At 46.9% G+C, this 72,089-nt stretch overlaps 1 protein-coding gene and 1 non-coding gene across 4 annotated transcripts; both read left to right on the forward strand.

Moving 5' to 3' along the window:
- The first annotated feature begins 428 nt into the window (after positions 1-428).
- On the forward strand, positions 429-570 carry LOC119443246 (U4 spliceosomal RNA). The gene has a single exon (XR_005190209.1). It is a non-coding gene; the product is annotated as a U4 spliceosomal RNA (small nuclear RNA).
- Positions 571-14,044: 13,474 nt separating this feature from the next.
- LOC119441482 (transformer-2 protein homolog alpha) lies at positions 14,045-45,395 on the forward strand. 3 transcript variants are annotated; one of them, XR_007465482.1, is made up of 11 exons: positions 14,045-14,253; positions 19,364-19,548; positions 20,947-21,027; positions 23,493-23,507; positions 24,531-24,582; positions 26,446-26,574; positions 28,501-28,560; positions 31,365-31,480; positions 38,184-38,348; positions 38,659-38,941; positions 41,634-45,395. XR_007465482.1 is itself a non-coding variant. In XM_037706106.2 (10 exons), the coding sequence occupies exons 1-10, from the start codon at positions 14,239-14,241 to the stop codon at positions 38,750-38,752; spliced, it is 912 nt and encodes a 303-aa protein (XP_037562034.2). In that variant the 5' UTR covers positions 14,045-14,238; the 3' UTR covers positions 38,753-45,395. The 3 variants fall into 3 exon arrangements, 1 of the variants encoding a protein (XP_037562034.2); XR_007465483.1 differs by having other exon boundaries at positions 38,659-38,821; XM_037706106.2 differs by having other exon boundaries at positions 38,659-45,395.
- The last annotated feature ends 26,694 nt before the right edge of the window (positions 45,396-72,089 follow it).

The raw sequence follows: 72,089 nt of genomic DNA on the forward strand, positions 1-72,089 counted from the left end.
AGAAAAGGGCTGCGGTACTTTCCAGGTACCAGTGACTTTATCCTCACCGTCCCCACAGGGGACATCTAGGCGCGATCGCGTTAAACCCTGCAGGACCAAATAAAAGTTGGTCACCACCACCCTCGGGATTAACCCAGTGATAAACACCAGGGCCACATGTTTCAGCTTCGCTGGTTAACCATCTTCACGGAGTGGAAGGGCCAACAAACTTTTTGGAGGCACTATAACAGGTTTATCCGAATGGTTTTACAGAAACCATTAATTTTAGATAAAAGAAGTGGTTGCAGTTAATACATTAACTAGCAGAACACAGCACATTTTCACATATCTTAGCATTTGCTAAGAAAAACGCAATCGTTTCACTCGAGTACGCTGTCAATATAAGACGGTCTGTTACAGTAGGCTCGTATGGAAACTGGTGAACAGCCAGCTTTGCGCAGAGGCGGTGTCGTACCCAATGAAGTGATAACTGAGGGGCGACTATTGCTAGTTGAAAACTTTTCCCAATACCCCGCCGGGACGACGTGAAATATCGTCGGCCATGGCAATTTTTGGATGGCCCTACGGGGCTTCTTATCGAAACCAAAGAAAGACGTACAGCATGTATCACAACTCGTATCCCATGCTGTGTTCCCCTAATCTACCAATGCTGGTGTGTGTATGTCTGATCTATTTATCCAATCTCTTCAGCACACGTAATTTTAAGAATGGGAAACGACCCTAATCCTTGACTTGGGTGTCTGCTAGTGGCACTCGCACTTCGGCGTTGGTGTACCATGGTGTAGGGCGGGAAACCGAACTCGGAGGAGCGAGCAAAGGAGGGCGCGACGCGTAGCCCCCTAGCGGACGCCGCACGAAGCGCAGCTTACGCGCTCCTCCGCCGCTGACGGGAGAGCTAAAGTCCCTATATGGTAAAAGTACCGCCATCCTTTGATCAACGCGCTTCTCTCTCTCCTGTATCTCCGATTGGACGATGATAGCGCGCGCTTTCACTTCTTTATATATATATATATATATATATATATATATATATATATATATATATATATAATGAAAGGGGGTTTATTAAAACTCGTCCGAGGGATCGCAAGTGGCTTTTTAGGCACAGTCCTAGCTGTTCCCCACTACAATATATATATATTCCGCCTCAGAGCCATCTAGAAAGTCACTCTGCCTAGTCGCCGGCGGCGGCGCGCGCCCGGCCTGAAAGCTTCAATGAGGACTTTCTAGGGGCGCCATCGTCGACTTGCTTTCGCAAGCAAAAAGTAAAGAAAAAAAAAAACAAGTGCTTCAGGAGAGGAGACGGTGGAGGAAAGAGTAGATGGTGGTACTTTTACTATATAGGGATTTCAGGGAAAGCCTGTAACGAGCGCCGGAGCAGGTGCGCCCCGGTAGAGGAGGGATTGACGTCACCCTTCCGCTGTGTTAGGCAGGTGATGTGTAGCTGTAATTAGCTGGTTTTTATTTTAATTACTAATGAGCGGGTACCCCTGGTTTAAGTGGGACGTCATTCCTGGTCTTGGAGTTTCACGGGAACCTGTACTGATGCGGTGGGTATCTAAAGTGTACGATTGTGTGCGTTGGTGTAAGGCAATTATACTTTCCCTAATTGTTTGTAATTATTCCTGGAATTTAATGAGCTCTTTACTGTGCTAAACCTGTGCTCTGATGTCATATGTATAAGTAACCATAAGTAGAACCATCGATATCTACCTGTTTTTGTTTTGTATGATTTATTTTTAATTTCGTCCCACCTCTGTGACAAACCGAAAGTCGATCCCTAACCGGAAGTTGATGCGCAATAAACAAGAGTGTCAATCAGTGCCAGAAAAAATTCAGAGCCCTTCCACTATGTGAAGATGGAAGACCAGCGAAGCTGTTGGTTTTTTTAATCATATATATTTAATTTTTTTAATTTGGTGATTATGTTAAATGTTTGAAAAGACACAACATATAACTTCGTTGTTTGCTTTGGCTTTTTTTTTTAAATTCTATTCACTTGGTCACCATATTGATCATTGCCTTACGGTCGCTACGGTAAACTGCAATTGGTTGCACATCTATTCTAGACACATTCTTGCTAAATGTGAGATCAATGCGCGATCTATTGCGTGTTGTTGTTGGCATATCCACTTCGTTGCAACACTTTAAGCCGAAACATTCGAACATGAACGATGAGATCCACCTTCCGTCGGGTCTGCCGATGTCAACGTTAAAGTCCCCCACGACGACGATGGATGCGTTGTTGTCGAGAGACACGCATCCGAACAAGTCAGTCAGAAAGACTTCGATCTCTCTGTTTGAGGTTGCGGGAGGGATGTATACCGCAGCAACTACTGTGCCATCTTGTCTTGTCTTGACTCCCAAACTTAGGCTCATACGCACTACGGGGGATTGGCCAAGAAGCATCTTCTAGCTTAGCGGCACAAACGTCTTCCTCTTCGGAGCAAGCGACACGGGTCTAACCCATACCGAGTCCAAGGGCTCGGTATGGGTTACCGAGTCCAAGGGGCAGCTGATGACGTCGTTAGGGAAACGGCTATGGGAAGAGAGAAAGAGCCACAGCTATTGGTTGGTAGACTATTACCTTTTATCACTGACGTTTCGACACGCATCGTCATAGACTAGCGTTTGGGCAACAGCGTTCATGGCTCCGGCGCATTGTTTTTGTCTCTTTGGGCCCCACGTGTGACAAGGGTAGTTCAAGGGCGCGTTACAGGTCCCCGAGCCCACAGGGGTATGTGCCATTGAGCTTGAACCTTTCTGCACGATCACCAGGGTCGGCCCACATGATGCTTTGTTTTTTGTCACCATCCCGGACACATTTTCTTCCAGATCGTAGCCATAGACAGCTTCGCTGTAAAAAAATCATGAGCCATTCTACTGTGGGAAGGCGGACGATCAGCGAAGCTATTAGCAGACGACACAGACATGACACGGAATTTTCAACAAATGCACGAACACATTTATTGTCTTGAGCGGTGGACAATTGGTGTTTGCGGCCCGCCGGCGCCGTTTGCACTCTCGCATCTGTTCTCGCCGTCGCTCTTCGTATAGGCACGTTGCTCCTCGGGAGTCCAGACTATACTCGGCCTCCCCATTACGACGACAGAAGAGAAGTGAAATTAAAAATGGAGAACGGCAACTTGACTTTCTGGTTTGTTTATGTACCGCCACCACGGGAGAGCGGAAGGAAAGGAAACTAGATACGCAAGTGCTTGGAACGCCGGCAAAGAGATGGTGCGAGTGTCGAAACTTAGACTATAGGCCAAGATGCGGGGTTCACAGGCAAACATTTTGAACCAAATATTTCTTTGTTCCTCGGTGCGGCCACTATCTGAAACGTAATCTATGCTATAAATATCTGTACCTCGTAGGTAGCTCTACTCTGATTTGAAAAGTCGCCGTGTTCACTCATACGTTGACGATAGGGTGGGCGTAAGTTTTCGTGTATCTGAAACTTACTCCAGTAAATACTTCAAATGCTCCGTGCCGACGTTCCGGAGTTGAAGTGGGGTTAGGCGCGCCGAGCCAGATGCAGCAGCTGCGATGGAAGACGACGACGTCTTCCCTTTATCGTTACACATTTTGAACGCATTAGAGCAGTTGCATTTTCGACAGCTGATCAGTAGCAGGGTAGACGCAGTAATGGTTTCGTATTCGTGCGCATTCGCTGAGGCAACGTATGAAAGCGCGCGAGCTCCCGCGGGAAGTGAGTTTTTGCTTACGCACATGAAAAATTCACGGAACACTAGCCATATCATCATCATCATCATCATCATCATCATCATCATCATCATCATCATCATCAGCCTATATTTATGTCCACTGCTGGACGAAGCCCTCTCCCTGCGATCTCCAATTACCCCTGTCTTGCGATAGCTGATTCCAAGTTGCGCCTGCGATTTCCTAACTTCATTACCTCACCTAGTTTTCTGCCGTCCTCGACTGCGCTTCCCTTCTCTTGGTATCCATTGTGTAACTTTATTGGTCCACCGGTTATCCATCCTACGCATTGCATGGCCTACCCAGCTCCATTTCTTCCGCTTAATGTCAACTAGAATATCGGCTATCCCCGTTTGTTCTCTGATCCACACCGCTCTCGTCCTGTCTCTTAACGTTAGGCCTTACATTTTTCGTTCCGTCGCTCTTTGTGCGGTCCTTAACTTGTTCTCGATCTTCTTTGTTAACCTCTGAGTTTCTGCCCCGTATGTTAGCACCGGTAGAATGCAATGACTGTACACTTTTCTTTTCAATGACAATGGTAAGCTCCCAGTAAGGATTTGGCAATACCTGCCGTATGCACTCCAACTCAATTTTATTCTTCTGTAAATTTCCTTCTCGTGATCAGGCTCTCCTGTGAGTATTGACCTAGACAAACGGTACTCCAGTACAGACTTTAGAGGCTGGCTGGCCATATAGACAGCTTCGCTATTAAAATGTTACGGCAGAACTCACCTCACGATGGCGGTCAACGATAATGCGATTAGCATTCAAGCAATGTAGTGACACACTGTATTTGCTCAAGTCACGTTAACTTAAAATCTGACATTCCGTTCTTCGGCTGCATTCGACACACACACGGTTTTCGGTATCGGCTCACTTTGAAATGGCGCTTGCTTGCCAAGGCCACCGATAAGCATGACTGCATGACGCAGAGACGACGATGGGATGACGATGAAGGAATGACGTTTATAGAACGACAAAGGCGGTATGACGACGACGATAATGAGATGGCGATTCTGAAATGACGTCGATGGTGCAACGATGACATCGTGACGACGACCGCGTGAGGACAATGGAATAATGACGATATGGCACTACCGTGACGGCATGGCAGACGATGGAAATGGAGATAATACATCTGCTTCGTATATAAGCTATGGAAATTACGTGTGCTGCTCGAGCAATGTCGCTGCATTGCTCGATTGCGATTCGCATTACCGTCGATAGTCATCGGGAGATGACTTCTGGCATTTTTTTTTTCGTTTTGTGTTTGCTCGAAGGGGGATGACGAAACATTTTGTTTTCCTACATTAAAAAATTGTCGCCTTACGCATAACTTCTCTTGCTTGACTGATGAATAGCCACAGGAACATTAGACAAAACGCCTATTCTTTCCTTACGTCTTTATCGAGTCTATGGCTAAAACATTTTAGTGACAGTTTTTATCGTGCCTATAAACGCCTACTTCGATGTCGGTGCCGATGTTGCTCACCTAGTGACAGAAAATTTTAAAGTCTTAACAACGTAAGAGATAGTGTGTTACGTTCTATGTCTTTTGTGCGTGTGTGTGTTCTCTTTTATTCGAAAGGAATAAAAGAAAAAAGAAAACAGAAGCTCAAATATCGCAGTATAGGACGAGTATTATCGCACAGTGGGGCGAAACCGTATATGTGCTATCGGCGATGCCAAATGAAACGCGAACATCGGTGCGCACGCTACAGTTTAAGCCGTCCTCTATACTGCGCCGTCATCTTTTCTCGCTTAAAAAAAGAAAGAAAAAAAAAACTGAACCACAACAGGAAAGAAAATATCGCTGTATAGGGGGACCATCATCGCGCAGTGTGGTTATATTTATTTGCGAACTTCAGGCACTTTGAGTGTATATCTATCTATATATTATGGGCCTCCTGTATACGCCGCGGGGCTGGCGGTACCTACCAACTTGAGTTGCTGGGTTCATGTTCGGGTTGCCGGCGTGGTCGTAGCATCGACGTCATTCGAGCTCCGTCATCCGACTCTCACCTCTGATTCTCGCGTAATATAGCTACGCCGAGCCAGGTGGCGCACGTAAGAAGATCCGGGCATGTCGGCTGCCGAACACCGGGTGGCGGTTGCTCCAGTACGAACAGCGATTTAAATAGCAAGCTTCCCACCCCGTGCACGCCAACCGGCTCTTGACGCTCACGAAGAAGCTCTTGGATGACCGCATCGAGAAGTGCGTCAACTCGGAAATTGCGTTCCTCGGAGGTTTACTTGAGCAGCTCGAGGATGTCGTATACTACTGGGGCACTGCTGGGCGTAGAGGAATGTGTCTCAAATGATCGAGCAATTAGGCAAGCCCACGATATTTCTGACCCTCAGCATGTCCGAGCTCCACAATGAGCGCCTCCTCGAAGTCATCGAGTGAGTCAACGAGCCGGTGGAGACGCGCCGCCGCAGGGTCGATGTCATATATAGCCAGCTACCTGCAAAATGCTTCGCATGACTTCGATTCCCACAGTAAGCGGCAGCTGCATAATTTTTATTCGGTCTCTGTTTCTTGACAATCATATTCGATGGTCCGTGCAACTTTTTTTTTTTTTCACTTTCTCCAGGCCGTCAACCAAGTTTTGTAATAGCTAGCCTCTTATCGCGCACATCTCCTTCTGACTTTCAAAAACCACTTGTCAATCGACTTGTCAATCAATAGCTAAATAAATCTATAGATCAATCTATGCGGGAAAATGAAGTTCTCTATAGCTTAGAGAAGCGTGCTATAGCGCCGTTCGGCAGGTTGGGGCAGCTGACTTCCTTTTTTTTTTATCTCCCCTTTTCCTGCTACGAATCAAAGTTGGTTCTGCATGAGCAAATACTTGCGCGCCTCTAAATGTGTTCAGCGCCCATCAGGTGCTCCTGCGCGGTGTTTACGAGCCAAAAGGCTAGACTCGACATACGAAATGTGAGACGGGAAGGTCGCGTGGTTTGAAAGATCGCTAAATAGCGGCCCCGCCGGGTGCACACCCTCTCTCCATCGTCGGCGGAGCCACCGCAGCCTTGTATATCGCTCGCCAAAATGTGGAGCCCGTGTGGAACGAAGCCCATCGATCAAGGAAAGTGCCGAGCCGTTCCTTGTACCCGTGTATAATGTTCCCTCCCTCCGCCAGCCATGCCTTTTTACTCACTCACTCACTCACGCCTTCCAAAACTCTCGCCCGCTGTTGCGATCCAGAGGCGGATCGCTGTCGCCTTGGCAACAACAGCTCGGTTGCGGATCTCTTTCATGAAGTAGCAATCTTGCGTCATCCTTCTGGCTTCCTGATGGTTTTTTTTTTCTCCCCGACAACACGGTTTGTTGTGTCCGTCCATCCCTCTGTCCATCCTTTCCGTCTATACACCATCGTGCGCAGGCCACAGGCCTACCCGTCCAATTCAGCTTCACCATTGCCATGGTAATGATAAACAATACACCGGCCGCCGCCCGCGGGTTATCGGACTATTGTACTTACGGCAACGCACAGTTGGCAGGGGGGACCTGCTAACCGTGCAGAAAGAGGCCCGGCGCAAGTGACAACACTCGCGCATAGTAATTTGTGCGGTGTTTCGCGCGCCACACAGAACTGTGAAGTAGAGCGCCGAGTCGGGCTAGTTGGTTGACATGCATGGTATATTTTAACTGCGCTAACCCACACGGACAAAGACGAGGCAGACAAGAGTGTAGTATAGACACTGTGCGTATACTTTCGGATCTCACGGCAGGAAATACTGACGTTGCGCGTATCGCGAAGAACTTGTTGAGGAGATGGCGGTGTACGCTGTGAATATGTGCTGATGCCGCGCTAGATTAGGTCACAGCCAGAAGGTTCACTGAAGCCTGCTGACGCTTTGCCTTTCAGGGCGTATTAAGCGCTGCATTCAACCCCCCCCCCCCCCCCCCCCCCCCCGCCCTTCTGTGGGCTCAAATAATAACTCCCGTTGTGCGGCTGAGGATAATGTCTGAGTTTTTAAGGAATACAAACAACCCAGTGGACCCCTGTTTGGTGTAAATTCCTTTTATGTTCTCGATAAAAGGGATGGGGTAACTTTTGTATAGGTTACAAGTGTTATCTGATATTTAGTATGAATAGACACCTCGAGAAAAGCTCTGAAAGCAGTGACAAACAAACACCATCTCAAGATTTTCGAGTTTAATATGTCGCCCCTCTTTTTTTTTTTTTTCATTAAGTTCTGGTTTCCGTGCAGAAAAGGAACACTTAAGAGCCACCGACGTTAGGGGCACGTATTTGTACTTGGGATCATTCGATGATCGTGTGGCATTGCAGAATGTTCGCAAGTCAGAACCTTTGGCAGTTATTTCACTACGAAAAAAAAAAAAAACTGAAATTGTTATCCGAGACAGATTAGATTTGTGAACTAACTCCATCAGCAACAGAACATGGTAGCGACCCCCCCCCCCCCCCCCTTCGTCGTGCCTCATGGTTTTGGCACGTAAAATCCCAGAATCAAAAAAAAAAGAAAGAACGGCTAATAGCAGCATCTACGCCGGCGAAGTGTTTGTGGCAATAATCGCCTGCCTCCGCCCACGCACTGTAAAAAATTACACACTCTTAAACCCTTACAACCAAAAAGGGTGTAAGGGTGTTAAATATAGACTTATTTATCCACTTCTATGGGTGTAAATTATTTTACAGGGTGTTTCCCAACGGGTGATAACATTCCAAACAAAATAACGTTAAGACAAAACACAGGCAAATACATTTTAAGGCTCTGAAATTAATTACATTTCTCAACGTTTACTTAATAAGGCATTTTCAGTATCTACATTATAAGCAACGCGGCATTCTACTCATTTTATACTTATGATGATACGGAAACGTTTTTTCGTTGTAATGTTGCAGTTCATTTATAGCCAGCAACTTTCAGTTGGAGTCAAATCCTTAGATTTAGTGAACTACTTAGTATTTAATTAAGTAGCTGGGTTGTCAAGAATGATTCGATTGAGCGAGAACATGATTGGTTTACGACGAAGGGACATAGGCCAAAAGCGGCCACGTCGCAGACGTCGCACTCTGCGCGAGTTCATGCTAGTCTCAAAAGCCTGCCATATTTTTTTAAATTTTTTTTACACTGTCGATTATTCAGAAGGCGCTGTAAGAGCTGGTCAGAGGTGTGAGTTGGAAAATTGTGCCCATGACTATGCCAGTAAACGCAAAAAAAAAAGGGGGGGGGGGCAGCAGAGTTGAGCGATTCCTTCGGCTCTGATTTCATTTAGTAGGACAGCAGCATTCTCCTTGAAGATCACCATCTTTATTTTGCTTACCATCTTTGTCGTCAGATAATTGCGCTCATCCACTATGGGAGGGGGGGGGGGGGGGAGGGCACGGTGCAAAATTATTGTATACTTCGCTTTACTCGAATGAACAATAATTACAGGAATTACAGGCGAGAACGACCTGAAGAGAAAGTGTTTTCGTTCATGTGAGACACACACACACACACAAAAAGACATCGAACCTAACGCTGTATATATACGTATATTACGTTGTTAAGACTTCAAAAATGTGGTTTTCTTTTCTTTCTTCTTTTTTTTTTCTGTCGCTAGGTGAGCAAGATCGGCACCGAGAGAGGCACCAACATCGAGATTGGCATTTATATAGGCACAATAAAAAGTGTCACTAAAATGTTTTTTGACATCGACCCGATAAGAATAGGGTTTTTGCCAAAAGTTCCGGTGGCTATTCATCAGTCACGTATGACAGCGTCACAGTCGCTTTTGGGTTACAGTATGCGGAATTTCCTGTTTCTTTATAGAAGAAAGCGAAACAAATTATGCGTCAAGCGACAGATTTTTAATGTAGCAAAAGAAAATGTTTCCTCATTCGCCTTCCAAACAAAAAGAAAACGAGAAAGAAAAAAAAAAAACCGCCAGAAGTCGTCTCACGCTGACTGTCCACGGTAAGGCGAATAGCAATCGGGTAATGTAGCAACAGACCATATTACTGAAGCTACGTCTATTTAACACGCGCAGTGGTAATGCTGAGTCTTTCGTTGATTCGGCTATATGCTACATACTCCAATATCATCCCACTTTGTTATGACACTGGCTTGCCAAGGTTGTCCATCAGAATGGAGGCATTACGATGACTGTATGACGCTGACACATGCAGCTAAGTTTCTTCTCCTCCACGTCTTCCAAGCAGACGATTCTTCAGAGAGTCTTCGTCACCGTTCGGTGACACTTTGCACTCAGGGAGGCCAACTTAGGAATACCTAGGTTTATTAGGACAAAGTAGCATATATACATCGACTAGCGGCGGCCGATTATCGGCTCGCTCGCTTTCCCTCTCATCTCTACGCACTCGGTTAAATACCTTCGCGAATTGGAGCGGTGCTCTTATTTTAGGTCTCCTCGCTAACATCCTACCAATCAGTTCTTTTCAAAGAAGGCGGGACCATCAACAATCCACACTAGGCGGCTGATTGGCCTCTCGTTGCATGCGCTTGTGTCCATATATCTTGGGCACCGCAAATGGAAGTGTGTCTCGGAGAGCAGCGCGTCAACACAAACCACCGTCGGTTGCGAAAGAATGAACAACCTGCTCGAGTGTCCTGCACGTGGCCGCCGGATTCCGACGTGGGTGGCGTTCGATGCACGCAAGGCTGGTTATATAAGCCAACTTATAACTCATGCCGTGACGATGGACGGACGAAGAAATGATGAAACGACAAAGGCGAATAATGACGAAGGCATGATGACAGTTACATTTCGATTCTTAAATTATGACGATGGCATAACGACGACCACGTGACAACGACGACATGAGGACGACGAAATGACGACGACGACTGTATGTCGACAACCGGATGAAGAAGCGAGATTGTAGCGGCCCAAGTAGGTGAGCAACTTGGACCACTGTGTTGGCGTAAGAGGATAGATAGATAGATAGATAGATAGATAGATAGATAGATAGATAGATAGATAGATAGATAGATAGATAGATAGATAGATAGATAGATAGATAGATAGATAGATAGATAGATAGATAGATAGATAGGCAGGCAGGCAGGCTCAAAACGGCTGAAGTTGGCAAAGAACGCTATTCGCATAAAAATATGACAGAATGGCTCTCGCAAGACAATTCTCCTGTCTTCAGACACTTCTGGGAATTTCGACAAACGATATAACAGCGATATTCTTCAAGCAGCGTCGCCTGTCCTCAGTTTCACGCCATCAACCGTCTACTTAGCTGAGTTAACGTAATATGATGACGAGATGACGCAACACGACTGGCGACAGCGGGTGGCTACAAAACCCGATTTATTTTCTTCAATGTATGCAATATGCTATTTGTAAGTCTGTGTGGCCGGGCAGCTTGTAAATGAGCGTAAACTAAAATGTAAGCGCAGTCTCCAATTTGCTTAACAAGGCCACTTCGAGAGGGCCGATGGACCGTATTCATAAGCCATGCTCTATTGCAGGTGGGATCCTGCTATAATCAACGTGGCGTGGCGCCCACGTATATACGTTCGCTCATAATCGAATTCAGTTTACCTTTCTCGAATCAAACGCTTCGATTCGAGAGATAATTATTTCCATTAATATACTCAAAGTTTCGAATATTCGGGCATCCCACGCGCGAGACCTCATTCACGCTGGAAAGTTTCCACTCAAGTGGCCGCATCTTTCACCCGTGACATTGATAAAGTCCCGAGCAAGCAAAATGCGAGCACAGTACACCGCGCGCGCGCGTTCTCTCGACTCGCCCTTCGTTCGATCGAGCTGAACCGCGTACCTCGTTGTGTCGCCAGCTGCGTGTCGCCTTTCTGTTTTTCTCATTCCCACGTTCGAGTGAAGCGGCTTCGGTTACGTGCGTCGTCAATGGCGCTCGGCGTCGGGGTTCGTAAAACGCGAATGTGACGCCGCGCGCCGTCAGTTTCCAGAGAGGCGTCGGAATCAATGTAATAGGGACATTACATAAATCCACTAACGTTAAGAGACAGGAAGAGAGCGGTGTGGATCAGAGAACAAACGGGGATAGCCGATATTCTAGTTGACATTAAGCGGAAGAAATGGAGCTGGGCAGGCCATGTAATGCGTAGGATGGATAACCGGTGGACCATTATATATAGGGTTACAGAATGGATACCAAGAGAAGGGAAGTGCAGTCGAAGATGGCAGAAAACTAGGTGGAGTGATGAAGTTAGGAAATTCGCAGGCGCAAGTTGGAATCAGCTAGCGCAAGACAGGGGTAATTGGAGATCGCAGGGAGAGGGCTTCGTCCAGCAGTGGACATAAATAAAGGCTGATGATGATGATGATGATAAATCCACTCTGCTCTTTTAGCCGGAGATTGATCGACTACAAGACTCATTCGAACTTTTAGAAAGCGTTGGTGTTTCGAGTAAACTTAAACTGAGGTATCCACGCAGACGCAACCTTTTGTCTCTCACGTAACATGTGGATAATGCTCCATATGGCATATGGTAACAGGTGAGTGTATGGTATTCCCATCTATTTCCGTATTAGATTGCCATAGTTTCGGACGAGGGGGGGGGGGGGGGGGCTGGAACCCGACCAGCTTTCCGAACCCCATATATATATATATATATATATATATATATATATATATATATATATATATATATATATATATATATATAGTAAGTAGGGGTGTGTGCATGTTCGAAACTTTCGAATAACTAATCGCATAGTCACTATTCGTCAATGCGAATACTTTCGAATGCCTTTCGAATATTTCAAAATGTTCACTGTGCCCAAATAAACATAAAATTGGAGGAAAAGCACGGGAAAACTTGACCTCCGCGGGCATAGTACAGACATAAAACATGAGGCATTGCGTAGTGGAACAACTTATACGTCACTTAGGTATAGCCATACTTTAGAGGCATTTGCACTTTCTGAAGAGCACATGGGCATACAAAGAAAGTACTTGTATGTTTCTAATGCTCCCTTTGCGCATTTAGTAAACAACGCTTCATAACGTACTATGTAATGACATGATCTTGCTAACTTTAATGATACTGCGATGTGAACACCGCTTTATATTAGTTGTGATAAGGACTGTTCATTATTCGAACACTATTCAAAAAGTATTCGATCCGCTTGTGGCACTATTCGATTGGTATTCGATTCGGTCTCAAAAATCACTATTAATTCGCACACCCCTAACCTCACGTTTACGTGTGGACCCTTGTTCATATGTGTTGCCATGGGCAAGCTATCTAACTTGGTTCACCTCAGCCCTGAGCTATAATCTAACCACGGCCGCTAGATAAAAGAAAGGAACTTTTTTTTTTTTTTTTTTTTTATCCAGCGGTTGTGATCTAACACACCGTTTCTTTTTTTTTTTTTTTCATTCTTAAGGCACTTCGCGGACTTCCCGGGGGCTAATTATCTGTGTATGTATGTCTCGAACCGTTTTCATGCTTACCTGGGTCACCGGGTAGTCCATGGTGGAATGCATGGGTAGCACATCGGAGATGCTGTGCCGACGATGCGGGGTTCGAAACCAACCGCCTGACCAACTCGGGTGCACTGAGTAATGTGACCACGGGTACATATGTGCCAGTGCCGCACTTCAACGAACCTCTTTCACGCCGACATGGGTCGCTGTAGATGCGGGGCGGGGTAGGTATACCGATGTTCAGTGAACCTCTTTGATGCCGACTTGGCACACTGAGTATATGTACCAGTAGGTGTGTGCCGCTCTTCAATGTGCGTCTTTGATGCCAAGTTGGGTAACTATGTATATGTACCACTCGAAATGTACCGCTCTGCAATAATGAAAAAAAAAAAAAATATCATTCAAATGCCTACGATGCTGGGCAGACTAGAACTCCTGTCAGAAGGAACCGGTTCCTTCTGACAAGTGCCCTTTTGCAGACATTTTCTAGCTGTAATGACTGACGCAGACTAGTGGTGTGGTACAAATTAGTACTGTGCTTATAGGAGCGTGTTATCTTCGCGTAACCGCGCGCAAAAGTGACAAAATAGTCATAATACATCTACACTACTATATATATCCTGATGTGGTTATCTAGTCACCGAACTGTAATCTTGACCTGTATCCGTGCACTGTCTTTGTTTACCACTAAGCGCTTTCTATTTTCCTGTCAAGAACGCTATCTCTCGCTGATACGCACCTGCTCTTTCGTTAGGTGAAAAAACCGGGTGCACAGCGTTAGAAAAAGGGAGAAAAAGAGAGATAACCTAAAAGCGAAACCAACACAACAAAATGAAGTCGTTACCGAAGCTAGCGCCACGGCTTCACGGTTGTTCCAAACGTGATCGCTAGTGACTAAAGCGCCACGCTTCGCGAGCGTCGCTTGCATTCTGCAGTAGCCATTTTGGAAGTCGTGTGGCACCGGTAACCGCGTGCCTACCTCTCGCCGCTGTAGCGTGGATTACTGCGCGTAGTTGCTGTTCTTTGTGCCGTGCCGCCTGCGTTGTGCGACGCCCTCAGGTTCGTTGCATCGCCTAGCACGCGGGACGTACCGGCTCCACCGAGGCTGACCATGAGCGACCGTGAGGTGAGCGGATGCGCGAACGTGGCTTCGCCGCGCCAACCGGGCGCGGCGTGCCCGCCCCGATGTCGAGGCGCACGAAAAATAACTTTGGGTGTCGTTGTTTACCGCAGTTGGGAACCGTGCGACAAATCGTCTAAGTTGCGGCGCGGTTCTACTTTCGCACGAGGCGTTAATGAATGTTTCTAGCATGGCTGTGTATTCGTATGGGTTGCGGGGTGTCGCAGTCAATATGGCGCGCACAAAGCCGCAGTTGAGCGCACGCTGCGACATTTTCTTGTCGTACGTCGTTCAAGGTCGGCGCTAGCCTGACCAGCGGTAGACGTATCGGACTGAAACGGCTTAGCCGTACTCCCTCATTACCGTCTTATCGCTGTACCGAAAGCGGTATACTGGCAGGTTTTACGTAATCGCATTTTCCTATTTTGCCGCCATATTAGGGTCCCTTATTATAAAGTTATTTCTTGCGTGTTTTTCATTTATAATTGTACGCCGTGGAAACGAAAGCGACATAAAAGCCTATCTCTCGTACGGCCGCCGGTTCGGCGCTATTGTACTGCCAGGGCCGTATCAACGTCGAAGCGCACGTTCGATTCGCGAGACTGCGATTTGTGTTGCGGTCGCAAGCGCGTGCGCGCCGTGTTCTCTGTTCGGCCATTTTGCTGAGCTGACTGCACGCGGCACCGAAGATATCTTTGTGGCTATTATCGGTACGGGTGTCCGTTCGCGTGAAGGTCGTATCGCTCTACCGCCGCTGCTGGATGCGTCTGTGAAGCGCAAGCAAAACCTTGAGACGTTTGAGAATAGGTGCCGGTGAAAAAAGTACGCCGTTCATAGGATCCTAAGGCAGCAAATCATTTTGTATGGGGCACGTGCTTTTGAACTGACGGGAGTCCTGCGAAACCTCGTAGTTGTATTAGCTGGGCCTTTTTAGCATGGAGTCGCGTGAAGCGTGCTGTGCAGCTCGTGCGTTGAGTTGCTGTAAAAAAATTGACTCGTAAAATTTACAATGTTGACTTCAATTTAAGTGCGTAGTGTTCTTTTTTTTTTTTTTTTTCACCGCATCGTTGATCTTCACTTACCCATTTTGTCACTAAACGGGGCAGACTGCACGGTAAAATGAAAAGAACCTGTCTGGTAGATTTTCGTAGCGTGGTGTTGCCAGTTCCTCGAATCAGGTGCAGAAGGTTCTCGTCTACTTAAGACGAAATATTTTTGTGCATTTGGTTAACTTGGTAAAAAAAAAAAGGAACGCAGGAGTTTCTTTTAGTTCTGCATCTTTAAAAAATAGTGCTGCTTCGTACTAGCCCTAATGACTTGTTAAAGTTACATGTTAAACAGTTACATGCATTACATGTTAAACCACCTCTCGTTTGTTAGGCCAAGCCTTGGCATAAAATGCTGCTCAGCATAGGCCACTGTGACACAAGCAAGCTGTAATCCATTGCGTTTCCGTATCATACTCCAGTTGTGGCTGTATACCTTGTCAAAAAAGCTGAAAATATGAACTTGCTTTTTTTTTTTTTTTGCAAGTAACTGAGCAGCTGCAGGAAAACATCGGGCAGTATGTTTCAGCTGCTTCCATGCATGGCAGAACAAACTTAACTTTTTTGCATCCATTGCCTAAGCTGGAAAATACAAGAATTAGGGGGGAAAAAGTGCATATAATTTTACCGCAGTGAGTTAGCGTAAATGTGGCATGTGGACCAACATTTTTAAAATTTCTTGTGCTAACTTGTGATACTGGGGCATTGCTGGAGCAAATCTACACATTAAATAAAAAATAAGCAGGACATGCTTAGGCAGGTGATCCGACAATGCGATCGCATGACATTTTTATGGCCTATTTCTTCCTCAATTCAAATGTGGAATAAAAACTAAAACAGTTTAATGGCGGCATGATTAAGACTTCTGGATCTTGTGAAAATATGATGCAAGAATGAAGACTACGTTTGAAGCTTTTATTCTAATGCTTCAACTGGGCCCCGGTCAAAACGTTACTTTAAATGGAACGTCGTCTTCTGTGGTGTGTGTGTGTGTACGCACATCAGAAAGCTACATGGAAAACTACGTGGCAGACTGGAGGATTTGCAAAATTCAATAAAAACTCATCCACTTTTAAGCATCCGGGGAAATGTGGGAGTACAATCGGCTTTGAACTGTGACATTTCTGGAGTGGCATTTATGCTGACAAGCAGTGAGACTGACATTTTCTATAGCAGGGAATGGGTGGCTTCAGTGACACGTCACCGAAGTGCATTATGCACAGCCATGTTAATGTCATTGGTCAGATGCAGTGCCATGTAAGTTGCAACAAATAGTGCAATGCACGAGGGGCCGACGTAAGTGCAGAACTATAGTCGGGTACAACTTTAGAAGGCAGCGCAATTTGCCCCTCAAAGGCGGATGCACGTGAGCCCCCACCAATGCGCGCACACTTTAGACTGACGTCACGAGCCGGCGGAGAACATGCAGCCTGTGCTTCGAGCTGTACTGTGTCGCGTCAGCGAGACTATTCCTTTAGTTGCGGAGGCAATCGGCTACTGCGCTTCGTTCATCCAGGCGACGCCTCTCCTGTCTTCTTAATTTGTACCCAAGTTTATTGACAGAAACATTAATACATATGCATAGCGCATCCATGTCAAAAACGTCTATAAAGATAAGCAGCAAAGTACATCGAACATGAAGTTCAGACTAAACATTTTTCTTTAAAGGGACCCTGAAATGGTTTTGACGGTTGTGCAAAATTTTCAGTTGGTAGGGCATGTGCTTCTAATCATTAAGAGACCTATATAAGTGCTCTGCATACAGCATGCAATTTATTAAAAGATTTTTAAAATGCATAGCTACCGAACACATCAGCACGGCTCTAGACTTTTCAGCCGCCCCTTCGCACGCTATGTAGCATGGGTTGAGTGACGTGTCGGGGAAGCGATCCCATTGGCTACCCACATTACGTCATCGGGAATGCTTGAAACATACCGCTGATTTAAGCTTATATTTAATAACATACCTGTGCATAGCAATTTGCGTACACTTAAAAAGAAGTACACAAATGCATTAAATCTAGACATTTCTTCAAACTAATGGGCTACTTCCGCCTGAGAATGCAGATCTCCTACAGCTCTGGCAATGGCAGCCGATAGGATGTGGAGGGGTTCTCACGTGAAAATAGGAGCAGCACTGTCTTGTAATGTTTTCCTCTAGAATTAAGGAAAATTACGGGGGGGTACACTGACATCAGGAATCAAACCCACATTGAGTGGGAAGCAGAGACACCACTACACCCAAGCCTAGCTCAAGATGGTCGCTTTCTGACAGATGTTTTGATGCCTTGGTAAGGCATGCTCAGTTGCCCGAGCAACGCTTTTTTTCTTCTTGGGTGGCAGGAACACGATTGGTACTAGTGTTGTACTAGGCTTGTATTTGTGTGCAGGGTGTATACTGCAGCTCGAGCTGGGAGTAGACTGCATGCAGTAGAAGACACAAAATGTTGTATGTCTATGTTAACGCCAACCTCCTTGGTCAACACAGTGATTACCATGAGTTGAAAAGTGCCTTTAGCAGTAACCCTAGGTGCTGCATTTGTCAGAAAGCCAAGCTTTGTATATAATTTGCCCAGAATGATGTCAGAAAAATATCCTAACAAGCCGACATCTGGAAAAAAAAAGGCATTGCGGAGGCAATTGAACATGCCTTACATTGCATCAAAATGTTCCTCAGAAAGGCCGCCATCTTGAGCTAGACAGGTGTAGTGGTGCCGTCCCCGCCTCCCACTCGGTGTGGGTTTGATTCCTGATGTTTTTCCTCCCGTGACTTTTCTTCTTAATTCTAGAGTAAAGGAAACTTTATAAATTGCTTGTTTCACCACATTCACAAGTAAACGGCAGCTTATTTTTTTTCCACTGACAACTGCAAATAAATCTTATGAACGTAATATGGATACAATCGTATTACGAGATATCTGCATGTTACCAAGCGATTACTAAACTGATAAAACTGATTAGGAGGGACACCAGGGAACACTCTTGATTCAAGTCAACTGGAAGTTCACAACACTTGTGTCACCCCTCACTGCATGGAGGAGGCGGGACATAGTGATGGTCTCTTGGTGTAAAAGGGGGAACACCACGCTTGAGGGGAGTGGGATGTTTAACCACTTGTACTTGTGTTATAGCGCGCTGACGCGAAGTTCTTGGGAGAAAACATTTCTTGAGAGATGCCTTCTGTGTCTAGGCAGAGGGCAATAAACTGTTTTAAGGGCTCTTTAATAATTGAAGCACATTTCACCCAAGGTACTCGCACATCCGTTCACCTGAACAAAAGGAAGATAATCATCTACATGGCACGTCTTTACAACACCTTCCAATGCAACATTAAGGTCACAATTCCACTCAGGTATATATCACTGAATATTTGTGGAATGTGGGAACCACTACATAGTCCCGACCTCACTGTAAGAACACCTCCACCACACAACTAAGTCGAAGTTAATACAGTGATGAACATTCTAGTAAGGTCCCCCTCGTGGAAGCACACTTGTCTGGAAAAAGCTGTCGCGATTGTCATTCTGCACGGGCCTGCACATGCACCCCAGCTGAGTACCATGGAACCAGAGAGCAAAGCAATGACCCTACGTATATGCTAAACGCTGACAAGAGGGAGGAAGCCCCAGCTTGTACAAAATGGATAACGTCTCCAGAGTTGTTTGCACTGGAGGGGTCCTCAATGCACAGGGATGTTTTTTGCAAATGTCTGCAGACCGAATATTGGCTTGACTCGTGCTCGGAAACTATTGCCAGAAATGATTGCTTTTTTTTGTGTCCCTATATGAAAGTGTCCCATTTCAGTTTGTGCCAGAGTACACTAATTGCATATTTTTTTCTTCAAGCATATTGGTAAAGTTAAGAGCACATACGGTGTGCACTCCTACACTGCTTTTGCATTTCAGTGCAACAAGTTTTGTTTAGGAACTAGACTTTTTCGAATCCAATTGGGTGAATAAGGCGACAGTGTTAGTGCACATTATTTAGTTACAGCGATGGTGGTCACTCTGCAGCGGATAGGTTGTAATATCTGTCCTCTTTCAACCGTGTCTGTGGTGTCTCTTGTGCAGGGCACCCCCGAAGAGGAGGCTGGGGAGGAGTACCTCCAGGACAATGCTGGGGGTGAGGAGGAGGAAGAGGAGGCTGCTGTTGAGAGGGAGGAGGAAGACGATGACGGTGGCCGCAAGAGTCACGACGAAGGAACTCCCGAGGAGGACTCCCGCAGCGACCGCCGCAGGCAGCGCTCGCGCACCCGGTGAGCGCTCGACTTGTTTGCTGTCCTTGCTGGCCTCGTGCCCTTGGAAAGTGCGATAACCCTTTAAATGCCGGCAAATAAATTAAAACTGCGTTCAGAAAATAATTTTTTTTATTGCATTATTACACATCTGGATAGCAAATGTTTTGCAGGTTAGAAATATAAATGACATGGGGGTAGCAAATTCATAAATTGTCTTAATATACACAAATTTAGGTGCTGGCGGAAGGTTCTGCTCACCTAACCGTGCATTATTGCGCTGCATCAGAACTGTTGTGGTAGTTGGCGACATCAGAGTCACTGGATGTGTCTATAGCACAGAAAATACTGCCATCACTGTGAGTGCTTTCATGCAGAAGGAAATCGTCTTTGGAGCTTGATGACAAATAAAAGCCTCGCTTGTGCACATGCCCGGCGTGCTACCCTTTGGCTACGCCACTTCTAGTCTACAGTGAGCATGTAGACAAAATAACGTGTTTAAACGGTGAAGTGATAGCAAAGTTGCAGGTGTTCGATGAACGACTATGTGGCTGCCGCGGTTTCCTGCCCACCTTTGCTAACATCCCCTTCGACTTTCCTCTTCGCCACTTACTTCTCACCAACACGCAGTGCAGCGAATACTATCGGTCTCGTCAACACACCAGAAAAAAGGCTCCTCCATTGGTGCGCCCCGTGGTCGCCCTCTGTGCGGCAACAAATGAATGGAGGATTCGTTAGACACAGTGGCGCACAATCTGCAATCCCCCTCCATTCTCGAAACGCAGTCTGCTCTCATGTTGGTGCTGTCATTCCTGGGGGGGGGGGGTATTCTGTAAGAGTCCACCTAGGGGACTGCCCACTGCGGCTGTCGCCATTGGCTCCCGCTTCACGAGCGTGAAGGAGACTGGCTGGCACCTTTGTGCTCGTGAAGCGAGAGCTAATGGCGGCAGCCGAAGTGGACAGTCCACTAGGTGGACTCTTACTGGATACCGCCCCTGGTTCACGAAGGAATTGACAGTGCTTACTCATGGTGACATTTTGTGGGGAAAGGCCAGGAGAGGATCATGGTATTGCTTTTTGAATTGGTGGCATACCCATTCCACATTCCCGAAAGATGATCGTTGCTGCATTCTGTACAATATGCATGTACAGAATTATATGCTTAATTGACAGAACAACTGAATACAATTGCTTTGATAAATCGCAGGAAAATATATGTGGTGTTTAAGGGTACTGAGGCCAGGAAATGAAAAAGTTATACCACCGATTTCATTATGTTAAAATCATTATCCTATTGCATCAAGGTGTAAGGTCTGCCCTCACTGTGAAGCTCACAAATGCACTGCTGTCGGTTGTTAGTGATTGAGTTGTCTCATTCATGCTCACTTGTGCATGTTGTGATGGCTCGTGGTTTTTCAGGAGTCGATCCCGATCGAGGAGACGTCACCGCCACTACAGTCGCTCCCGTTCCCGATCACCAAGGCGCAGCAGATACTACTAGTGAGTGCTCATGCTTTGCTGTGTTTTTAGCTTGATTGACCAAACGTTTCGCAACAAGAAGAGAGAGAGGATGTACAGAAAGATGGGGAGTTAGATTCAGCTATAGCTAATACCATATTTGAGTAGGGCTATATTTTTTCAAATAATCATAAACGAAACTCTAGGGTTGGCTTAGATTTGAGGATTTTGAAAAACGCGCCAGTTTTTAACTGGAACTGATAAATATGGTGCATAGTTAGCGCCATCTAGAAAAGTCAGTATTGCAGCCGCTACTAGCCGCGCCAGTAGCAAACTGAAGTACCCGAATGACGTTGCCATTTTGACCTGGTGTCGTATTTGGTAGTATCGGTATGCTGTAGCATCGGTGCACGGTGTGGCATTATCGTAATGAGACCAAAGAGGCGATGCCACTATAGTACCGCTGTCTAACGAATAGTTGTGCTAGCCGCAAAGGCGTCAAACGTTCAAGCCAGGCAGGACTTTGGGCATCGATGAGAAAAACGCCCATAGTTAGAGGGGGCCACGGGTGCGTGCGCCGCAACGAGGATGGCATTTACCCAAGAACATTGATCGTGCGCTTCAAAAAGTGCAGTATCTCTAATGCCCTTGATGGTACTGAATATAGTGTCTGAAGATTACAGCGATAACGAAGATAGCGATGGGGCTAGCAGCAATGATGACATAAAATGAGCTAGGCATGTTCATATTCAATAAATGCTGTTTAATTTTGTGAACACTGTGCACGCTTTTTTGTTCGGTCATTATTGGAGGTATTTTTTTTTTCCTGGCTTTGGACTTTGGGAGGTCTGCTTAGAATCGGAGTCGGCCTAGACTCGAGTAAATACGGCAACGCGTGTGTGGTTGTGGGAGTGCTCGGGTGATGCCACGTCGTAAATAATGGCCTTTACCCATAATTTTTTGGGAAGAAACAAAAATAAACTTTCTGATGAAAGGTGTGCCTTCTACAGTGCAGTCCACTTATAACGATATCAAGAAAAACGAGAAATCCGATCGTTATAACCGATTATCGCTATATCTGCACTGCGAAAAAAAAAAAAAAGCCGAATATACCTTTGCAGTCCCGAAACCGAAACTGACACTTGCGATAAAAAATCGGCGTCGTAGAAAGTAGGCCGTGAAAAATGAAACTTTTATTTATACCTCTAAATAGCGTCTCACTCGTTAGGCACGCTGAAATAAAAATCTGCACTTGCTTTCGCGGAAGTTTCGGAGTCACAACCGCCGTGTGCATCGCGTCCATCTGCTGCGCGAACACTGGCGGCATAATTTAGCGTGCATGAATTCAATGAGCGACTCGATCGACGATGTTGCACTTTGGTTGAACCTCGGGGTCGGTGTCAAAGGCGGGCAATTGTCAGTCTCGTTGTCACTGCTGCTGCTGTCATCGCCTCCGTTGCACAACGCCGCCGTCTGTCGTGACAACGATCGCCCCGTCGGAGTTCTCTTCGCAGAACGAGGCAGCACTATTTTCACTCAGAAGCTCCTCCATCGATCGAAGCACCACCTATTTCATCGTCAGTAGCGACGTGCTCCCAGAGATCGGACACCACCGTGTTGGTTTCGCCCATGGGGTTTTCGTCGTGACGCAGGAAGCCCGCCTTTTCCGTTGATCGGCATGGACACTGCTTCTAGCCTTCATGATCGTGGCGCTCCCGGTTTTCATAATCGTCATATAATCCAATGCGCGAGCTCGTACTTCAAGTCTTGCAAAATTTGCAGCTTCGTCTCGAGAGACGCAGCTTTGCGCTTTGACGGCGCACCTCCCGCTGCTTCCGCGGTGCATAGGCCGCGCAGGCGCCGCTTGCTTATCGCTTTCTCCCCCCTTTAAAAGTTAGTTTCGTGAAACGTCTCAAGGGGTGCACCTGCCGCTGCTTCCGTTGAGAGAGAGCGCGGCAGGGAGCGCAGGCGCCCCTCGCCAGAGGAGGCGTTGCCTTCGCTTATCGCCTTTCTTCCGCCCTCTGCTCGCGCGACCGCCGGGGACGCGGGGGTGAAGCAGCTGGCGCCATCTTGTGCACGCTGCACCAACTTGCGATGCTCTCCGTGGCTTTCGCAATCGGCGCGCGGGCGGGATGCGCTGCGCGGTAATGGCGGCAGATACGAACTCGCGTAGGCAACCTTTTCGCCCCGTCTCGGTTAAGGGCAACATAGGAACGCAATTTTCACGATTATTCTGCATGAAAATCACTGCCCAGAAGCAAAATTTCAATCGTTATATCCGATATGCGGTGAATAATATATCGTTATATACGGGTTTTTTTCTCATAGCCCCAATGCATAAGTTGATACTCTTAGGTCGACTCATCGTTATAACCGATATATCGTTATATGTGGTATCGTTATATGTGGACTGCACTGTATAACTAATACCAAGCTTGGTGCACCCATAACCAAGATGGCAGTCCTTGTACATTGTCTGACTGTGGCATTCTTTTTTCTCTTTGCAGCTCTCGCAGCCGAAGGTGAGTGAACTGCTGGTCTTGGTGTAAATATGGCGAAATTTATGGTAACTCACCGGTGAGATGTGACTTAATAATAATAAGCATTAATGATTAGGGGAGTAGGTGATTGTGTAGTCCACTTCATTCTTTTAAAGGACATCAAAGAAAAAAACTACAGTGTCAGGTGTGCTTAGTTGTTTTTTCTTGTTGTTTGTACCTAGGAATCGTTGACAGAAATGGACCTGTTTAGCGAATGTGCGCATTTTTGTTCCGTGAGCTCAAGATTGTTCTTTCATTGTCCACTGCACTGATGGTTGTGAAAATGGGACAGGATCAGCACAACTTCTTTGGGCAAATCATTGTGCAGACTTGTTGGCAAACTTCCTGCAATGCACGGTTCCCACTTATTTCAGGCTGATAACCTGATTTGCTCAAGCCATTGTACGGGGCTTGGCTAGAGCCAGTTTACAAATGGTACATTCAACTGGCTCCTACTGCGTTGCAACTGAATTTGCAGCACTGCGGAGCCTTCTCGAGATTGGAGTTAAAAGTGTGCTCCAGCCGAACGTGCTAGCTGCTGCCAGAGCAGTTGGAGTTGTCATGTGATAGTCTTTGTCGGATCTAGGTCGTGCGCCAAGCTTAAGCGTGAGAGCGCCTCCCGAGTGCCCCGAGCCGAATGATCCAGGCGAATGTGTTCCTAGCGCTCCATTTGGACCAGCTGAATGTAAACTGCATTGTAAAGTGCTCTGGAGTGCTCGAAAGGAACCAGTTGAATGTACCATTATTATGGCACCCTGAAAAGTGTCACTAAATGGATATCGGTGGGACGATTAAGCTCATACTTGCAGAGTCTAGTGGATTTGACTTTGTCTCGAACAGCTTGCCATTAAGAAGAGATACTGATCTCAAATTATTTATGGTGCATTTGAGTAAACAGAACAGTGTGAAACTGCTTGATGATGTGCTGTGGGCTTGCAATTGTGCCGTAAGGCTGCACACATTTGGTGCCTGCTGTGGTGGGGCTGACATGTTTGTTTCTTGCAGGAGCCACAGTCGCTCCCCCATGTCAAATCGACGACGCCACGTCGGAAGCCGGGTGAGTGGATGCCCTTGTGCTGTTTGTAGCCATGCATTCTGCTGCTGAATGAAGTTCACTATGAATGGAAAGTCACTCGCGTATAAAGTATGCACTATCCAGAACAGATCTTCACTGAGGGCTTAAGAAAAAGGATACAATAGCAAGGATGGCCGCAGGCAGATTACTGTGAAGAGAATATAAGAAGCCTTCCTTTTAAAATATTCGTTAGGAAGTGTCCCCTCTTCATGTATAGCAGTCTTGGGCGCAGAAAAAATGTTGCTGTTTGTTGCTGCCATTGCAAACGTGCTGTACTATGTTAAGTCTACAACTTAGCAGGTCTCGGCTAGATTTGAATGCTGCATTGGAAAACGATGTTGGAATATGTGGAAGTGAGTGGGGGGAGCATGGCACTAATGCACTGTTTTAGCTTCAGCGAACAGGGAGTGAAACTCTGCAAATGTTGACTTTCACTGACAACTTCGTTCCGTGGCTTCTGCGCTCTTCATACCGACTTCGAATTCACCGTGGTAAAATTCCTTCGTGAGCAGCGTGTATGAGTTCTTATAACGGCAGATTCAATTAATCGAAAACATGGTTGACTTTGCGGCTTGACTTTTTGATGAAGGAGTTGCATTTTGCAGAAGTGGACGGTTCACGTGTGGTTTTCGTCGGACAATGAACAAGCATATTGAGTGAATAAAAGACATTCTGTAACTAACTGCATTGAAGAATTAGTGATGCAACTGCCACATTTACTTGAGGCCCCCACTTTTAATGTTTTTTTTTACTCTGTGCGGGCCTTACACACTGCAGGCTTGCACCTACTTGTTGAACAGACTGTGTGCAGAGTAACGAATCCACTAGCAGCTCACTATGGACGTGTACTTATTCCGTCCTCGTCACTTCCCACTGCACTCGTTTGATGATCTTTCTGCAAGGTTACTTTCCCAAAGCTGGCAGTCTTTTGTGCTGTCCATTACCATTTTAAATTTGTCACATTGATGTCTGTCTCGAAACAAAAGCGCACGACCCACATTCAAAATTCACACTTTACTTCTCACGGTAATTCCCTCTTAGTGAACTCAAAGGCATGATGCATCTAAACAGCGCGCCTCATCATAGCCAGTGCTATTGAACACTGGATCTATGCCGCATGATTGAGATCCGCCAAAATATGGTAGCAATGACGATGCCATCTTTGACAGGACAGTAAGTAGTACCATCTAGTAATGGTTTGTGGAAATTAAGGGGGGACACTGCCATTCAGATAATGCTTACCATTTTCATTAGTAAAATTTAACTTTCCAGTTTTGCCAAGCTTTCTGTGCTGATTTCAGCTGTGTAATTAGGAAACATTTTCATTTGGTCTAGACACGTAAAGCTTTCAGGACACATTACATCTTGAGTACTGATTTTGAATATGCTTTTTTTTATGAGCCAATAAAAATAAAGTTGCAAATTCTTTTTGTCCTAAATGTTTGGGATGCAACTTGCACAAAATGTACTGCAACAAGAGAGCTCACCGAAGATGCGACATCGACGAGTCGGTGCATCGGCAAAGGGAGACTGTTTCTGCAAAGATTTGAGCGTTGTACACAGTTTATTTCCTTGGGTTACACGCATGGATTTTTTGTTCTTTCTGGGCTGTTGTAATAGGGGTGCAAGTTATACGCGGTGGCGTGTAATACGCGAAAAATAAGGTAATCTGTGAAACCCTAGTACATATATCCCATGCAGTGAAGATGGTGTGGTTTTTTTAATGCATTATGTTTCTGATGGTGCTTGGCATTCGATATGTGAATGAAAACACATTTCGTATGATGAATATTGTCAGTGGTTGTTGGCTTCATTGGATAATTTCTTTGAATATATGCCCTGCAGGACAACCCGAGTACGAGCCGATGCCTCGGCGTGTTTGGGCTCAGCCTGTACACGCAGGAACGGGACCTCAAGGAGGTCTTCTCCAAGTATGGGCCTTTGGAGGACGTCCAGGTGGTCTATGATGCTCAGGTGAGTGCTGTGTCCATCTTGATGCCATGCCTGATGGTGCAGTAAAAAAAAAGGGTATAAGGAAGTTTTGACGGTTGCTCTGGCAATGGATGTAGGTAGGGTGAACAGCACATGCAGGTGGGGTCGCATAACGTACCAAGTGTCTGCGTCAAAAGGAAAAGGAATGCGAAATGACGAAAAAAAGAAATCCAGCCGGCCGCACCTGTTAGTGTGCCGCGCACCTTTGCTGTGTCTTCAGCAGTCGACTCGTGCTTTGGAGGGGTAGAAGGAAGGTGCGGAGAGGCGCGCAAGGCTGTCAGTGTGGTGAAAGTGCACGGACACAGGCTGGGGTCGGCGGCTCTCATTTGCTTTTTCTTTCTTTTTTCTTGTTCTTTTGCTTCCGGCACGGACATCCAGCATCAAGCTTTACTTGTTATAGCCGATAACGTGGCATGGGAACATTGTAGGAAGCACTTTATTTTACCATAGAACACACTCAAAAAGAAAGTTCATGGTTCCAGGGCTGCTCTATGTCACACCTGAGTATAGCTAAAATGGTACTGTTATAGAGGTTCGACAACATCTTTCCAACGAATAAGTTTTCCTGACTGTAATGGCTACTCGTTATCATATAACATTTAACTGATTGAGAAGACGAAGTTTCGTTATCTGGCTCCTTCAAGTCGGCAGAGGCAGATGTTCCAATGTAAGGCAGAGACGTTCAAATGTAGGCAGACACAAGTCCCCTCAAATGTGAGGGGACACAAGCCTCTCACAAATACAGGCTTACAAGCCGAGTTAAAGTACTGCTGCCTCTTTACCAGTGGCTTTCAGACCAGAAAAGCTGCTGGCGCAGTGCCAAGGTGGCAGATGCAAAATGCAACTGAAGGCCTCTACTGTTATCTGGCCAGTGTTAACCAAAAGACCAGCATGCATCACTTTTTGCTGTGGTGAGAGCAGTGCATGATGCTGCTGCAGAGTGCAATTTGGGCGACTTGCGGGCGTACAATCAGTTGTATGCTACTCAGGCATCCAGCCTGATGCCCTTGCCTTCCAGAGAGCTGTGGATGACGACCACTGAGTGAGGGAAGCTTTTAAAGCCTGTCAATTTAAGCAGCAGAAACCCAGAAACACGCGCAGTGACAAGGACAAATTTTATAGCCCTGGTGCTTCTTGACTGTGCCTAAAACTTTTGAGGTCCACATTCTCAAAACCATTTTAAGTGCCTTCTAAGCTCTTACTCTATTTGTGGAAAGCATGGCATGACAAGTTGGCTGGATTTCCAACCCCATTTGTTTATAAAAACGAGCTTTAGGGCACGTTAGCCTTAAATTTTGTCCTTGAACTTTAAATTTTTTATTCTGGCTCTTCTAGTCCATTATTTATCTGATGTTATGTTGTAGTGTACAGCCACCCTCAGAATATTTCGGATCACGGAAAATGAGAATAAGTTAAATTTTGTCGCTACTTCACCACAGAATGAGAAATGTATGTCAGGAGCGTGATGATAGTATGGAGAAGTATCAACTCTACCTCTCGGTTGAAGGACCAGTGCTTAGGCTGTGATGAAATTTAGCTTTTACTCGCATCTCGTGTTCTGAAGACTTTTGAGGGAGGGTTTACACGCAATGTTGCTTGTAAAAATCTTGAAATAACTTGTGGCACTGGCGTTTGACCTACAGTGAGATTTTTGAATGCATCAAAGTGATTTGAGTCCTCAAAGATGTTTAATCAGCTTGCCAGGCTTTTCACAAACAGGGAACCTGCTGTGTTTATGAAATACTGCAAATATCCAGTTAAAACTTGTACATTTATTATATATTCCAGTGTATGTACCTAACTTCAGCACTCTTTCAGTTTTGATCCCCTCACCTCTCTTATTGTTGTGGGAAAGTGCATTGATTAGAAACAGTGCCAAGTTGCATTCTTGCTCCGTTATTTATGCAGTCTGGCCGCTCTCGAGGCTTTGCCTTCGTCTACTTTGAGACTGTGGAGGATGCCAAAGCGGTAAGTCGCTAATGATTTGGATTGCCTGTTGTGTACATAGAGCATGACGATTAACAGTTGACCTGTGTAGTGGACATTGCAGTTGGGCTGTTCTGTGAAAACACCGCAAAAGGGTCGCAGAGAGTTGACCATTGTTCTGACACGGAAGTAGGTCGAAGATTGACCCCCAGTGCATACTTTGAGGGAGAGGGCCTTCAAGTAAGCTGTCTTTACTAAATAGCCACATGGTGAGAGGAGACATCTAATAAATAAATGCATCCTTATAATGCTTAACAAAGTCAAAGAAGTTTAAGTGATGATGGTATCTCATCACAATCCATGATGTATAGCTGGTCAAAGTTGCACGGAACTCCCTAAAGAGAAAGATAGTCACCAAAAGATGATTCCGACTCTACTGGAACAACCGAAAAGTCGGAGTAATTGGTAGTCCGACGGATTAGGCAAAAAATAAGTGACTTTATTCCACAGGTGGCCATAAAAAGCTTGTCAGTGCATTGCTGAGTGTACATATGTTTGCGTGCAATCTGGTCAGTCGTTATTTGGACCATTTTTATGCTGTTACTACAAATAGAAGTGTAGCGAAAGGAAGCACTGGATCTATATCCCCTGGAACGGAGGTTCAATGGGCTCTGATAGCCGAATGATCACAGGTTTCTTTGCAACAGTGTCCGGTACTTCTTGCACTCAATCGGTGCAGACGTCAATGATTACATTGGTGCCACTTGTAGCTGCTCGATTCGGACTGACAAAAATCGCACCTGGGACTGTGGCGGTATTTAGCAGGAGGAACAAACATGGACGCTTCAACTTTTATAGCTTGCACAACGAACTGCAAATGCAGCCTTTACAGTGGCTAGCAGCTTGGCTTTTTCTGTGGTGTGGGCCTGGCTGGCGACTGCTGGATTGGGCAGGCTTTGCCAATTTCAGTTTCAAGGAGGTGCCATTGATGTGGCTGGTGAGATATCAAAACAAAGCGTCGCTTTTTCTGCAGGACTGTGCGCGTATTTTCACGCGGTCATGCAGGTGGAGTTTGAATTACCGAACGGCACATTGTAAAGTGTCCGAACTTGGTTTTCCTTATGCATGAAGTCTAGACCTTTTCATCGGGCGAGGAGGAAAGGGCGCGCGACGAGCCTTTCCTCCTCTCTGGCTTGGGCGAGCCGGCGCGGCTTGAATGTGTTGCCGGTCGTGCGCTGCGGAATGATTCGGAGGTGTTTTAGCTAGTTCTGAGAGCAATTTACGGGATATCAGTACTTACGAGGTCGTCGAACAACCACTGTCCTTTAGGTGCAGCAGTAGCCACAGTATCTGGAAATTTCCCTTGGATGTGCAAAAATGCGACGCGGATCATCAGCCGCGGTGTGTGTATGTGTTGTGAACTATGTTGCATATATCGGTTTTCACTCGACGAAGAGTTGTTCTAAAACATTTGCATCAGCCACCGGCATCGTTCTTACGCATTTTAAGTCTAGTAGACTTCAAATCACTGTCTACGCTAGCCTCCTGCAAGAGGCCGAAGGCTTTGCTCAACACAGCGAGCACTGCGGTTGGCAAACCAACATGATACACACAATTGCTTCGTGCTTCGATCGGCATTGCCTTTTTTGCCCTGTAAGGCACAATGTACAAAGGGGATCGCATAAAGAGAATCTGACAGCTATTTGTAAGGGCACAATTTCCGCAACGTGGGTAAATGCGTCGTAAATGACTGAACTTAGGAGACTGGAAAAAAAAAGAGTTCATATGTCCTCCTTTTGCGGCAAAATAAAACAGAACACGGGATAACGACGCAATAAGACTCCACATGGTCGTGCTGCATGCTTGGACCACTTGGACCATACGCTATATAGAACAAACAGATCTATAACACAGCATTTAGTACTGCCTCGGGCGCTCGCGCACTCTGCAGCTGGTCGTTCGACCACTCGAAAAGTGTGATTCACACTGTACGGTATGTGGTTATTATTAAGCAAACTACATTATTTGTAGGCGGAAACCTTGCCCAGCAAACAAGGCAGTCGCCCAGTGTATCTACACATAACAACTTGAACGCTTGTCAAAGTAAACAGCACGACTTATTCTCCAGCAGAACGGCACCCACGCTGTTAGGATAGTCAAATGTTTCGTAACTACTCGTTGCAGCTAAACCAGAGCTTAGAATTAGTGCTGAGAATGATGCAGCAAGGTAACAATCGTGAAACAAATTTTCAGAAATACCTGGTATCCCAGGCTGATTGTAAATTCAAACAAACACGCCCACCTTGCGCTGGGTGCTCCGTCCGCCCTAACACTAGCACTTACTCCAGCCGCTTAATTACTTCACTACGCCTCACAGGACCATTCCCCATGTAGAAGATGTCATTTCATGCTAAATAGACCGCGCAAGTGCGAAAAAAATCCACCAGGAACTGCCGCCGAGCGTATACCACCGCATACAGCACGGGCGTTCGCCCAAGCCAGCATGCCAACTGCCCATAGATGGCGCCACTGCCTACGCAATGGCGGCGCCCTTGAAAAAACGGTCTATAGTAGCAGTGCCGCAAAGCTATTCGAATGGTTGAGCATGTCCGAGTAATCGCTCAATGACTATGTATATAAAAGGTTCAGTTGTGGCCAGAGTTTAGTCTCTTTTTGTCTCTTGTCGCATGCTTTTGTTACAGTTCAGAAGCATCCATTAGCGTTGACCACTTAGTTGTTACACGCATTCTGTAGAAGCCTTATGCAGCTGTCGATGCTTTCTTTACATTTAAAGCAATGTGTATAAAGCCTTACTGATGCGTGTGTGTGCGTGCACTGTACTGCAGGCCAAGGACCGCTGCAATGGCCTGGAGATAGACGGGCGCAAGATCCGAGTGGACTACTCCATCACCCAACGGGCACACACACCAACACCAGGCATCTACATGGGCAAACCATCCTAGTGAGTCCTCTCGACGTGCTTCCTTTGCACACTGTCAGTTGTTTCCGGATAAAGCTACACAGCTGAAGTGTGTGCACAGTGCCCGCTGCTAGAACTAGACCTGCGACTTTGTTCACACTTCTGACATGAAACAAAAGCATTGTAGTTTTATGTACTGTAGCATGTGATCCACAGAGATTTAACATTTTAATTTTCAGTCAATGCTAAATGTCTACAATGGACACACTGTTCCGTGACAGTTTCTCCTTCCCATTCCTTATATGCTTCACTGTAATACATCGTGTATGCTTCTCTGTGTAACACCGCTGTATTGCGGCGAAGCTGACTTTTGCGAATGGGCGTTATGCAATGCTTGGCCCTTGCCGTGCTTTCCACGCTTTGAAGCCATCGGCAAGGACGACAAAGGCGGAGTCGGCGCCATTTCTGACAGCGGCTAATTTTTTCAATGAAAAACTGCACCGAATACAGTGCAGTCCACCCATAATGATATCAAGAACGAAAACTATTGCTATAACCGATCATCGCTTTATCTGGACTGCCATAAAAAAGGTTAAAGAAAAGCTGCCGAACATGCCTTTGTAGCTCCGAAACTAAATTTGTCACTTGTGATAAAAAACGATGTAGAAAGTAAGCAGTGAAAAATGTTTAACAGCGTGTCAAGTATTTGGTGCGCTGGAATAGTCGGAAATCTGCACTTGCTGTCGCGGCAGTTTCGGGTTCACAAATGCGGTGTGATCGTGTCCAGCTGCTTCACGAACACTAGCAGTTGTAATTTAGCATGCATGAAATCAATGAGTGACTCGATCGACAACAGTGCACATTGACCTATAGACGGGCCATTGTCAATCTTGTCGTTATTGCGGCTGCTGTGATCGCCTCCGTCGCACAACGCCAGTCAGTTGCGACGATTGCCCTGTCGGAGATCTCTTTGCAGAACGAGGCAGCACTATCTGCACTCAGAAACTCCTCCACTGAAGCACCACCTACAGTGTAGACCGCTTATAACATAAGTCGCGGGAGTTGTAAAACCGCGCTATAAGCGTTACCGCGTTATAACCAAAGCATGTTTTTTTTTTCGGCTTTTGCTTATGCCAAACGGGTAACCCACCTTTCAAACACAATTACATATTTCACCCACACACACATGCAACACAGCACAGAAACCAAGTTTCCTTAACAAGTGTGGCATCAGCGGAAGAACGCTGTTATTTTCGTCTGGAGGCCGGTCTCCACATGCATGCCCATGCTCCCACTCCTGGAAAAAGAATAAGAAAAAAGAGTGCACCACCGTTCTCTCCCGCACTCCGCGCAGACCCTGCTTGGACGCTGCTATCTAGTTCACTCTAGACGCTATAGGGATGAAAACATGCGCCCTCCTTCCTCAGTCTCCCGCCCTTCTCCTTTTTGTTTCACTTTTCGCCGCTGGTCTCCACCCGCGCGCCCACGCTCCCACTCCTGAAAAAAAAAAAATCGCAGCATATCCACGAGGTGAATGGTGGTGAGATGGGCGAAGCTCCGGAGGTTATGGGTGATACCATTAATCCTCCGAGAAGTTCGCCCGATAAAATCATCATGCAAACACGTGAGGTACGGTGAAGAAAACTTTTGAGATTTCAAGTTACCTTTATATATTACGCTCTTGTGGTCGGAGAAGTGCACAGCTAGGGGTTCGAGTACCGGTTTAAGGGGGAATGTTAGCAAACACGATGTCTATGCACGACCCCCGCACGGTAGTAGGTGCAAGGTGGTCTAGGAAGATGCACCTGAGCGAGTATCTGATGGCCATGTGCTGAATGAGCCGATCGTTGGTGGAGCGGTCCGATATGTTGACATTAAAGTCACCCACGAGCACGAACTGTCTGTTTCTGTATTTGGCGTCAGTCTTTGCACGCAATGTCCACGAAGAACTTACGATCTGACACGTACGGCGACGATTCAAGAAATGAGAGAGGCGCTCTTGCCCCGCGCAGCAGCCAATCGGAGAGCAGTGGCACTTCCAGCGCCATCTAGTGTCGATTCACACAAGCGCCATATTGCACAATTCTATTGGACCCACGCCATCTAGGAAATGAGACTAGAAATGGTGATGATGACACAGATTGTGTACAGCGCCATCTAGAATACCGTCCCTGAACTGCAGTTTGTATGTACTTCTATGAGACAGCACCATCTATTGCATTATATGGGAGATACTGCAGTTTACTGCTGGGAGATACGCCGGACAACGGAGACGTGACAAGGTTAGACTAAGAGGAGCTACACCCCTAAAAGAAAAAAAAATGCTGTATGCTGCTCTCTGCCGTATGCTGTATGTGTGGGTGAAAGCACACTAGGGACGCGTGCTTTCACGGAGGGCGAACGTATGGCGGATAGCAAACGCGACTACTCGTGCGGAAGGCCGTGGGGGGACGGGAGGGAAGGGAGGCGACGTTTAGCTGCGGCACCTAATGCGTATCTTGCGGCCGGGCGCAAGGCAGTGATTCCACTCCTGCACCAACTGTGACAAAGTGCGCTAAATGGGATTTACTGCGCCATCCTGATACAATCGACGAAAATTGCGCCAGCCTCGGGTTTGACGGCGTCTATCGCCGACGCACCACCGGGGAATTCAAACGTGCAACGTGATGATAGGGCGTTACAACCTTAGTTGCAAACCGGAGACAAAACGCGTGCGACCCGACGTCGGCGCCGTGCATCTGTCTTGCAAAGCGGCTCGACAGCAAAGTGCGGTTTCTGCTGAGGCTCGTGGCTTCAAGGTCAGTTGGCGATTCATCGGCGGACGTTATCTACTCCTGAAACGCAGCTAGTATAGTAGAACCGCGCTGATACGTTTTTCACGGGACCGTTAAAAAAAGAACGTGAGAATTCAGAAACAGAAAAAATTAAGAAATGAGAGTAGTGTCGAACTGCACACATTTTAATTCTTACCTGTGAAAAAAAGTCGTAGTTTTGCCCGAATGCCGAAGCATCGATTGCAATTGCAAATTAGTAGACAGCTATACGAAGTAAGGATAGTAGTTTTATCGTCCGTATAAACTTGTAAACATTAGCTTATTGCCTATATTAACAAACATGGTGTCAGCGCGCACAGGCAAACATGAACACATCACACTCAAGCGCGGACACGCGCTGTCAAATGCTGGCGTGAGGAAGCGGCGCAGCAGTAGCGAGCGAAGTGACCTTCGTGTGCTGCTGTCTATCGCTTCAATGCAAACTGAGCGCCGAGAACACACAGTACGCACAAAGGTACTATGCCGCCGCCGCACCTACACTGCCAGTACTCTGCCCCCAACGCAGATGGCTTTCATGATACGGACCGCGCGCCGCCGCGCAGTATGCAGTTGATGCCAGAGTACAACGCCGCCCGCTATCCCTCACTCCCTCGCCAATGCCTCGAGCGCACGCTTCCTCTTTCTAGAATCTCCCTCCGCTTCCTCCCCGCTTTTCTTGCGCGCGCGAGTTTTGGCTGCGGTCGTCAGCTCCCCTCACGCGCTTTCACTGGCACATGCAGCATACGGCGCGCGACGATGGCGTTTATCGCCCTTGGACTTTATACAGAACATCTATGCGTCGTAATCAATTTTAGGGCCCCAATGCGTCATTGGCACGATTTTAGATAGCAAATACAGATCTCAAAGGCCATGCTTTTGCTGGCGTAAACCGAAAATACGTCATAGGTGTCACCCCCGGCACTTTGGGCGGCCAATCCCATCGTCAAGCCACCAAGCCAAGCGACATGGAAAGTCAAAATGGCCACTCGGGCTGGTGCGGGGTGGCAGTTCGCAACGCATGATGCGGGAACGGTCTCACAGTTGCGAGGCAACAGTGGGGTTACCAATGCATTGGGTCTTGTGGGAGCTATGCTGGGACCGGCCGAAAACGACGTAACAGCTGGCAAAACGCAGCACCCGGGAACGTAACGGCGGGTGTCTACTGTAGCTTGTTTGAAGCGCAGCATGACATGTGATTATAATAACTGCATGCCGCCAATGTGTCCTTCATTTCTGTGTCAGGATATACTGAATGACATCTGGGCAAACTAGCAATATATGAAACGATATCAATTTGTGTGTGTGTCGCATGCACAGAAGAGCATTTTTTTCTCCACACGAGATCTGCAATGGATGGAAATGTTTACCAAGCTTCTCGTAAGAACGTACGAATTATTCAGGTCTTTGAATGTAAATTGCAACTCGCTTTTTCAAAATACTTCAGGACGTGAAAAATCAGCTGCTCCCAAATGCCAAATTGCCTCCTCCAAAGTGCTCCAGAATGAAATTTCTGATGCTCCAAAAATTGCTCCAAATCAGAAGTCCGCAGTAGCATCACTGGCGCAAGGGGAACGGGCGACTCAATCTCCCACACGAAAGGATGAAAGCGCGAAGGCAGAGCGGGGCGGAGGAGGCGCGGCTTTCTCTGCAAGCCACTGCGTACTTTGCGCGGCTGAGGGCTGTCGCGCGCACCGTATCTTGAAAGCGATCTCCTCACAGCTCTGACCTTTGTATGCGCTGTGCTTGTGCCGCTCAGTTTCCTTTGAAGCGATAGACCACATGAACCTTCGGTCGCTGCTCCTGTCACGTTTGCTCACGCCTGCGTTTTTACAGTGCTTGTCTGCGGTCGTTGAGTGCGATCTATTCACGTTTGCTTGTGTGCGCTGACACTATGCTTGTTAATTCAGTTAGTAAGCGGATGTGGCCAAGTTTATGCAGGTGATAAAAACTACGATCCTTACTCCGTATACTCTACTAGTAAATTTGCTTCGCCTTTCGGGGGAAACTGCGATTTCTTGTTTTGCTTTTCAGCCGCTGGTCTCTGCGTTTGCGCGCCTGGAAACCGTGCAGCCATGCTCAATGTCTCCTAGAAAAGGCCGTGCTCGGTGCGCCGATTTCATGGTCGTGCGCTTAAAATAACCGTGCTATAACCGGTATTCTGCTTCGTGTGCCTACGCAATAAACGGTCCGCCTATACATTGAGTTCTATGGCAGATATATCGGTGGGAAAAAAAACCCATGCTATAATCGGTCCCGCGCTAAAAGCGGTTACGTTAAAAGTGGTTTGCACTGTATTTCATCGTCAGTAGCGACGTGCTTCCAGAGTTCGGTAATGTCAGCGCCTTCCACCGTATCGGTTTTACCCCAGTGCACGAAGCCTGCCTTTTCTGTTGATCAGCATGGCCACTGGTTCTAGCATTGATGATCGTCGCGTGACAGAGCTTTGCCCTTAGTCGGAGCAGCGCATTTGTGCGCTCCGACTAAGTATGGCCGCGCGAATCAGCCGAGATCGTATCTCGGTAGAAATAGCTCGCTGCAACTAAGCAAAATGGTGCAAACACAAAGAACGCGGCCCAAAGCACAGCTGCCACTCCATCCGATGGCACGCGGAAAAGGAGAAAAAGCACAAAAGCGACATAAGCGCCACCGCTTGAAACTCTTCGCACCCTGTCACGGCCTCTGCGCTGTCTGGCGCCGCATCCGCGCCGCCGCACGAAAAGAGAAAGGGAGAAAGTGACTGACTGCACGCTGTTCTCTTTCGCGGCCGTCGGTGGGGCGACGTTTATTCGTATCAACCGATGCAGATCGAAAATCGATTCGTAACACCTGTTCTCTAGCACGTTGCAAACTAATGGGGCTCGGCTGGGACTACAGAACAATTCGTATCATCCAGAAATTCGTATTAGCCGTGATCGTATGATCGAGATTCCACTGTACACCTATTTAAGTTTTCGGAGCTTGCTTTGAATTATGGAGTTTTTGGATTATACATTTTCCGGCTCCCGTGAACGTTTGTATCAGCGAGATCCAGTGTAGTTCCAATGATAGTTACAATGATACCGCCAGAGTCTGAAATAATTTCCTCATTATTTTTTGCTTCCTGCACTTGCAGCTAGCTAGCAAAGCGTTCTAGTTGGTCTGAAGTGCAAGATTTTGTCACCTGTCATTTTGCAAAGGCCTCACTTATCACATGAGGCTGAGGGTGCCAAGAGCTGTAAAGTTAGGTTTTCTGTGTTGATTCAGCAAAAGAAGTACAAAGCTTGAAAGGTGGAAGGGCATCGTGACCTACTATTGGCAATCGGCTCCAATGTAAATGAAGCGTTGATGAACTAATTTCCTGACGGGGGCGTAGTAACTGGCTCTGTGGCAGCTGCACATCTTGCTGTTAACGCTTACTTAGGCTGCGTAGATACTGATAGGAACAATTGAGAGGCTGTTGGTCCAAATAGGCATAATGCCCGTGGTGCTGCACGGATAACTGCGAAAAAATCAGTGCCACTGTACTGCCCATGGAGATGGGCTTGGAAAGCGACCGACTTTCCTCGTGGCTTCCGAAATCCACATGTCACTCGCCTTGAAAGTCGTATCTTTGTCGAGGTTGGATGGGAGGGGAGGCATAGGCTGCACAGGGCCGGTATTTTGTAGCAATGACTTTACAAAATAGCGGCCCAGAAGTGACTTGTGCACTTCTTTGACTCTACTGGGAGTCTAACCGTAATGGTGTTAGCTTCCGAGTTAAACGTTAGGAAATTAAATTTCTACTGAGATCGAGGAGGTGAAATGCAAAACTGCACATCTGCTTACATTAGAGAGCCCTTTGTGGTCAAAATTATCGGAGCCTGTGGTGCAGCGTTAAGATGCTTATTCCTTCAGGTTAGATATTAAAAAATGAAATTGTGGGTGGCTAACTTAAACATGTTGTCTGCTTGCAGTGGTGGCGGCAGTGGCAGCGGCGGCGGTGGTGGTGGAGGCGGCTATGGAGGCGGCGGCGGTGGCGGTGGCTACCGTGGTGGCTACAGGGACCGTTCGCCATCCCCCTACTACAGCCGGGGGCGGCGCTACTCTCGCTCTCGGTCTCGGTCGTACTCCCCCCGGAGGTACGGATACTACTGAGCGAGCGCACACCTCTGTCTGTACGCCCTTGCTCCTTTTACCCCCGCTCCCCCCACTCTGTCAATCATTTTCATACATTAGCAGTGGTCACCCTGAGGCTGCTGTCCATTTGAATAAAGGTTCGTCGGCTGCCCACATCACACGCAGCTTCCCCCCTTTCGAGAGAGAATAAACTGTGTGTGTGCCCGTGTTTTTGTGTGTGTGTGTGTATGTGCACGCGCGCAAAGTTTTTCCTCCTGGCGGGCGTGTTGTTAACTGGTGTTCCCTGTTGTTCTCTTTGCAACCCCCACCAAGGGCTTGGAAGAAGGAAAACGAAGCGCATTGGTGTGTCTCTGTGAAGTTTGAAGTTTGCGAAGGGCAAGAAAGAAACCGGTGGTTGCGGGCGTAGAAGAGCGAAGCCTGAAGGCAAGGCGGGTTGGGCGGGGCCGGCAAGAGGTCCTTGCTGCCCTCCCGCATGGTGAGCTTCCCGCCTGGTGCCATCATCCCCTCCCTCCTTCCCCCTCTATTCCCCCGTCACACACACAGAAACAGTCTCAACAGCGTGGGGCCAACGCTGAAGCGATCCGGCCCCCCGTGGGTAAGCGGTACCTTGCTTTCGCTGCCTTCTACCGCCCAGGTTTCCCGCCTAACTTGCCTGTCCCTCTGGTGTTGGGGCTTCTTATTGGCAGGAGGTGTGCCCAGCAGATACTGGCACTTACAGCTTATGCACTGGAACTTCATTGGTGCCCACATGGAGGGGAGGAATGGCTGCAGGCTGCTAGTAGTATGCACCAATTAGTTGTGCGGGGGGTAGGAAGGCTTTACAAAAATGCATTGCCACAAACTTAATTTGTCGTGTTTCTATTGCTACTTCCAATAGGGTTATCAGCTTCATTGCCCTAGGACTATAGAGCTATCACTGTCATTGTGGTAGGTCTTTAAAGCTAGCCAACCTGAACTGTGTTGAAGTGAAACATTTTGTAAAGTTTTTTTGCATCATGCTTGCATCGTGTGCCCTTTACCCCCAAAGCCCAAGTGTTGCTCTTGACACTCATAGCCGCTTTCCAAGACGCCATAGCTTTCGCCACAGTGAGGTGGTTGCCTGCTGCAGAAAAGTATAGTACTGTATAGTAAATGCCCAGCTGCAGATTCCCCCCCCCCCCCCCCCTTTTTTTTGCTAGATGCATCTGGCACCACTTATGCAATGCCGCAGATCTTGCGAGAAACCGACGGCATGACCGTGAGGCACATTTACATCTTTGAGAATCCCAGTGAAGATGAGCTGGTGCCTAAGTGTGAAGTGTGTGAAACTCAATCTGCGTATCTGAACTATGCGATGGATGGATGGATTACATGTATGTCAGGCCCACTAATTTGGAATGTGTATACAAATTGGTAAAGCTTCTGCATCGCATTGCAGCATACGTTTGTATTCGGGGTGATTGCGCCTGAAGGTTCGGCATACGTATAAGCATCTTATGAAACGCTAAGCAGGTGCCCACTAATGAGGTTCCAGTGCATCAGCCCATGGATATGGAAGGAGTTGTAATGAACACTAGTGCAGTTAAGAGGTAGTTGCTGCGAGGCCTTCATGACTACGAAATGTGATGCTGGACAGAACATCTCATGTTCCTCCTAAGGTCTGGTAAGCTGGTGTGTAGGGTAAGGCTGTGAATTTGTACTTCATGATTTGTCAGCTCTGTAGCACTTAATGCCTGTGTTTCAGAACCATGCAGAAGGATAGTGAAACTGAATTGCTGCCTAATTGGTAGCTATACTTTGCATGCCTGTGTTTGCATCCGCCGGTGTACCAATTGGCTGAACTGGACGTGCTTGCAGAAATCTTTGTAAGGTTTGGGCACTCACTGCACTTGTCTTATTTACCTGTGCTAGGATCAAAACGCTTGTTCAGGGCAAGTAGTACAAGTGTAGATCATAGGGACTATGCCATTTTGTACTTGGTTTATAACAATGTTTCTTGTTTAGAGTGGTGCTTGAGCGAGTAGCTCTTCAGTAATTGGAGTTCATGTCCCGTTTTTGCTATAGCACTGTTGGTGTGCTTATGCAGTGCTTTTGCTGTGAGGGCACTTTCCGACTGCCAGTTAGTTTCTAAAGCAGCAGGTTTTGTGCAGCTGTTGTCCTTACTTTGATAATCACTTCACTCCAAGATTATTGCTTGCCGTGTTTGCATGTTCCTTGAACGTTTTGTAACTCTGAACATAGCAGGCTGCAGTCACTGTATTCTTGATTGTTTCATTCGACAGGCCAGATTTTGGCTACTTGGTTCTGTAGCACCCAAGCTACACCAAGTAAAGACAAGTGCAGTTGTATGGAATTATTTCTAGACAGTTACTTTGTTCGATGATAGCTTGGAATGTGTCCTTAAATTATTGTAAATCTGAGTTCCACATTTTAGCATTGTTGTTGAGAGAACTTTGTCGCGGAAAAACTTTGTGCTGGGCACGGCACTATTCCATATACTTTGCTATTTAAAACACACCTAAGACAGTATCAAGTGTTTGGGGCATATATTTGTCCTTCAAGTGGAAGCTTTTGGTATCGGCTATTTGATCACTTCATTCTGTGGCGGGTTCCTTGATGTAGGTTCTTGCTCAACTATTGCAGCATATCTCAATCCTTTTGCACATTTGTACAGAGGCACTAGGGATTTGGGTGAGTGGCTATTAATGGACTTGCTCTGGCCGTCTCGTCCTGTTCTGTCTTGGCCATCTTGACAGTATGTGTCAGTGACACCACGATTGCTGTCATAACAAGTTGGGGGATAGTGCACTTGCAGTGGCAAGCAGATATTCCTATGAATGCCAAAATACTTGTGTATAAGGCTCTGGGTTCTTATTAATGAATCAAGTGTGCTGAAAACTTATCTGGAGCACTACACTGCGGTAACACTATGTTGTGTTGTCCTGGAATTAGTTAAAACCCCATCGATCAGTGAAGTTCAGACTTTGGCTAAACCTTGGATAGGTTAGGACTTGGGCATTAATATTACCCAGCTCTGAACAGTAGCAATGCAAGTGCCGTGAGGCCCAATTAGTGTTGGTGGCGTACTGCTGTAAATCACTCGGGGCTTCTGGATGCTTTTCAGCAGACTGTAGTGTAGACGGATGTTAGGCTTGGTCCTTTAGAGCAGTAATGGATCAAATTGAAGCAAGTTCCTTGTATTTAGGGTGTTTACTAAAGCCTGTTTGCAGGTGGAATGTAGTTCTCTATTGTCAGTTGGTCCACTAGCAGAGGTACAGGCCTGTTGTGCTAAGCCTTGCGGTTTGCAGCATGCAGCTTGGAAAATAGGAAGAAAAAGGCACTCATCACTCGCTATTTGGCCCAATGGACCATCCAGGTCCTCGTTTGGGCCAACCCCACCCAAGCCAGGCTTTTACAGCACAAGCGCGTGGTAAGTAAATGTGAGGCGCAGGCAGCAAGGAAGAACATAGTTCCTACATGTGTTGTTACAGGGGCTAACAGGGCTGCTATGAGAGCCACTTGTTTCACAAGCTTTGTGCACATGGCCAGAGCATTTAGCTACGCATTGTGGTATTGTGGTGGAGCTCGTGTATTTAACTTGCAGCAGCCAACAAGGTGGTATACTTTGTGTTGATGCTGAAAATTGGCTGGGGTGACATTACATTTGGTTTATTTCCAAGAAAAGGTGCAGAAATTTTTAAAGTTCTTTCTAGCATTTGAGTGAAAAACTGGAACAAAGCATTCAAATTTCCAGTGGGCTAACAAGCACCATCAAGTGGCAACCACAAGATGTTTGGTGTATGCACTGTAATTTGTGCTTGTTTTGTAGGATTCCATGTAAAAGCAAATGCCCACTGTTAGCATTTCAGTCATGGTAGCTGCGCATTGTATAAGGACTGTATTGGCACTTAACTTTAAGATATGTGGGGACATTTGGCTGCTGCCCAAGCAGGTGCTTTCTCGAGTTCTTCATAACGCTCCTCTTTAAGCATGTGGAGTCGCTGCTGGTTGCTAGGATGCACCTGTTTATGACACACTAGCTTTCTTAATGTTGCCTGAAGCAGCTTTGAAAAGTTTCATCGGAAGGATGCAGGAGTCTGCCTACGAAGCCCAAAAGACACTAGCTACGAGAAATGTGTACACCTGTCCAGAGCACAGCACAGCATGGCAAAAGGAAGCGCCCTGACTTTTATTCTGCTTTTGAGCAAGTGATAGCTTTGTGGGCGGAAGTTGTGTAATTGGCTAAGCTTGCGGCTGCTTTGTCATTGCACATCATTTGCTTTGCAGCATTTCGCTTGGATGCTTAAAACAGGTGCAGACATCTGTACGATTCTAAAAGTATACGCAAGTAGAAATGCAACAGCAGCGTTAGTAGTCAGTGACTCCACAACCACAGTACATCTTGTATTGAAGGGGCCTTGTCTACAAGCTTAGGCTTGCTCGCAGCATTCATTTTGTGTGTGCGATGACATTGCAATGGCTTGAAATTTCTGCACGAGCTTCCGTGACATTAATATTTTGTCTGCGAATCGTGTACTATGAAAAATGGCCACCGTGCTATTGGCAAGTACCACCTGGTAACATTAGGTCTCTTGAATATAAACAAGGCAAACATTGGAACATAATGTAAAATTAATCACACCATCTTGACGTCTCTGGGCCCACAGTCAAGGCGGAAAAGCTTGTGTCAAATGCGAAGTGTTTTTAGTGTATTACCTAAAAAGCAATGTTTTCACACCAAACAAGTGCAAACATTGAGATTAGTTCATCAAGCTTATTTAGCAATAGTGTGGTTCACATATAGTCAATTCCAGCATGGCTGCTGATGTGTTGTATGTTGCCTAGTAGATTATGGGGCCAGATTTGCTTAATGCAGCAGGACTGCGATGCACGCACGTGACGTCGGAGAGAGTGCTACCTTGAGGGTATTAAAAAACTTACATAAAATGGTAGGTTACAAGCTGAGCATAAATTCAGCCATGCAGTGTTTGCCAAGTTCAGTGCACAGTAATTATTTCAGGCTATAAGGTGTTCACTAGCTCTGTGTGTAAAGAAACACTGAATTAAGAGAAACAAATGATATATGCAGTTGGCATTTTTGTTCCGTTTATAGAGAAACGGCTGTATATGTGGCTTGCTTTGTTAATTATAACATGAAAAGGCGCCGTGTGTCGGCAGGTAACAATTTTGCATTTGTACCCTTGCCCACGAACTGCGCAGTGTGGCCGTTTTGACTCTTGAGCCATTTCATACTTGAGAAGCAATGTGGTGGTGTAGCTTGACAACTCGACGCTCTCTATTTGCTACAAAAAGGTAATATGTTGCATATTAGGCCCTAGAAATTGTTTTTGCAGAAATGCTGAATTTGGTGTAAGCGATACTAGATAGTGGCAAACGGGGCACCAGAGAACACGACAGACAAGTAGACTGAGGAACACAAAGCGTCATTGATTGTCCCAGTCACCTTTTCTTGTATGTGGTGTTCTCTGGTGCCATTTAATACGTTTTGTCGATAATACATGATAAAGTATCTTTTACAATGTGAAGTTACAGCAACAGTGTTGCGAAACAGATTTTCGACGGGAAAATTGGGGCTTGGAATTGCACACTGTGCATTGGGTATCAGAAATGGTGCCACGAATTGTGAATATGCCAAGGTTTCGTCCTATTCGAAGAAACCTTGGATGTATGCGCATATTCACATGTGACGGAGTTGCATAAATGGTGTGGTAGATTTGCCCAACAGCTTGATTGCTATGCACATTACATGACATTATCTTCATGACTACATTACTGGCGTAGCTTGTAGAGGTTCGGATGCCACACACGGTGGCTGTGAAGTTTCCTATTATTAGAGGGAACTCTTGCGCCAGCGATTGTTCAGCTGCCGTGGAAATGATGGTTTATAGATGTATTTGTCCGATCGTTATGCTTGTGGCTTTGGGCGTTTTCGTGTCTGTTTACAGACTTTATTGGCCTAAGTTATGAAGCAGTCCTGTTTTTCTAAATTAAAGGCAATAAGATTTAAGCATTATTAGAAAGAATTGTTAGATTTATACGCAATATTCTGTTCAAAAGGATCCATTCGCAACATAGAAGCCAGGACGAAGATGTGGCAAATCCATGTACTCGCCATCATGACACTGGCAGCACCGTCAGGCCCATAGACGCACTAGCACCTGAGTTTTCTCTTGTATTTAGAGCGTGTTAAGGGGAGTTTGGCAGCCGTTTTTGTATAGCGGTAATTTTCGGTATCAAAAGCAATCCAGCCTGCGTTGAGAGTCCCAATTTCTCGTTTTGAAAAGCAATACGAATGACTAACATAAAAGTCACCTCTGTTCCCTTCGCACGAATAGATAATTATTGTAGTTGCCTGGTGTACACCTCTCACGAATAGACACCTTTGCACGTTTTTTTTTTTCGTGACGTATTTCGTAATTTTTGTTTATCACTTGGCATTTTACCGGCTCCACGTCGGAGGTCAACTAGGGAGTTAGTGCGGCTGTGGTGGTATAGAGCAGCCTGTGCGAAGCGGCCGCGTTTTTCAGGGCGTCGGTGATGTTCACTAAGAACAGCTAGCAAATAGACTATAACTTCACTGTGCTCTGTCTATCAGTTGCTCATGCCGGCATACATCTGCTAAAGATTAGAAAATAAGTTTTTGTAAACTGATAGTGGCATAGCCTCTTACACTATAGTGTAAGAGTATGACAGCTTATGATTATTATGATTATGGCCACACGTGATTATAACCGCTTGTCTCGCCTCGCATTCAGATTGCGGTAGCGATGTCATAGTTTAATAGGTCGTCCACTGTGTCAGCGGAGCAGCAGAAAGCCGATGGTAGGTACGGTCGCCGGGACCATTGGAAGACGGGAGTGGTCAATAGGGATGGAAGAAGCCGCCGAGACCTCCAATGATGTTCTCTTCACTTGCTGCAAGAGCTGCTGCTGTCGGAAGCTTAGCGGCCCACAGTGGCTGCTTCGATCCCAATGCTGGTGTGTCCCAGACCTCGGCGCTGCGAGCTTGCGATGTTGAACCCGCAATAAAGCGCCCGTTCTTTGCAACAACTTTCGTGGTTCTTGTGTGCACATGGCGACAGGGTGCGACAGATCTACGCACTTCGACAATTGCTGGGGCAATAAATGGGCCAGTAGGTACACCCCCCGCCCCCCTTCAGTTTATCTAAAAAGTATGATGCGGCGTTCGATGCGATGGGTGTCAAAGTAACTACCTTGACTGCTGGGACTTGCAGGGAATTTATATTGTATTCAAATAAGTAAACATGGCACGTAGAATCGTACCATTTGTCACTTCTAACAAGTAGCAAGCAGCCGTAGTGGCTGGACGCAAAAAAAAAAAAAAAAAGGCAAGCTACTGTTTACATATAACATGTATAACATCTTGGTCATACTTGAACTATGTGAAGTAACTTTTTGGAATTGTTGCACCTGCAGACATCGGGCAACGTTTGAATCGGTCAGTGGAGAGCTTTTGCGGCGATCACGAGGTCATCTGGGACCCACGGCGCTTGTGGCGTGTCGCTAGCGCTGCCATAGCTTTTGGAATAATGGTAACTTGCCCAATGCAGTGCTCCCACTCCTGCGCCAGATTGCGCCATACGAGATTTCCTGCGCCATCCTGATAAATATGCACGATATTGCGCCGAAGTGCGCCAAAATTAGCGCCTGCGCATTACGTGTGTGGCCGCAGTGGCCCGCAGACGTGCTAGCGCGCATGACTGAAGCGGCTTCATAAATCGAACGGCGACCGTGATAATTCGTGGTCGATGGGGACTGCCTAAATGTCCAAATTGGGAGTCGGATATATCCGAATTTGCCAGAAAATAACATATTCCGCCAGTGGCTCAAAAAGCCATTCTCGGTTGACCACTTTTGGGGATACGTTCACTTTCGCAGGATTTCGCGTCACTAGCGTCAGCGTCGGCATACTTGGTAGTGTGCCAGGAGCGCTATCATCCGTCGACGTGTCCAGTGCTAGTCGCGCGAAATGTAGCGAAAGTGAAAGCATCCCGGAAAGGGATCGTCCAAAAACAAAGCCGAAGTTTGTCAACGCGGTCCTGCGCGCACGTACGCTTGCCTACGATCTCGTCAGTCCGTATCTGCGCCACTCTTATACTGTCGCCACAAAAAGACGAAAGTACAATTCATGCATGCACCGAATCTTCAACCTTTGGCAACAGGACCGCGATATTGTAGCGATGCCTTTTCCGCTGCCACTCCAGTGGTATAAGAGCGGCGCTCCGCCTGCACTATATGGTATCAGCCGGCAGATAACGGTGAATGATAAGGGCGGCATACAGTATCGAGCGGAAAATCGCCGCGCACGAGTCGACTGCGCTATCGTAGCCGAATGACGGCGGTTTTCTTTTTCTTTTTTTTGAAACAGTCGCTGTCCTCGTCGACGGAGACATTGAGGGTGTAGTCGGCGCCGCTTGAACAACTTAAGTCGCGGCGACTGTGTCGCTAGTTAACACGTCAATGAATAAACGCTGGACGCGCGGAGCCAACCCGAATGCACTCCCGAATGGCTTGCCGGAGTTCGCTTCCCCGGCAGTTTGGGCGCGGTCGTTGCTGGATTAACTAGGCTTCGCAAGTTTCGGTTTCCAGGAGGTGTCCGCAACATGACGTATCAACGCCAAAATATTGCTATTTCGGCTCAAATCGGCGGTCAAATTAAAACGCAGTCGTGCAGGTGGAGTCCGAATTATATAGAATGGCGTACCCTAAGGTGTCCGAAATTTCGGTCGTACTTATACTTCAAATGTATGGGCCAGTGATGGTGCCTCAAGGTAGTCCGAATAATAGAGCATGTTTGAATTGCTGGTGTCAAAATAATTGGTTGACGCCAGTTGTGAATTGGCCAGTTGCTGAACAGAAGCTTCAGCATTACGAGGAAAAACACCGTTGAAAAGTACCTGGTTTCCGCTGAAGAAATGACTGAGCGTTACGAGGGGCTCATTGAGGCTTGCCTGGCTCAGAAAAGCATTGATGACATTGAGTCTGGCCAGGTGTTTCTGACTGATGCTAGAGCCTTGTTGAAAACATAACAAAGTGTCAGCTGTCAATGAAAAAAAATCATACGATTTAAAAGGCAACATATGAGCAGCTTCACTTAACTTGAAATAAACTAATTACACCACACTGTGTGAACCAGGGGCGTAGCCGGGGGGGGGGGGGGGGTCAACCCCCCCCCCCGAAATTTTTTGCGCAACCCCCACCCCTCCCCACTTACCCACCCTTTGTTCTCATCGTTTCACGCTGACATAATTCAAGAAACCAGTGCTACTATCACAATTTCATTCCTGGGCGCTGCCGTTTGGGTTGATAATTTACAGCGAATCATGTCTGCATATGGAAAAAACTGTCACGGTGTTTGTCAAGGCTTTGACACTCTGTGAGGTTTTGGGCGAGAATGTGGCGGCCGCATTGCGGTGGCTGCATTTTGAAGCAGCAAATGCGCAACAAATGAAGCAACAAATACGGCAGCCGCATTTTAGATCAGGGCGAAAATGCTCGAGGCCCGTTTACTTAGATTTAGGTGCACGTTAAAGACCCCAGGTGGTCGAAATTTCCGGTATACATTTCCGCCGCTTCCCTTCAGGTGCCGGTTAGGCCGCGCTCACGCAGGATCTTATTAGTCTGCGCGCGAAACGTCTCTTTGCGATTGCGCCCCTACGGAAGGCTGGTAGTTACTGTTGTGTTGTTGAATCCCAGACGAGCAATTACGGAAGGCTGGTAGTTTCTGTTGTGGTGTGGACTCCCAAACCAGCAATGTACACACGAAGGGGTTGATGCCAGTAGTGAAATTCCACTGACTCGCAACGAATGCACGAAACAGCCGACAAGCATGGATTACTGCTGTGCGCAGTACAGCGTAAGTAAACTGTTGTTGCAGGTGCTGACAGTTCTCGTCGGAGTTCACGCGTCCTGAGAAATTGATTATGTGCACTATGCACTGAACAGGACCGGAGTTCTTCCTGCATCACTAGTACACCAATCAGTCGAGATTCTGTGAGGTACAAGGCCGCTTCCTGTTTTCGCCGGCGTAAGTGAAGCAGAAATGAGTTGCGCGCACTACTTAAAATGCGTACACATGCCATATCTATGCTGTGCGGTGAAATGTTCTGTACAATTCTGAATCTGTTGAGGTTAAGGCAAATGACGGCTGCACGCTCGCACACAGCGGAAGACACAGCGGCCCATGCACTTGCTGCAGGAAATGCAACCCCCTCGTATGAGGGAGCAGGGCGACGAAAGCTCCGAAAAAAAAAAAAAAGCATTACGCGTTTTTGCGCCTATTTAAGTTTTCTAGCGCAAAGACGCAGCGAACAAACTATTGCTTTGGGAGTAGGTATAGCCTGGTCACACGTGCATTTTCACGTGTATAGCCGCCCTTGACTTGTTAAACGCACTTCGCCCCGACGAGGATGACGCCATCTACGCTTAACGGAGGTTAACAATTAATGATGTCTTCTCCGATCGGGCGGGTCGTCTCAATAATGCGTTTTCGAAGACTGGTCCATTCAGTGGCACGATGAGAAACCGTTGCTCCAAACGCCCACTGTACCTGTCGCACTTACTGTATTTTACTGAGCTTACTTTACTTTTTACTTAACCATGTCTTTGATATACATGTATAGAGTCTACTTAAACTACCAATATTTATTATCGACCTCGTCACGTAGAGGAAAGCAGACCCTGGTGTGAACAGGTTTGTTGCCGTCATTTAAATTAAAGGAAAACTCATGTATTTAGAGGCAGAGCAACATTGTTTTACAGCAAGCAAATACTTTCTGGAATAATGCTTGTCAATTTTAAGTGTTTGAAATAGCTTAATTAGGACGTGTCCAGCAGCTAGCATTTATTAGCTCCTAAGTGCTCCAAAATCTGAATCTGGATGCTCCAAACTGCTCCAAAATTAAGATTTTGCTGCTCCAAAAATTGCTCCAAATCTCAGTTCGTCAGTGGCACCACTGCCAATGTCATTTGCCGGCCACATTGCCACTTGGAAACGTTTAGTGCTGCTTGTTCAGCTTTCGTTGTGGCCGAGTTCCTGTGTGCTTTGAGCAAGAAAAATATGGCGTCACCAGCTGTGACATTTACGCGTAGAACCCCTCTTGAACCGATACGTGTTTTCAAATGTGCTATTCCGAACATGGTCGAATTGCGCCTTATTGTCAAATTTGCCATCTTGTCACCTCTGATTGGCCCAGAGGGCCGCTACGGACTCTGATTGGCTCAAAATGCCGCCATATTTGACTAGATGGCGGAGTTTGACGATGTCCAGAACAGTACCCTTAAACTGATCGTTTCAGTAAACAGAGGATTGCGTTCTAAAGGAACCGAAGACTTCACGCTTGCGAGCTTCGAGAACTTAAAAACAGCGTTGCGGAGAAACTTAAGAATCGACGCCATGTCCAGTGCTGGCAGAATTTCCGGCACCAAATTCGAAATTTTCATTATCTTCGCTAGCAAGCCATCTTTACACCCCCCGTGGTTTCTCAGTGGCTATGGTGTTGGGCTGCTGAGCATGACGTCGCGGGATCGAATCCCGGCTACGGCGGCCGCATTTCGATGGCGAAATGCGAAAACACCCGTGTGCTTAGATTTAGGTGCACGTTAAAGAATCCCAGGTGGTCCAAATTTCCGGAGTCCCCCGCCACTACGGCGTGCCTCATAATCAGATCGTGGTTTTGGCACGTAAAACCCTATAATGTAAGCCATCTTTACGTCAAATAAATGCAGCTCGCGTCGTGTAAAGATACTTTCTAACAAGAGAAAGCCTTAAGTCAATCCATCCAGTGTGGCCAATCCCCCTCATGGGTACGAGCCATGCTTTGAGGCAAGAACTCAGCAGCTCCTATCTAAATACACGGGGACATATACATCGTTAATTATCGGCAACTACTGCACCTATTTTGATGAGGTCGCGCTCAAAAATCAAAATTTTAAATCGGGTGACTTCTACGTCTCACGAGTACCTTGCAGCACTGTCGAAGGTACGAGGCGTACCCAGGCAATATCCTTTCGCAGCGGTACTCGACGTAACTGGCTGATCATTGGCTGCACGGGAGAGTTTTATCCCCTTTGCCAAGGTGCTGCAGACCCCATTAAGAAGTCAAGGTGGTAGAATGACTGCATTTTATGGTGAGTCACCATAATTAGAGATTAAGTATATATTGTGGGCTGAGTGCTCATAATGATACGTTTCTTCATAAAAAAAGAATTGTATCGCTAGCGTGATACAGTTCCGATATACCATGGTACGTGATGACGCTAGCTATATTGCACAATTGGTTGCAAGGATTAGGAGAGAGGCACACTCGTAAAGGCTGCAGAAACGTCCCACGTCACATCTCTCGTCAAACGCTGCAGAGCCTTCTCCAAAGTGATCTTCAGTAGCGATAGATTGTCCTCAGCCTCGGAAGTAAAATGAAGGTACTTGAGGTAAGTAGAACGTTCTGTTCATGGCCTTTGCACATGCACGTCGTATACCGAGAATTACTGCGGCAGTTACCGCCGGTAACCGTAATAGCCACCCATACCGGGATCACCTACAGCTTTACCTATAGCAACAAGGCAGTGCCCATACAGCGCCAACCACCATCATGCTTGGATCCGAATTCACGCGTGTTGCTGGCTCCGCGCTGTCGCCAAGAAACAAGTGGCTAAACCCGTCATCGTTAAGCCTTATCACAAGCTGAGGTCTAAGCAATATATGTTTTGGAATTATTGAGCACGATCCTAGTTCAGCTACCGTAGTGCCAACACGGGAGAATACGAGCACATGCGTAGCTCGTGCCTTTTAGCATTGAGATCGGTTGATTGTTTTCACGCTGCTAGGACTACTGACACGGCGCCGAACCGTAAAAGTGGTTTGATTTGTAGTTGGCAGATGGAGCCACACCATTAGCACTGGTGATGCTTTGATGCGGAACGCTATAAAGGCCTAATTGTTCACTGTATCATTAATTTGCTACCCGATCTAGCATGGTACGTGATGACGCTAACTATACTTCGTTTCATACATAGCAGTCAACGCTGTAGAAGCTACGCAAGAAGTTCGGCCAAGAAAAGTTATCACTCCGCGCGTTACATCGTCATTGGGCGCTCCATGCTTCGCTGCGCGTCAATAGCTCGCGCGAGCATGCACGTGAGGCTCCTCGGGACGGGTTGCAAATAAAAAAACAAATAAAAATGATCTAAAACAAAGCATTAGCAGTCGTATACCACAGTGCGTTTGTTTCCAAGGGTTAAAACTTGTCTCGTTCCATCCTGAGCCTATATAAAAGACAGTTGCGCACAATTGCGGTCAAAAAAAAAAAAAAAAAAATCAGAGCACTTCCACTACTGTGTAGATGGAAGCCAGCGAAGCTGTGACTTTAGTAGGTTTCCTGTAGTGAATATTGCCTCTACGATGAGAATGGGCATATCATCGTTGGGCATCACCCAACCGAACATGTCTCATGAACATTCCGGCTGAGAAATGCGTTGAAACATGACCGTCGCACCGGTGAAGTTGGCGCTATAGCGTTACCGAGGCGCTGGCCAGACCACCACCGTTGTCGGGTTCCTACAGGCAGGATGACGCTGACGTTTGGCCTCAACATCGCGCTCCCGCGACTCGGGGGTCGGCGGCTCTTCACTGACGTTTGGCCTCAACATCTCGCTCCCTCAACTCGGGGTCCGCGGCTCTGCGCTGACGTTTCGCCTCGGCTTCGAAGCCTCACGTCGAGGACGAGCCCTTTCCCGAGCGCGTTCGCGGCGGCGTTGCTCAAACGTGTTATAGCTCATACCCCCTCAAGCAATGGCTCATATCCCCGTAAACGCGGCCTCCCTACTACTACGACAAAAAAGATGCGAAATTCTACGCTGGAATGATTTACGGCAACGCAGCCAGCTGTTGAAGCAGACGACGAACGCAGGAGCAGTGGCACGAGCGCAAACCGAGGGCGCCAATGAGCCAGCTGCGGAAGAAGACAACGCTCGAGCCAATGCTGACAATGATAGTTTTTAACACGAAAGTGTTTTATGCCGGGGTCCACCAAGACTTCACTGACGTATTTCCGTCACGGAAATACGTCATAGAACATAATACAAAGAAAGAAACCAGAAGAAAAAGTTCCACAAACATGCAAAATTTGGAAATCGAACCCACGACCTCTCGGTCCGCGACGATAGATCGCCGAGCGTTTAACCCATTGCGCCACAAACGCATTTGCAGAGAGCTACACAGACGCGCCTTATATATCTAACACTCCTCCGTGTACCCGCGCTCTTGCTCGGGGCGGTGCCGCCGCCTACGAGCAGAAAAGAGAAGTACTGCATTATGACACTAACGCGCACCGACAGTGAACGCTTCGGTGGTCTCAGCACTACGACGCCTCGATGCCAGCATTCGAAGGGACGCTGGCATCAAGAAGCACTACCAACGCCACCTAGGTAGCGTTCACCGTACTCAGCACAGCGGAGCGTGGCCTCCGCAATTAGCTCTGAAAATGTTTCTGAAGTTGATCGCGGAGGCTGCAATTACGACGCGCTGTACGCGCTGATTTGACTCGGTGACGATTCAGTTACGTGCTTTGTCTTGCGCGTTGTATTAGTGTGTCAGTTACGTGCTTCGTCTTTCGCGTTGTGCTAGCGTGTGCAGCGTAGTGCAGCTTCCATATGCACGACGGTTGCTCATGGTCATCGACGTTGGTAGTCGTGATGGAGGAGACGTGCCACCAGGCGTCAGCGTGGGTGCATCAACGCCTAAGGGCGCTTTAGCCACAAAACACCAATAGACATTATATATCAATGTGCAATAAACATTACACTACTTCTGTGAAGACACGTTTCAATTTCGTGTTTTTCTACACGCGGACACGATCCTGGAGGAACTAGACCTTAACAGCTTCGCTGTAAAACATCGAACGAGATCCAAGTGCGAACGAAGCCAGTGAAGTCTCTCTAGCCTTCACAGCGTTGACTGCTATGTTTGTAACGGAGTATAGCAAACACCAAGTAGATGCCGAGCAGGCGCTGTTCCTCACGTGAACATTTATGAGGGCGTTCGCCCCCTTACTATCATACTTGCTAAGGAGGCTCCAAAGAAACTGCAGGGAAAGCGCACAGGTGAATCGAAGCCGCGCTGTCGCATTCATGTAAACGGAGCTTGTAGTTATGGCGTCAAAACATTTCTTTTGCGTCAATTCACCAACCATGGAGCATGTACCGACGGGATGGCAACGAGACGCGGAGCTGAGGTTGTGGTGCGGATGAGCACATGTCGAGGGCCATTCGGCTTTCCTATTGATTAATTCGTGTAGCTTCCACAGTGCTGCAACAAACTACTGAGATAAAGTATAGGAAGCAAATTATTGGTTTAAGTAATTTTTTTGAGAAATTCTCGAATATTGCAATATGTCGAAAAGCGGAACCATCAAGTTTACAACTATGCAATGAAATACGATATCACAATTCTGAAAAGCGGACGAAATTGATGTACACCGCTCTCAAACGGACCACTAATTGGAGTAAAACTTTTGCAACACCCTCGTGAACGTAATTCCACGCAAGTTCCAATCCATGTATCAATTTCCCCGCTTTACAATGCCCTCGTAAACGTAATTCCACGCAATTTCCAATTCACATATCAATTGGTCTACTTTAGTAAACCTTTTCGGGAATTTCTGGAAAAGATTTCAGGCCCCAAATAAACATTATCTTTCCTTGAGTCGTTCAACTTTCAAGTGCAACAAAGTTCATTCAAATCGGTCCAGTGGTTGCATCGCAAGAACACTTCTGTGTTCTACATGTATTCAAATAGGTGAATCGGTGTTGGTCCCGAGCTAAAGCTTCGTCTTGAAGTGCAGTTTGAAGTTCGTTCTTTTCTAACGTCTAGCTCAATATGAAATGCTTGTGGCGGGACATCGGGTGTAGCCTTTTACCGATAATAATAATAATAATAATAATAATAATAATAATAATAATAATAATAATAATAATAATAATAATAATAATAATAATAATAGAAAGCCAGAGGAGGTACAGTGCTGGTGATGTTCTCATTCACCCGGGATTCAGCAAAAGCTGGTTTCTAAATCTGAGTCCTACACCCGATTTCGACTCCTTGCACATTTAGCACACCCGCAGAACAATATAAGTCCTTGACTGTAGTAGAAAACGGCGCGGACATTATTCAGAACTACTTGCGCCGTGCAATTTCGTATCTATACTGGCCTTTTCCCTATAGGGAAGAAATAGAACAGTTTTATGAAGTTGTTGAATTAGCGATGAGAAAGTTGCAAACTCAGTATACTGTTGTCATGGGCCAATTCAATGCAAAAGTGGGGAAAAAGCAGGCTGGTGAGCAAGCAATTTGTAACTACGGCATCGGTTCTAGGAACACTAGAGGAGAGATGTTGGTAGAATTCGCGGAAAGGAATAGGCTCCGAATAATGAATACATTCAGGAAGCGTAACAATAGAAAGTGGACCTGGAAAAGCCCTAATGGAGAAACAAGAAATGAAATAGATTTCATACTCTTTGCCGATCCCAGCATAGTGCAGGATAGTGAGGTCTAGGATGTCGATCCCAGCATAGCCGATCCCAGCATAGGTTAGTGAGGTCTAGCTAGGATGTCTCTCAATTTGAAGAGAGAAAGAGTAAAATTAGTCAAGAATAAACCGGCCAACCTAGACGCAGTAAGTGTAAAAGCAGGCGAATTCAGGCTGGTGCTCGCAAACAAATCTGCAGCTTTAGAACAGGAAGGGGAAGACAACATAGAGGTAATGAATGAAACCGTAACTAGGCTGATCTCAGAAGCAGTAATTGAAGTGGGAGCTATGGCACCAAGGCAACGAGTAGGTAAGCTCTCCCAAGTAACAAAGGACCTAATAAAGAAACGACAAGGCATGAAAGTGTCAAACTCAAGAGATCAGATAGAACTCGCTGAACTGTCAAAACTGATCAACAAGAACAAAATAAGGTATATTTGAAATTATAACATGGGACAGATTGAGGAAGCCGTAAAATATGGACGCAGCATGAAATCAGTCAGAAGAAAACTTTGCATAGGACAAGCCAAGATGTGTTCACTGAAAGATAACCAGGATAATATCAGCAATTTCGATGACATAGTAAAAACAGCGGAAGAATTCTATACTGACCTGGGGCCGTATTCTGAAACGTTCGCGTAGGCGAAATCAGCGTGCGCGCTGATTGGCTGGTTGAGCAAAATTGAATGACGTCGGGCTCAACCACCCAATCAGCTCAGCCAATTTTGCTAAAAAAGCCAATCGGCGCACGCCTGAAACCGAAAAAAGAAATTTCGCCTAGGCGAACATTTCAGAATACGGCCCCTGTTCAGTCCCCAGAGCAGCCAAGCTACTTTCATTTGAAGTAGTGATGAACGGGATACAGAGGCTCCTTCTATAACTAGCGATGAAGTTTGAATGGCACTGCAAGACATGACCACAGGAAAATCTGCTGGGGAAGATGGAATAGCAGTCGATTTAATTAAAGGTGGTGGATATATCATGCTTGAAAAGCTTGCGGCCCTTCATACGCAGTTCGTCACGACTTCAAGTGTACCAGAAAGCTGGAAGAATGCCAACATTATACTAATCCATAAGAAGGGAGACGTTAAAGAAATGAAGAATTATAGACACATTAGCTTGCTTTTAGTGTTGTATAAAAGATTCACCAAGATAATTTTCAATAGAATCAGGGCAACACTTGACTTCATTCAACCAAGAGAACAGGCTGGCTTCAGGAAGGGATATTCTACGACGTATCATATCCATGTCATCAATCAGGCAATCGAGAAATCTGCGGAGTACAATCAACCTGTCTATGTGGCTTTCATTGATTATGAAAAGGCATTTGATTCAGTAGAGATAGCAGCAGTCATAGAGGCATTACACAATCAAGGAGTACAGGAGGCATACGTGAATATCTTGGTAAATATCTACATAGATTTCACAGCTACCTTGGTTCTCCACAAGAAAAGGAGAAAGTTACCTATCATGAAAGGGGTCAGGCAAGGAGACAATCTCCAATGGCATTCAGTGCATGCTTAGAAGAAGTATTTAAGCTCTTAGACTGGGAAGGCTTAGGATCGAGTGAGGATCAACGCGTATATCTCAGCAACCTTCGGTTTGCAGAGCTGGGCAGGCCATGTAATGCGTAGGATGGTTAACAGGTGGACCATTAGACTTACAGAATGGATACCAAGAGAATGGAAACGCAGTCGAGGACGGCAGAAAACTAGGTGGGGTGATGAAGTTAGGAAATTTTCAGGCGCAAGTTGGAATCAGCTAGCCCAAGACAGGGGTAATTGGAGATCACAGGGGGAGGCCTTCTTCCTCCAGTGGACATAAATAGAGGCTGATGATGATGATGAGGGTCTTTACCAAAGCAATGCCCCTGGCTCTGGGAGCCTGGCCTCGCAGTTTATCAGCACAGAAAGCCACGCCCTTCTACAGTACCTGGAGGTGACGACAACGCTAAACTATACTGACTCCGAGATAACTCAATACACCAGCAGGTAAGTTCAGACGAGTGCCCGACTGTAGACACTTTGCACCACCCTGTGTAGTGCGTGAGATTTATCTAGAGATTGCTATAAACTCATGTTTTCTTTCTCTCTCACTCCCCACGTGTAGGGAAGCCAACTGAACAAAGTTCTCTGCTTTCCCGTCTCTGTTGACCCTTTTAAATTTCATGCTCTCGAACACCTCGAGTGCGATTCGAGGTCCGTCGAAGCACGTGATGAATATGCATGATTGTTTTGATTGTGAGTTGTAGCCACGTGTTTGCGTGAATGCCGGTTGATGTGGATATCTAAGATGCGAATATACGCCTTCTGTGTTATGGTTTTGTCGCCAATATGAAGGTAGAAGCTTTCTTTCTCTTCGTTCTTAGCCTTTGTGGGTCTTCCGCCGTGTACGACGATGTGTAGCGTAGCGACGAAAAGCGTAGTGCCGTGTAAGACGGACTATGGCGAAGACAACGAGGTGACGCCAGAGTAGCGCATGTCGTTAGGGTCCCTCGATGCGCTTGCTCACTTCCGCTTTGTTCGCGGGGGCGCGCATCAAGGCACTCTACACGTCATCGGTTCACCAAAGCGCTGCATGAGCGGACGTCTGTACGTCGGCTGTGCCGCTCGAAGTTCGCTCGCTGCCACTCTTCGCTCCGTTTGGAACGTGCCTCACGAGACAGGTTGTCCGCGCCAGCCAATATTTCGCGAAATGAAAACACGTATAGAGCTGCCCTCAAATTTCGCATTAGGGAGTATCGTAATCGCGTAGGTAAAATTTTTTCCTCAAGTGTGGCCGTGCCGTTGCAAAACATCTCGGGAGTCTTCTGAGCATCAGAACTGCAGGCCAGGAGCACGTGTCAGGAGACAGAAACCTTTCATCTCTCTCGGAGCTGCTAGTCTTTCTGCATTTGCGAATTACGAAGGCGAGCACGATGAGGTCCGATGCCGTAATTTTGACAAAGTCGTCTTCTTATACAGAAAGTAGGCGTGCTTGGATTTCCGGTGTCATCTCGATTGAGATAAGTTAACGATAAGTGTCGCGGGATGAGGAATACAGAGAGCACTAATTGACCCCAAAGCAATGATTTCGAGTTCTGTTGAAACATCTCTTGAGCGAAGAAGAATGTCAAGTCGACCAGCGGCTCATCGAAAGTGAGGAAAATTTGCATTGTATTATACTATCGAAGTTCTGGCGAAAAGCTTCGCCGCTGCATTTTAAATTGAGAAGCAAGGTAGCCTATGTACAATGCAGGAAGCGCGACTGAGTATATTATTTCAGGAAGATGAACGATAAGAGCCACAATGTTTTAAGTTCGCTATGGGTTCGTAAACGCTGCTGCTTATTTAAATGTATCAGTTTGTGAACCAATTTCTGTTGTCCTTATTATTCTTATTTTTTTCCTGAACCAATTCTTGCTCCTTTGCTGCTTTCCACTAACCCCACCCCCACCCCTTATAGAGCGAGAAAACATTTATTTGGACCACGGAGTAAGATAAGACAGGAGCGCCGACTCCGCTCGTCTGGAAGGGACACATTCTGAAACGCCGGTTCCTGCTTCACAGAGTGTTCGCCAGATGGCGCTACGAATGAAGAAAAAACTGCAGCGGAGAGGCGGGCCCAACAAACCGAAGGAGCAAAGGCGCGGGGACTCTCGCGGCGCCTGCTTGCCTATCCGTTTTGTCGTCTGCTCCGCGTACGCCCTGACGCCTGTAGCGCACATAGCTCTTGCGGTTCACAGAGTTATGTTAGCAGGAGAAACAAGTCATGTATCATTTTATTTAATTTATTTTATACAGGCCAAATGCAGGGCATTTGTCATGTGACCTGCATGGAACTTTACAAGGCACAGGAACAGAAAATAAACAAATTACGGAAACTAAGATGGAAAGAAAAAACTATAGCAAATGGTAAGGCGATATAACGGCAGTTCGGGTGGTGTCAAGCAATGACAGACGACAGCGAAAAGAAGTTTTTATCCAAAAGCTGACGTTTATCACTTTTTTATCTGAGCACGCATCAAGTGCTAAGATGCTTCGCTTGCTTCTTTGTTTCTCGCGGTACTTTTCGTGTCGCCCGGTTCCCTTGCGAGCAGAATTGCCACATTCTCATTAAACATAATAACTGGGAATTCCTGCCAGTGTTTCCTGCTCATTATTTCACAAGAGAAGCTCTGATTGTGTGTCTGCATAACTGGGGGAATCATCTCGAAGGCAAGGCAGAGAACTTACAGGGTAGCCAGCCGGTATTTACACTGGCTAACCTCCTTGTCTTTCTTTCCTTTCTCTCTCTCTACATTACGGCATGCCTCTGGACAAGGAAAGGCACCTGCACTATGTGTAGTTGTAGAGAAATTTAAATTGAGCTCCTCTCGTACTTCCGCATTAGCGTCTTCTGGTTCCTCCTGGCATTCAGCATCATTGAGCTACGCCAGGCTTCCCTAAACAAATTGAAGGAACGGCTCCGCTTCGAAGTCGAGGCACTTTCTTTACATCTAGTAGGACATCACCTTTGTCTTTGCTGAAGTAACTATCAAGAATAAGCTGCTTCTCGAAGTGTCGCGAACATATTTTGTCCATTGCTTACCTTCAGGAATTTTTTTACGCCACTGGTGCAGTAGTTGAAGATCAGATGGCGCCGCGAAGAGCGAAAACTTCTCGCGTCCTTTGCCATAACCAGATTTACAGCCGGGAACAAAACACTGTCCTGTTGCTCAGTCTCTTCACGCACAAGTATCAAGATACCTTGTTCCGGCAGGCATGAATAAACATACTGCAGACATGGTAAACAAAGCGAGGAAGACGAAAATTTCGCACCTTCGCTTCCGCGCAGACGTAGAGTGAAAAACAAGTACTTCTGTATTTTTGTACAGCATCATTTATCGTCTGTTTGCTTTAAAGACATCTAAAAATGTTTCGTATGCGTGCATAAAAGCGCTACCGCGTGTTTATTTGCGCTTTTATTATTCGTGCGCATATATTTTTTTGTGTTTGATTGCTGTCAAATTGAGACGGCCGAGGGTCCACGTTTGTAGCAGACGACACGCTCTGCGACGCCGCCGCCGCCGTCGCCGCCGGTCTCCGCCACTCAGCGCATGCGCACATGGAAGCAAGCTGTTGAGTGTTTTCCACGCGCCTCGACAGATGGCGCTACGCGATGTATAATTTACGTTACATGGTTTGTCCCGAGCGAATGCGTTGCGCGGCGGCGGAGTCGGCGCTCCTGTTTATCTTACTCCGTCATTTGGACCATCGAGGTCGTTGCTCTTGAAGTGAAGTGGGTGGTGTCCTCATTCCAGAACTCCACTGGCCATGGCTGCTCGACGAACTTTCTGGACGAGCGCTTCTTGACCCGCCAGGGCATCGTCGGTCGGCTGTACCTCCCACCGCTCAGATGACGTGCTAGGCGTCTTTAAGTGTTGAGGTTTGCCCACGCACCCCCATGAGATGTGGAAGAGCGTAGGGCGTGTGTCGCCGCACCAGGGGCAGATTTCGCGATATGTTAGCGGGTGCATTTTGCTGTATCTGTGTACGTTTGAGAATGTATTAGTTTGGATAAGTCTCACAGCTGCTGCCTCTTCAGTGCTGAGCTTTTTGTGCGGTTGAGCCGCTGGATCGCACTAATTGGATTGCAGGAATACGAAGGTAAAGGGTGGGGATTGATGGGACGACTGGTGTTGCTCCGCTTGGTTGATTAGCACTCGAGCTAAGGCGCTAGCCCTTTCGTTCCCCTCCAGTCCCTCGTGGCCCGGCGCCAACGTACGTGATTCGTAGGGATTATTGCAGCCTCGGGTATAGGATCTGAGCCGCCAGCAGCGGTGTTCGGTCGTTGGCAAAGGTACGGCAGGCCTGTTGCGAGTCAGTAACGACGTGAACTTCCCTGCCCACCCTGTCTTGTTGCTTTATTACAAGCGCCGCGGCCTCTTAGTCGCAGCTGGGCTCTGTGCCCTGATGGAGGCCGCGAGGGAGTTGTCTCTCCCGTTCAGGGCGGTGAAAAAAAAATCTATTTGGACCGCTGCTGCGTCTTCTTTTGCCGAAGAATAATGTTTCTTTATTTCCTGCGCTCCCTTCCTTGAAAAAAAAGTAATAAAGAATCCATGTGTGGGATTGCCACTGCGTCTTATTCTTTCAAAGAAAATAATTTCCTCCTCCCCCTTTCCTCGTCCATAATATATTATGGCTTAAAAACAGTACCATTCGCTGCTTTATCACTCAGGAATGATATGCAACGGCACAGGCGTATAGTCAACTACATTACCATTTTCATTTTATAAAGCTCTCAAACAATCCGTGAACATGGTCTGTGTTTTCATTGTGTCTATTCATCTGTGCTTTCTTTTCCCCGTTTTACACATGTCATTTATACAGCTGCATTTGCGTCTTTTTTGTGCACAAGTTTCCTTCAATTGATATTCTTTTGCATATTGTTGCTGGCTTATTCACCCAAGCTTACCTTGATCGTGGATACCTTTGTAGACCTTGAACTACGGACACTATGTAGCAGTTCTGCGTGTGTACGATATGCATTGATGTACCACTCTTGATAACTAAAAAAAAATGTGGTTGATCCCTCTTATATAGGAATCGGTATAGAACACGAAAGTGAAACGTGTCTTCACAGAAGTAGTGTAATGTTTATTGCACATTGATATATAATGTCTATTGGTGTTTTGTGGCTAAAGCGCCCTTAGGCGTTGATGCACCCACGCTGACGCCTGGTGGCACGTCTCCTCCATCACGACTACCAACGTCGATGACCATGAGCAACCGTCGTGCATATGGAAGCTGCACTACGCTGCACACGCTAGCACAACGCGAAAGACGAAGCACGTAACTGACACACTAATACAACGCGCAAGACAAAGCACGTAACTGAATCGTCACCGAGTCAAATCAGCGCGTACAGCGCGTCGTAATTGCAGCCTCCGCGATCAACTTCAGAAACATTTTCAGAGCTAATTGCGGAGGCCACGCTCCGCTGTGCTGAGTACGGTGAACGCCACCTACGTGGCGTTGGTAGTGCTTCTTGATGCCAGCGTCCCTTCGAATGCTGGCATCGAGGCGTCGTAGTGCTGAGACCACCGAAGCGTTCACTGTCGGTGCGCGTTAAGGCCCGACCACATTCGGCGTTTTCCCGGCGTTTCGTCACCCGGCGCCGCTCAGCGTCGACGCTGAGGGAGGCGCCAAGCCGAAAGGTCGTACTCAAGGCACACCAGAAATCTCGGCGCCGGCGCCGCCGCCGGAAGCGGCTCGATGAACGCCGACGTGGCGCCGACCAATCAGCGCGTGGCCGCGGCCGCGCTGCTGGCAACTTTTGCAAGCGACTTCCGCAGCAACCATTTCGCTTGCGTGCCACCATGTGGCGCCAGTGTCTCGTCGGCGAGGTGGCGCCGTCTGAGAAAGCAGCCGCTCGTACCTTCGAGCGCGCTGCCGTGAATGTTTTTGTGTGTGTGTGCCGCAGAACTATAAAAAGGGCTTAAAAACCTTAATCGGGAACATTACTCATAGTTCACTTGAATGACATTGCACACTGCTTCTGGTTAAATCTGTCTGGTCACAGACAGATTTAACTGTCTAAATCTGTTTTCAATTTTAACTGTTTAAATCTGTCTTGTGCGACGCTGGACTGGCGCTGTTTGCGTGCGTCTCATGTGGCTGGGTGACCTCTCCGGCGCCGTTAATGCAACGACGCCGAGAGACGCAACGGCAGGAAACGCCGGTGAAAACGCTGAATGTGGGCCGGGCTTTAGTGTCATAATGCAGTACTTCTCTTTTCTGCTCGTAGGCGGCGGCACCGCCCCGAGCAAGAGCGCGGGTACACGGAGGAGTGTTAGATATATAAGGCGCGTCTGTGTAGCTCTCTGCAAATGCGTTTGTGGCGCAATGGGTTAAACGCTCGGCGATCTATCGTCGCGGACCGAGAGGTCGTGGGTTCGATTTCCAAATTTTGCATGTTTGTGGAACTTTTTCTTCTGGTTTCTTTCTTTGTATTATGTTCTATGACGTATTTCCGTGACGGAAATACGTCAGTGAAGTCTTGGTGGACCCCGGCATAAAACACTTTCGTGTTAATATATAAGTAAGAATTGGCAGTTTCGACCGCAGGGTGAAGCATTTACAGCGAAAGCAAGGCTTAGCGTTGTGGCGGAGCTCCTCGGACGGTGTTCTAATGATACGTGGGACCAATATGTTGACGCTTTTAACCAGCCGTGCGCATGCGCCGTCGGTTGCGTGACAGCACGGCGACGACGCCAGATTGAACGTCACCTCGAGTGTCCATATAATGACTATCTAAATAATACGTCAAAGCACAAGTGAAAGCTGAACGAAGCACGTGCCCAATGATTTGAGGAACGCGTTTGGCAAACGTCGCATCGACGTTCGGCATACGCTGAGTTAAGTGCCGTGTTTATATTATCTTTGTGCCGAGAGTTTTAATGACAGCAACAATCAAGACATTGGCTCCACCATGCGGCTTGAGCAGCGTTCTTTAAGATGAAAGCGTGCCCTGGCGACACTGGTCATTTGGAAGCGAAATATGCGCTCAAATTTTATTGTCAGGCTTCACGGTTAACTCGAAAGCGTCTGTCACGTTGCCGTCGTAGGAAGTATTTCCCCTTGAACCTTCAGCATGCTGAGACGGCAACGTCCTGCTTGATGACAGCGCTCTCTTTGTCTCCAGTTGTGGACCGTGCATGTAACGCCTCACGTTCGACGGGTATCCCAGCTCGCTCTCTTCTTCCGGTCGAGCAGTAACGGGGTCGTCCCTGTCGTCTCTGGAAGCGCTGTTGCTCATGACAGCATCAGTGATGGCGTAGAAGGCCAAGAAGGACAGCACGGCAGCGGTCGCGAGGCACACGGTGACACAGGCGCTGCGCTTCGCCTTACTGGAACTCGCCGGCACGCCGGAAAGCTCACCACCGCCACTAATATCGGAAACGCTGCTGACGCGAGAGCGCCTGCCCAAACTGCGACCGACGTCATTGGGTCGACGCGCGTGATTTCGAAGTATTCCTGCTGGCATAGGCACACGCTGTGCTGGAGCTCCGACGTCTGGCGGTGGCCGGCTGACGATCTGTCCCGAGTGCTGCCCGCTGCTTTTGAGGTTGCGCGTGCCGCTGTCTAGTGGAAGAGGCGGTGGTGGTAGTTTGCTGTCTGCGGTGCGAACACGTAGCTCCCCACATAGCGGGCCAGGTTCTGCGTCAGGGGTGAGTACGCTAGGCAGTGACATAGGGTCGACAAGAAGAATGGTTGGGTATGCAACGTCAGAATCCGGTCTGGCTTGCGAAACTGGCGAAAGTACGTCGTTGCGGTTATAAGACTCGGTACGAACGGAGTTCGCTGTGCAGGTACGTTTTCCTGTAGAATGACGCGTAGGCTGATGTGTTGCTTTTGAAGGAGGTGACGGGGAGTGGAAAGCATGTCTTCTCGGAGGGTGGGCATCCCATCGAAGGTCGCGTGACGCGGCTGTCCGGTCGCTCCTCGGCTTATGAGCTACTGCGATGGTCGGAGCTACCTTGTCACGCGTCATGGCTTTGCGTGACCTGGCCGGCGACGGCTGTTTCTTGTTCAACTTCGGCAGCAATTGCATTGCCGATTTCGTCATTACGCTGTCATCGGAGGATGTTTCGCGAATATTGGCCGGTAGTTTAGGCGGAGGTGACGGAGATCTGCGCTTCAATCTGCTGGACGGTCTCGACTTTGATCCTTTGTGGCGATGTGCCATGGACTTCGGAGCCATCTTCTTGCGTCCAGTACGCGGCGTAGGTAAGCGTGGTGACAAGGCTCGCGCCACCGGAAGTTGGAGTGCTTGGTTGGGCATCTTAGTGCGGTTGGGCACTGTGGTGGCAGTCCACGGTGACTTGGCGCATCGCGTATCCACGGGATCTGACATGATGCGGTTTGGGTCTCTCGTTCCTTGCGGTGACGGATGCTGGGGCAACTGTGGGACGGACAGGAAGCGGCTCGTGTCCCGATGTAGCAAATCCAGCCCGCCTCGCTTTTCTGGCCGCGCACCGTATGACATGGAGTGGCCGGCAGCCATTGTCGTTTCTTATGGTGACTACTACAGGAAATGGCACAAACCCACTGCAGGGATAAGTAAAGAATCTGCTGCATGGTAGTAGAGGAAAAAGTACTAATGGATACACAAAGCAAACGTATCTTAAGGGAAATAAAGAATTTACGCAAAAAAGTAGTCATAGTCAGCCTTGCGAGAGCGAAAAAAAAAACAGACACGAAAATAAAGGCACAGAAAATAGAAATAGGATCTCGTCGATTTTGAACTCAGCTTTTAGAATTCCTTTTTCTAGAATTTGAATTTTAAAAAGGAGACGCAAATCCGTACAAGAGAGGGCGCGTCTGCGCACGCCTCCATAATAACGCCTCTCCTCGCTTCATGTGGGTGCCTGCTTGTGGATACTTCATGCAGTTTCGTAATTCGTCAAGCTTATCGCGCCTTTCCGCCCACGCGAGGGCTTAATGCTCCATCAGATTCAGTGGGTCCGGCCAGCACAGAAGAGGGCCGGGGAGATTAGCACGGGATGCGGTTTGTGCCACGTTGTTCCCTTTTATTCCCGCGTGGCTCGGGCTCCATTGAATCCGTAGGGTGTGCGTTGAGGTGCGTTGTTAATGGCGGAGTGTAGTGCCGCGGCAAGGTTTCTGGTTGTGAGTGCTCTGCATGCAGCGTGGCTATCTGTTGGAATCGGCAGGTTTTGTTCGTGTGGGTTTGGCATGGTGGCGGCCTCCACGACAGATGTCAGTTCCGCTTGGTGTTGTGATGTGACGTTGCAGTGTAGGTTCCACGATATCGGCGATATCGGCTGCCACTCCGGTACAGAAGCCCTGGTATATTCGGTAAAAATTTGGCAGTCTCGCCCGAAGAGCGAAGCTCTGACAGCGATATCAAGAGTTATTGTTGCGCTTGAATTCCTAGGACGGTGTTCTAACTGTAGACCCACTGCAGCTGCTAGCGTAGGCAGTATTGCTTGGCGCTGTGGACTATAGCGATGACCAATTGGGGTTACCGCCCTTTCTCCGGCCCCCCATGGAATACATGGGATCAAGAAGCTTTCAATTGAATTTCTCATTACACATCGCAATTATGAAGTAAGCATTTCGTGAGAAATTGTCTCTTACATCGTAGAAAAGCTCGCAAAACAAAACAGCAGCCATTTCAAACCTGGCTTATTGTTAAAACACACGTCTAGCGACAGATGCAGTACTCTCAGTGCACCCAGCTCATTGAAATGCCAGTTGACAACCACTTAAGAGGCGCTTAATTTATTTAAACAATGACCAATAATGCGGACATTTTGTCAACAGCTGCCCAGCTCATGTTCTAACAAATTTTCGAAAATATCGCTGTTAACGTAGCTGATTTCAGAGAATATCAGAAGGAAATACAAAATGGTAATGACGCTCTGGGAGGAATAGATCATAGTATCGGACATAGAGGAGTCAGGTTGCACAAAACTGGAGCAATCGCTTCAAATTGCCGGCATCTTATTACTCATAGACCATGGCTTACACGCATACTCTGCATCGCGAAATCAATCTCACGGAACCTCTGTTTTCAAGATCTACTTCCTGTCATTGAAATATCTGTTGAGCTTGCACTTTGAAGATAGATACGTAGACATTTTTTGCGGAGGGTGAACACTGCAAGTCCACACAAGGCGTTGACATAGTAAATTAACACTATACCATCAGACACATCAACTAAAACGTTGGCTAATTAAGTCATACAAAAAAGAAAAACTACCAAGGGAAATTCAATGCCCTTGGCGCGTCGAGCATGCGGTACTCAAAAAATGCAAAATATAAAAAAAAATCAAGAAAAAAAAAAACGACAGCGTATATACCCGAAGTGCACTAATTCCGCGCAGCCACGAACACGTTCTGTTCTTTCACGCTGATGCACTGTCAAAACGGTGCACATGTTCCGCACGAGAAACAAAAGTGAATGCAGCCACACAAACACTCATGAAGATGCCGGGTAACCGCCGGACGAAGATTATTACGTCGTTACACTTCGACAGAAGCGTGGCGTACCCTTGGGCCATTTCGCATGTCTGTGTTGGTTAGAAGAGCAAGATAGCACTAAAAAAAAAAAAAAAAAAAAAAAAAAAAAAAAAAGCTGCTCGCGAGCTTAGCACCTTGTTTCACCCCTCTTGGTGTCGTAGGTTTGTCGTATTTGCTCGTTCAACCGTTCACGCTGTCGATAGCGATATTCTTTCCACCACGTGGACTTGTGTGGGAGTTCGTTCCATTAGGTGTTCTGTAGTTAGATTTCTGTTTCTAGCGGAGAGGCGTATAGCAGAGTGCAGCCGTCGTCCTGACGCTACCGTCGGCTGTTTCGATGAGCGCTGCCGAACGACAGATGAACACAACTATTTTGGGGTGTTGCATCCGCATGTTATGCTCATAAAAGAATATTGGAAAATTTACTTGCCGCCAGATGTTTCTTTGCTAGGTTTAGCTGATACTTTTGAAAGTAGCTTCTCCTTCGTTGTTGCCCGTTCCCGTTCTCTTTCACCAAAATATCTGACGTAAAAAAAGTGCTGATAATGAAAATTGGGCGTGTTTTGAAGTCGCGACGTTTGTCCCTAACCTGCTATGTATTCCGCATCGTAGGTAAACGTAAATCGCAAAATAAGACGCGTGATTGCCGCACTGAGCTGTAGCAGACGACAACGGCGCGAGCCCTCCAGCCATATCGCTAGAGGCGCCAGCGCCCTCTTTGTTCGTAAATTTGCAGTCAGTATATACGCAGGTGTGACTATATATATATATATATATATATATATATATATATATATATATATATATATATATATCGTACAGGCGTTACTGCGCTGCCGGGAAAAAGCGGCGTCAGTAAAATTACATCACTTTCAGAATGTGAGCACTAATAGTGTTTTGCTTAACAATCAGCTGAGAAAATTCAGCATAAAAGGCATGCACCGTGAATGAAATGTTTCATTACTTTTGTTGGCAAACTGCAATTCTAAAAGTGCTGACGAATAACTGAGCCAACAACAAAAAGACATGTCTGAGCAAATTTGGTGGTTTAAAGTAGGTCACCACCTTCAAAAGCGCATTTTTCGAGAAAAATTCCATTTTTTGGGTTTAGCATATTCGAGCTTCCTATCTATTCAAGAATGTTTAGCAAAAAGAATTATGTTAATATCTTAAGCCGTTCAAAAGTTATGACCATTTTTCCAAAACCTCCTAGACGCACCCGAAACCGAAACTGAAGGTTTCTGATTTCACAGCATCTGCCATCTCGTCATAAATGTATCTTCGTTTACATATTATGCAATGCTAATTTGTTAAGCACGTTCTAAAGCTTTGGAAGCATTTTGTGGCAATTTCTTCGATTTATTTGAAAATTTCCACAAGAGGGCTGCGGGGCGCTGCGGCGCTCTCTTTAAATTGCTTGCGTCTGCGTTATCTGTGCCATCTGTGCTTTTTCGTACGCCATTTCGAGCTCGCGGATTTAGTTCTAGCCCTTCAAGGCGAAAGTTGTAGTACTCCATGAAATATGGCAAAGTACAGGATGAAAAGGAAGCGTTAACGCTGTGGCTGTCGCCATATGTGAGGAACGCCGCACGTGAGGCCACTGGAGACGCAAAACGGGCCAGAAAAACAATGTGTGCTTCGGCTCGCTCAAAAGAAGATTGTGCCGCTTCAAAGGAGGGCCCAAGTGATGAGCTTTATGGATTTTAGACATATTGAATGTTTTTATTGCGATAGCAATTATATGGACACTCAAAGAGGATTTCTGCCGTCGCCGTGAGGTTCCGTATGACGTCAACGGCGATGAAATCGTCGCTGCGCACCGGACGCTGTATGTGCGACTGAAAGGGTGCGAGGGACGCTCGCTTTCACGGGGAGCGACCGCACGGCGGAGAACAAACGCGCGTTCTGCGCCGTGCTCCCTTAAGGCCTGTACACGCTCGAGCCGCACATCGCCGCAAGCCGCACCGCCCTCGCGCGGTCCGCTTACAATGGTCGCTCTGACGTCACGAGAGGCGGTCGTGAACTTTTTCCCGTATGCAGCATGTATGCGGCGACCGCACAAACATGGCGCTGGTTCGAAGCGAAGCGAAGCGCGAGGCCTAGGCTGCTGTGGCAGTTTGTTTTTTTTGTCGTTTTTGTGTTTTTGCGGGATCATTGCAAGAGTTATCGAGCACTCGCGGAGACAGTCGTCGAACGCAGCAATCCGATGTACCCTGCCTGACCTCTTCAGCGCGTGCGATCGTCAACGGCAACAGATGGAAATGTGTTGTGTTTACGCGAGCGTCGGAAGCAATGAAACCGGCGATTTCGTGTGTGTTGGGCCGTATTTCGCTTGTGCAGTACCAGCAGTACAAACGCGAAGGCCATCACACACACACGCATTCTAAGCATGACACATGCATTCAGTACGCGCCAGAACGAAAATAGTGCGGTCGCCCATCTCAGCGTATGGTGTACCTAGGTGTTGTGTGTGCGCGCTTCATCGCTGCGAAGCTCATACGTGTATGTGCATTGTGCAGTGCTGGTTTGTGTTTAAGAAGTGACCATATGACCTGTAGCGATTAGCTTTATTGTCGCGTCATCGCAGCCATTCGTAATGTGCTGTTTGTGCCTTGCTTCATGTGAGCTGTTTTGGGGGCTGCGATGCGCCTTGGTGACCGCGAACACGTACAGAGCGTTTGAGTGCTGGGGTTCTTACTGTACGAGGTGAAGGGTACTGTTATGTATACGTGCAATGTGTCACAGTGGTGCTAGGCGTATAAGTATTCGTTTTATGCGATATGCATATGCTCTGAAGTGAACCGTGCACACAGAACGGTTTGTACAGAACATTAGGCTCAAAATTCAAGGATGCCAAAAACCAAAATTCAAGGAGGCGGAAACAAACCGTACGTGTACACATACATTGAAAAATAATGAAACCTCCTTCTCCTTGGCCGAACTTTCTTGTAGCTAAGCAGCTGCTGAGTTGGACACACACTACAAGCTCTTTAGGGTGCTTTTTATGCATGTGCTCTGAAGTAAACAGTGCAGAAGCACTGCTGGTCGTTTGTGCTCTTTGCATCTCAGTATGGGTTTTGTATCAAACCAGCTTTCCTTGCTTTGTACACGTGTTGTTTGTTTCCAGTGTTGTCACTGCACATTTTACTCTTTACGAAGAGGGGAGGCTAGGGAACAGCTTAAAAGTTATATCACTGCTCCACGTATTGCAATTATTAATTTTGTGCCAGGTGTCATGTGCTGTAATTTAAACAATGCAAATGTGCCGCATGCTATTTTTTGCGAATGTGACGACACTGCAACGCACCTTCTCTGCCACTGCCCAACTTTTCATGCTGAACAATGTGCTTTGCCAGTTATACTCCATCTCAGTAGTTCCTTGCAGCACTGGGGCAGCGGCAGGGCTTCTAAGCCAATAGGAAGGCTGAATTCCCCTCAAGATGTGTTCATCCATGCTGCGTCAGCTGCTCAGCGTCTGCTTGCCATCCTTTCGATACATCAGCCACTGTTGGAGCAGTGACGCAGCAAATGTTTCTACGTTGTAACTAAAGGCTGCGTTTCCATGAATGCTACTGTTGAGCTTCGCTTCATCTACACGCTATCTGAGCAGTTCAATACAGCCTCCTGAGCCAGTTTTAGTAAAAGTGAACACCCTGATAAATGTTCACATGCACCGCGCCATCTGCTCAGCGTGTATTTGACGTTTGCTCACCACTGTCATCACGTACCGTACTAGAGCAGAGTAGGAATTAATGATGCAGTGAACAATGACGCCTTCGTAGCGTTCTGCATCGTCAATGCATCACCATTGCAACTGCTGTGGTGCCACCTGCCAAATAGAAACCGAACCACTTTTACTGCCTGTGTAGTCCTAGCAGTGTCAAAACAAACAGCTGATCTCAATAAGAACAACAAAAATACCTAATGCTTTGTCCTCAGCATGAGATGAGACTACGCAGTGATGGATTTTACCATTTATTTATTGCTGTCAGGGCGTACAGCTAGTAAAAGGGCAAATTGAGATTGAAGCGGGTGGTCTGGGCTGCATGGGCGGTGCCATGTTGCTGCGTAATCACGGTTAGGGTGGCTACTGATGTTACCAGTGCTAACCGCCACAGTAATTCATCGTACAAGACGAGCATGCGAGAAGGGCCTAACATCTGTAAATCTTTTGTGAACGTCACCATGTAGCCTGCACCAAAGGAAAACAGAAAGCTAGGCAACATGAGAGACGTAAGGCGTGGAATTGACGAGGGAACAATGTTTAGCTTCATGCACCTTCGCAACGATCCATCTCCTTACATTAATTATCTGCCATCATGTCAACAAACTCATTACAGTTCGACTTGTACATGTAACATGGATGTATTATGCCGTTGTCGTGATCTAAAGAAAAAAAATGAAGAAAGGTGCATTAGGTGTTTTGCAAAAAAAAAGAGAGAGAAGGAGGTGAACCCTGGTTTCTTATATGGGAGTAGGCAAGAGAGAAAGGTCCTTTGCGTTGCTGTTCGCCAAGGAAAGAATGCCTCTGTACACGAAGAGCAGGTCACGTTCTTGTACTACCGATTCTTTGCTTCTATTTCGGCTGCTACTATGCCGTTTTAAAGAATTCTTGTGGTAGAATACTCATTGGAAGACACTTTACAACTTTTATAGTATAACTAAAATTTTCCGCAGGGCCCTGGTGAACGGTCCTCTTAAATTTCTGAGGGGCCCATCAAGGGGTTGTACAAATTAGATGAGTTGTTTCTATGTAAACCTCACATTGACAAGCTTTGCAAAAATCTCGGCAAGGCTTGTTATATTCTGCTCAAGAGCCGAAATTGTTTTGATACAGAAACCCTTCGAGAAATTTATTTCAGCTTGTTCCACAGCCACCTGTGGTACTGTGTTACATCTCTGGGCCATTCATACATTGAGCCATTTATAAAACTTCAAAAGAGGGCTGTCCACTTTATGACTTCCTCACAATACAATGCTAACACGACACCGCTCTTTCAACACGTACACATTTTACTGTTTAGTTCATTACTAAATTTTTAAACTCTTGTAATGGTTAATAGTAGCATCGTTACTGACTACCCACTCTCTGCTACCAACTTTACCGAATCGGTACGCTGTACACGCAGTGCACTAAAACAAAATTTTCTGGTTCCAAAGGCTTGTAATGTGTGTGGTAAACGGAGAATTTGAAG

Source organism: Dermacentor silvarum, chromosome 2, assembly GCF_013339745.2.
Source record: "Dermacentor silvarum isolate Dsil-2018 chromosome 2, BIME_Dsil_1.4, whole genome shotgun sequence".
In the NCBI taxonomy this organism is placed as follows: domain Eukaryota; kingdom Metazoa; phylum Arthropoda; class Arachnida; order Ixodida; family Ixodidae; genus Dermacentor; species Dermacentor silvarum.

Coding starts and splice junctions, on each gene's coding strand:
- LOC119441482 (XM_037706106.2), top strand. Junction 28,561..31,364: donor CTGTGGAGGATGCCAAAGCG/GTAAGTCGCTAA, acceptor ACTGTACTGCAG/GCCAAGGACCGCTGCAATGG. Junction 31,481..38,183: donor TACATGGGCAAACCATCCTA/GTGAGTCCTCTC, acceptor GTCTGCTTGCAG/TGGTGGCGGCAGTGGCAGCG.